This window comes from Papaver somniferum, chromosome 1 (assembly GCF_003573695.1).
Source record: "Papaver somniferum cultivar HN1 chromosome 1, ASM357369v1, whole genome shotgun sequence".
Classification (NCBI taxonomy): domain Eukaryota; kingdom Viridiplantae; phylum Streptophyta; class Magnoliopsida; order Ranunculales; family Papaveraceae; genus Papaver; species Papaver somniferum.
The window spans coordinates 36,310,465-36,382,553 of NC_039358.1; the positions used below are offsets into that span (position 1 = coordinate 36,310,465).

At 37.2% G+C, this 72,089-nt stretch overlaps 3 protein-coding genes and 2 long non-coding RNA genes across 6 annotated transcripts in view; 4 read left to right on the forward strand and 1 right to left on the reverse strand.

Moving 5' to 3' along the window:
• Positions 1 to 3,205, forward strand: part of LOC113283209 (ABC transporter G family member 11-like) — a 3,704-nt gene extending 499 nt beyond the window's left edge. Inside the window, exons 1-8 of the mRNA XM_026532393.1 lie at positions 1 to 252; positions 531 to 610; positions 963 to 1,427; positions 1,527 to 1,613; positions 1,709 to 1,840; positions 1,926 to 2,117; positions 2,216 to 2,302; positions 2,453 to 3,205. The exon at positions 1 to 252 is cut by the window's left edge and continues 499 nt beyond it. Of these exons, the coding sequence (XP_026388178.1) occupies positions 1 to 252; positions 531 to 610; positions 963 to 1,427; positions 1,527 to 1,613; positions 1,709 to 1,840; positions 1,926 to 2,117; positions 2,216 to 2,302; positions 2,453 to 3,064 (1,907 nt within the window). The 3' untranslated portion in view covers positions 3,065 to 3,205. The remainder of the gene's footprint in view (positions 253 to 530; positions 611 to 962; positions 1,428 to 1,526; positions 1,614 to 1,708; positions 1,841 to 1,925; positions 2,118 to 2,215; positions 2,303 to 2,452) is intronic.
• A 10,276-nt stretch (positions 3,206 to 13,481) lies between these two features.
• LOC113283217 lies at positions 13,482 to 15,847 on the forward strand. 2 transcript variants are annotated; one of them, XR_003327383.1, is made up of 3 exons: positions 13,482 to 14,206; positions 15,376 to 15,487; positions 15,611 to 15,847. It is a non-coding gene; the product is annotated as an uncharacterized LOC113283217 (long non-coding RNA). The 2 variants fall into 2 exon arrangements; XR_003327382.1 differs by having other exon boundaries at positions 15,376 to 15,847.
• Positions 15,848 to 18,234: 2,387 nt separating this feature from the next.
• On the forward strand, positions 18,235 to 18,600 carry LOC113283227. Its single transcript, XR_003327385.1, has 3 exons — positions 18,235 to 18,289; positions 18,379 to 18,462; positions 18,577 to 18,600. It is a non-coding gene; the product is annotated as an uncharacterized LOC113283227 (long non-coding RNA).
• A 3,827-nt stretch (positions 18,601 to 22,427) lies between these two features.
• Positions 22,428 to 25,549, forward strand: LOC113285483 (ABC transporter G family member 11-like). The gene is made up of 8 exons (XM_026534388.1): positions 22,428 to 22,846; positions 23,322 to 23,401; positions 23,511 to 23,975; positions 24,057 to 24,143; positions 24,226 to 24,354; positions 24,443 to 24,634; positions 24,735 to 24,821; positions 24,935 to 25,549. Exons 1-8 carry the CDS (start codon positions 22,531 to 22,533, stop codon positions 25,547 to 25,549), a joined length of 1,971 nt encoding a protein of 656 aa, XP_026390173.1. The 5' UTR covers positions 22,428 to 22,530.
• Positions 25,550 to 25,813: 264 nt separating this feature from the next.
• Positions 25,814 to 29,296, reverse strand: LOC113283231 (pentatricopeptide repeat-containing protein At2g36240-like). The gene is made up of 4 exons (XM_026532424.1): positions 29,198 to 29,296; positions 28,158 to 28,234; positions 27,977 to 28,023; positions 25,814 to 27,858 (listed from the first exon to the last, which is right to left on the reverse strand). Exon 4 carries the CDS (start codon positions 27,746 to 27,748, stop codon positions 26,285 to 26,287), a length of 1,464 nt encoding a protein of 487 aa, XP_026388209.1. The 5' UTR covers positions 27,749 to 27,858; positions 27,977 to 28,023; positions 28,158 to 28,234; positions 29,198 to 29,296; the 3' UTR covers positions 25,814 to 26,284.
• Between the last annotated feature and the right edge of the window lie 42,793 nt (positions 29,297 to 72,089).

The following is a 72,089-nucleotide window of genomic DNA, read 5'->3' on the forward strand; positions in this document are numbered from 1 at the left end:
ATCGATCGAGCAAGAAAAAAAAATCAGAAGAAAACAAGAGTTCGTTTGTAATAGAAATAGAACCAAAATCTGAAGGTAGAACTGTTGTGTTGACATGGGAAGATTTATGCGTTCGTGTACCTTCATCGAGTAGCAAGGACAACGATAAAGCTATCATTGAAGGGCTAAATGGGTATGCTCAACCTGGTGAGATCTTAGCTATTATGGGTCCTTCTGGTTCTGGAAAATCAACTCTTCTTGATGCATTAGCAGGTAATTAGGCAATTTTTACTTGTTAAATTCAAGTTATATTATATCGTTGACTTATAATTGTCCAATTAATATAACTAATTATTAAAATGACAGAATCGGCGATGACGCCGTTCTTAATTAAACTTGGTGTGGCCATTGACTTGATTTCATGTTTTGCATAATCGTCCTTTGGATGCATGATTGTTGGCTACATTGAATTAAAACACTCCATTAATTATTTTTCTTGTTTTAAAGATGACATAATCCAAATTAAAAGAGACTACTTGTTGTGAATGCAGGGAGATTGGCCTCAAACACAAGGCAGTCGGGTCTGATACAAGTAAATGGTCGAAAACAAAGTCTTGCTTTTGGGACGTCGGTAAGAACAATAAGTTTTGATTCACCGGACCTTTTTCTACTCCTTTTGTCCCGTATATAAAGGGGGAGTTTTAAATTTTTGTACTCCCATTAGATAATAAACGGAATATCAGTTCCAAGAGGAATTTTTCTATATATGCCTTTATTTATTATACAAGGATAATTGTGTTGGGAGGTAAACAAAGGTTAAAAAAGGAAAGTAGATAGCTAGATATTTAGGAAATCAGGATAAATTCTCAATCTAAGAGATTTTGCAATATGTTGGGGGATGGGTATTTCTTCGCTGAATTTCAAATTCAGTCCCGTACAAATTCATAGTATTCACTTTAACAAGCAAATTTAAAATTTTATAGGCTTATGTAACTCAAGATGATACATTAACAATGACATTGACGGTCGAAGAAGCCGTATACTACTCTGCTTTACTTCAATTACCTGACTCTATGACAACATTGGAAAAGAAGGAGAGAGTAGAGACAACAATAAAGGATATGGGACTGTATGAAGCTCGGAATACAAGAATAGGAGGGTGGAGCGCCAAAGGGCTAAGCGGTGGACAAAAGCGAAGAGTGAGCATTTGTATAGAGATTTTAACACGTCCAAAACTTCTGTTTCTGGACGAACCTACAAGCGGCCTTGATAGTGCAGCATCTTACCATGTAATGAATAGAATTGTGAAGCTTTCGCAACAATATAGATTGACTGTTATTGCATCTATTCATCAACCGAGTAGTGAAGTCTTCAATCTCTTCGACAATCTTTGCCTACTTTCTTCTGGTAAAACAATTTACTTTGGTCCTGTTTCTGCAGCAAGTGAGGTAACATAAACAAGACTTGTTTTATCTATCTATAAATCTCATTGTTATTATCACATATTTAATTTCAATTTGTATTTATGTTGTTTTTCTATCCCGCAGTTTTTTGCATTGAATGGATTCCCTTGCCCAACTATAGGAAACCCATCAGATCATTACCTGAGAACTATCAACAAAGACTTTGATCAAGTAAGAATTTCTTAAAAATACATTGATGTTACAATTGTTATATATCCCAAATAACATCATCTCTGTCCCACAAAAACTAAAATAATCCTTTCCAGGACATCGAACAAGCAACTGGTGGTGAAGTAATAACAACAACTGAGGAAGCAATTTATAAACTTGTGGACTCATACAATTCATCACCAGTCCTCCAACAAGTCAAACAACGAGTATCGAGTTTATGCAAAGGGGTAATAATATAGTAACTAAGAACCCTTAGTTGTGAATGATATATAATAGGATCGTTTTGCTTATGAAACAACTTTCATCTTACAGGAAGGAAGTATCTTAGAAAAAGGAAGCCAAGCCAGCTTCTTAACACAATCAGTTGTTCTTACAAGAAGGTCTTTCGTGAACATGTACCGGGATTTAGGCTATTACTGGATACGGTTGGTAGCTTACATTGGACTAGGTGTTTGTATTGGTTCTATATTTTTCAGCATTGGCGGCAGTTTTGGTTCAATTCAGGTAAAGAGCCGAAACAACATCTTAAATTTCCACTATCTATAAACTAATTCTCTAAAATGAACACTCATATCTACTGGCATGGGTTTTAAATTTTGTAGGCCAGAGGCTCAGTACTTTTGTTTGTAGTTTCATTCTTAACTTTCATGGCAATTGGGGGATTCCCTTCTTTCGTGGAGGACATGAAGGTATGCATATATATATATATATATATATATATATATATATATATATATATATATATATATATATATATACACACGTATATGTGTGTGTACATCTTTGTTTCTTAGTTTTCACCTAAATTTTTAATTTTCTTTTCATCTTTTGAAATTCAGATCTTCGGACGAGAAAGATTAAATGGTCATTACGGTGTTACAGCATTTGTTGTGGGAAATACACTATCTTCAATTCCATACTTGCTCATGATCTCACTGATACCAGCAGTCTTTGCTTATTACCTAGTTGGTCTCCACAAAGGATATGAACATTTTCTCTTCTTTGCTTTATTACTTTTCATTTGCATGATGTTGGTTGAGAGCTTAATGATGGTTGTTGCAAGTATAGTACCCGATTTTCTGATGGGTGTTATTGTCGGAGCTGGAATTCAAGGGGCCATGATACTAAATGCTGGATTCTTCAGGCTACCAAATGATCTTCCAAAACCATTGTGGAAATACCCAATGTACTACATTTCCTTTCACCGGTACGCAAACGAAGGGTTCTACAAAAACGAATTCCAAGGACTTCAGTTCCCTAATAATCAAGTAGGAGGATCATTAACGATGAGCGGTGAAGAAGTTTTGAAAAATATTTGGCAAATGCCAACGGGCTACTCAAAATGGGTTGATCTTGCTGTTCTATCTGGAATGGTGGTTCTATATAGACTAATATTTTTTAGCATTATCAAGTTGTCTGAAAAAAAAAAATCCTCGAGTTGTCTGAAATGATGCAATCCATTGTAAGACAACGCAGTGTTCTAAATGCATTATGTGTTTTTGTTTTTCTATTCATTAAAACAAGACGGCGATTAGTGCAACTTTTCTCTTGGAAAAGTATAAACATAACGTTCTGAAGTCTTTTAGAGCTCACTTTGGGACCTTCAAATTTGGCATGTTATTCTCATAACTTATGTTATCTCCACTAAAAAAGACCTATGAAGATTCAGATCGATATCGTTTTCAATTGAAATTCTAGAAAGAAAAAATTAGTGTTTCAATTTAGAGAAATCCCAATTAATGGTAGCTATATAAACACAGAAGGAACCAAGGGAAGAGTTATCTGATCGACCTAATCGGTTCATCAAGGAAAAAAATTAAAATTTGTTGATGAAAAACAACCAGGTGAACTAGTTACAAACCCGGATCAGTCAGCTGGTTCACCAGTTGGACCGGCCGGTTTACCCGATTTATCAGTTTAATTTAACACATTTTTTGTGGAAATTGGTGGATCAATGGTGACTCAACCTATTTTTTCTACTGGTTTAGTGTGTTTCTGGTTGGACCAATCGGTCCGGTTCTGAAAACACTATTTATGACATGTTTAATGCTCTATTGAGAAGGAAACTCAATTTATCAGTTTACTGGTTGGACCGGCCGGTTTATCCGATTATCGGTTTAATTTAACACGTTTTTGGTGGAAATTGGTGGGTCAATGGTGACTCTAACCATTTTTTCTAATGGTTTAGTGTGTTTCTGGTTGGACCAGCCGGTCCGGTTCTGAAAACACTGTTTATGACATGTTTAATGCTCTATTAAGAAGGAAACTCATTACTAATAGCCATTACTTGAGCAGGGCCTTGATGATCCGTAAATATCTCTAGGCACTCACCACCAACCTCCACCAACCTCCACCAATTTCGTCTTTTATGATGCGTACTAAGTTATTTTTTATCTAACTTATGTCAAAGTACTCCTCCTTATCATTTTTTTTAAGTTCCATTTGGATCTCTTCTATTGCTCCATCCGTTTGACTTCTCCGTTCTTGCAATTATTGCATAAAATTATTTTTAATATACCCTTGATCCATCCTCCTGCCGTCAGAGATATAAACACCCAAAATTTGATACCTCCTCTACCATTTTCCTCAGTTTTTATCACATCTCTATTCACATCTTGATTTTTGTGAGATTAAAGGATTTCACGTAGATTTGGAAGAATTTCCTATCACTAATTTGTTTATTAATTTGCAAGTTGATTCGTAGAAAACCGACCTATTTTATTATCGGGTCTGATTCCAGGCCCATTAAATTAGGATCGGACCTGATAAAAAAACAGGTTCGTGATAGGTGTCTAAAACACCTTAATATTTATCTATTGTTTATGCTTTCTTCGGTAAGTTTTTTTGTAAATTATGTATCTTATGTTTGTTTTTGAGTGTTTAGGTACTTATGAGTCATTTGAAACAAAAGAGAAAGAAACGTCACTTAAAAGGTAAAAAGATGCAAATGTTGTTGGAGGCGAAACTATTTCTCATTATTTGTTTTTATTTCTTCATCCCTATCTGAAAAGCATGTCAGTTTTAGTGATGCAAATTATTGCCTGAAAAGTATAACAACTTTAGTGAGGAAGAGACATTAAAGAGAAGAAGTGAATATGAGAAGTAAGAAACGGATGTTGTTGGTGGAAGAATTCGAGGAAGGAAAAGCGTCGGAATGGAGCATAGAAATTAAAGCTCGTGCCAACAAATGCTTGCCATCATGGGCTGGCAAGTCTCCAAGCTGCAGACAAAGGGAATCAACAAGGCACTATGTTTACATTGCATGGCTAGTTCACACATGTGCAGGTGAAATGGGCTTAATAACTGATGTGTAGCCCGTTCAATGCAGAGAGGTCATAAACAGATAGTAGATTTCACCACCACGACACTACACATGTGCAGCTGAAGAGGAGAAAAATTTGGCCTCAATAGAGACCCAGTATTCTTTTCTTTTGTCACCGGTTAACAAACAAAGAAGGGGATCTGGTTGTTGTTGCCGCACCGTCGACCTAGCCAAGCAGCGGCGTTATAGCTTTTCTCCATGGATCAAGACCCTTACCTGAAGCTGAGATGAAGAAGGAAAAATGGAGTGAATATGCTGGCGTTCTGAACCGGAAAAAGAGAAGAAATTGAGCTGAAATTCAGTTGGAAATGTGTTGTTGTTGTGTCTGATTTTGGGGAGTATACAATGGGTGTTTGCCAGGGTCCATCAAGGGATTTTGAATCTCAACCTTACAGGCTAAAATGAGTTCGAACTGATGTTTGAATCAGTGGTTCGAGTGTGTGCTAGTTAGAGCTCAGGTTGATGGCAGAATTGTTGGTTTGTTTGAAGACGTAAACCAGATGAATGGGGTGGAATTGAAGCTGTTGTTGCGATGGCTGAATCATGGAGCTGAGGTCTGAAATTGGGGAAAATTTGTGTACGGAAATCAGCGACAAAGAGGAGGATTTCAAGTAGTTTCTGCTGACAAGAACGACGAAGGGTGTAGCTCAAATTACAGGCTAAATTGGTTCGATTCGGAGGAGATATGGCGAGTTCTTGAGCTGAATTACAGCTGTAATAGGTTGCTGCTACAACCAAACTGATGGATTGTTCTACAGGGTTTTGAGTTCAAATTGTAATCGTGGTGATTTAAGGTCAGGTTTGAAGCTGAGAATTGGTTGTTGCTGTCAAGAGTTATGAGACATCTACAAAGGGAAGAACTAAAGCTGTGTTCTGGTGGTTGTAGTTCAATTTGCAGGGTTGATTTGGGTATCGAAATGTGGTTGCTGTTTGGTGAAGATGTCAGTGGAATTGAGGATTGTTCATGAGCAGAAGCAATGGGTTTTTGAGAGCACATTGACTGCAACAGACACAGCATATGTTCGAGAGATGGGTTTAGCAACAGCAGATTTCCATGAATTCAGTGAATCAGGTGAGTGTTTACAAGAGTTGAACAGATGCAACTGGTTGCAGTATACATGGTCTTGAGGCGAGGACAATGGTGACTACTGGTGATGCTGGCAGTGAATGGAGTTAGAAGTAAATGGTTAGTTGGTTCAAGTTCTGGAGCGCAACTTCAGCTGAAATATGATGTTGCTGGACTGTTTCACAGGGTTTCTGGTGGGATGATTTTTGCAGACTGAACTGGCTCGGTTTTGAGGAGATACTGCAAGTTGTTGAGCTAAATTTCAGCTGTAGTTCGTGAGATTTTGGTCATGGTTTTATGTAGAAGATTAGGCAAAGAACTGCAATTGTTGCTGTCCAATTTGGGAGCTGTGTTGGAAGGGTTTTGATGTTCATCTGCCAAGGATTCGAAATGGTCTCAATTGAGCGAAACAAACAAAACTGTATCTCAAGTGTGCTGGGTTTGGAGTTGAACTGGGTTTGTATGGATAAAGAAATGGCTTGCACTGTGGTGGTTTTGAGAGATGTTTGAAGCTTGGGAGGACACGGCAGTAGTAACTTGAAATAAAGGGCAGTTCAGGCAAGCAAGGAATGAGGCTGTGCAGGGTAGTCTGGTGAATGTTTGGCATTGGATTGGACCGGATTTAGGAGCTTACAAGGACAGGAAACTTGAGTACCAATCAGTCTCGGCATTGGATAGATCTTGGGTCCGTGAAAACTTCTACGAAGTGGTGCTGTTGCAGTTGGTTGACAGAGATGAATGGATATGATTGGGGCCATTTTAGTATTTGTGTATGCCAATAAGTCAGTCAAGAGAAGGTCACGACTTTGCAAGAGCATAAAAGGATATAAGAAGCCGCAAAAGCAGCAGAAACCCTACCCTGGATATCACCCTTTTGGCGCCCCTGAAATGCTGGAGAAAAGTTCTGTGAGAGTAACAACAACAGCAACTTTGGTTGCTGTTTTGGTTTAATCTAAACTTCTTCTTTTAAACATCATTAAGCCATAAACCTTATTTTTGAGAACATATGATTATGAGTAGCTAAACCTATTTTTTGATTAGGGGCTATTTCAAAGGCCGGAATATGAACGTATTGATATGAAATAACTTCTTCTTGCGCCATTATTTCTGTTATTGTTTGATTTCTACCATGCCAATAATGCTTATGAGTTATGTGTTAATTGTTTAAGTTCGAAATTGAATGATTGATGCATATTTCTATTGCTAGTTTAGATTTTCTTCTACCCGTAATTGTCTAGAGAAGATAAACACAAGTAGCGATATATGGGTATTGATTATGGGACTTTGTTAAGTACCCATACGTAGAAATTGACACTATTAGGTGATTCAAGCTTTTGAATTCATCACTAGGAGCAACCTTATCTCACAAAACTTAGAGCATTTGTTTAAGTCACACCTAGAAAGCGTACTTCTAGGAAACTTGGCAAGTAGAATCCGGTAGTCGAGCGCTGCCGTATCCGGTGAGCTTAGGGGATAATAACGGGAAAGTTGAGCGTACTAATTATCCTAGGGTTGTTAGTAACGAGATAATGCGAAGAACGTAGTTATATGTCGCTTTGGTTTATATTTCGTGGTCGAGAATGAATCCTTAATCAATTCCATCTCATATTTGAATACAATTTACAATTTTCATAATTTTCTACAACAAAATAATCTTGCTAAGAGTATTTGCATAACAACTTTTGCTTAACACACCTCCCTTGGGACGATCCTACTTCCATATATTACTTGCTAGTGTAAAGAGAAGTAGAAAAATATTATTTACGAGTTGACACCTCGTCAGTTCGCGTCCTAATTTAGTGGTCCTGGAACCAAACCCGATAAAAATCTTGATACCCGTCGGGTATCCGGTAGGTCTATGAGAATCAATTAAATTTTTTGCCAAGTTTCTTTTATCTTTTTCGTGTTGGCTTGAATCTAATAATTTCCCATATAAATTTATTACTCCCTCTCTTTTGAAATAAGAGGCTGGTTTCATGTGTAATTTATACATGAAACCAGCATAATATTTTGAAGCGGAGGTAGTATTATATATATATACAAATATTGTAATTGAAAATTAGATCTTGTTAGCATAATGTGAATTGTGTCAATCACATGTGACCGTGACGGTTTTGTTAGTTAGTCTTTTGTGTCTGCCAGTCATAGTTTGGTCTTGGTTAAGGGGCAGTCATGTTGACTGAGCCTCTTTTTCCTCTTGTCTGTACAAATATGTCATGTCTCTCCATGAATGGTGACATTGTTCTTGACAACTTATCTTTTATGACCATTGTTTTCAGACCCAGACTGGATATCAGAACGGTAAAAGTCACTAGATCAGGTTCTGATGGTTCAACCGGAATTACTGGGTGAGTCAAAATAACATTCTATGACTTATCTAATTTACTTTTACAATAACTAAGTAGTTGGTCTCTTGTTTCAAGTATAGAAAAAATTGAAAATCTCTCAATGAAACCTTTTCTAATCAGGTACCCTAAGTTATCTCTACTACTACAATCAATGGGTTATGTTTAATCACCTTGGTGAGAAAATTCCATACTCTTTTTCACAATGACCCTCAACAGTATCAATTCCTGATATTCATCGGGTATATCGAAAATCATCTTCTTCATTTCTTCAAACTTTCCTCATTTTTCATCTGTAACGTTTCTTCACAATCATCATCCTAAACTTTGATTTGATTTCATTTTTTAATTTTCTTATAGCAAGACCTAAAAGCGATTGTAGTTATCTCCACTAAAAAAGACCTATAATTTTCATGAAGATTCAGATCCATATCGTTTTCAATTGAAATTATAGAAAGTAAAATTAATATTTCAATTTAGTAAAAATACCAATTTATGGTAGCTATATAAACACAGAAGGAACCAAGGAAAGCGTTATCTAATCGACCTAATCGGTTCATCAAGGAAAAAAATTAAAATTTCCTGATGCAAAAGCAACCGAGTGAACTAGTTACAAACCCAGGAGGGTCAGATGGTTTATTGGTTGGCCAGCAGGTTTACCTGATTTATCAGTTTAACTTAATACGTATTTGGTGGAAATTGGTGGGTCAATGGTGATCCAACCTATTTTTCTACTGGTTCAATGTGTTTCCGGTTGGACCAGCTGGTCTGGTTCTGAAAACAGTTTTTATGACATGTTTAATGTTGTATTGAGAAGGAAGTTCATTACTAACATGAATCACTTGAGTAGAGCCTCGACGATCCATAAATATTTTTAGACACTCCTCTTTAATACTCCAACGACCTCCATCATTTTCTTCTTTTAGGATGCATACCAATGTAGTCAATATCGGCCGTATCGGCCGATATATCGGGGATATTTCGGATATCGGCCCAGAACGATACCATAAGAAGGATATCGGGGATACGATATTCTCCCGATAATATTGGCCGTATCGGTCGAATATCGGCCGTTTCGGTCAAATATCGTCTGTATCGGTCGATACGAAATTTTCCTACATTTCCCGATATGAGACGGTATTGGTCGTTTTCTATAAAGTTTAAGGGTAATTTTGGCGAAGAAAGTCTTCCAGGTGGTAGTAGAGGTGCATGTAGCTCTCGAAGCAAGTTACTAAAGTTACTCTTTTGTTTTTTTGATAAAATTGATGTTATCTATTATATCTTATCCGAAAATGTGTGGAGAAAATGTTTAATATAAAATCATAGTCTCTAAATCTAGAACCGATATTATACCCATATTTCAACGATAATATCCCCGATATAAAATCGTACCAGTGTATCGGTCCCGGCCGAGATGAACCGATATCCGATATTAACTACATTGATGCATACTAAGTTATTCCTTTATCTAACTTATTTTAAAGTAGTCCTCCTAGTCATTCTATTTAGGTCCCATTTGGATCTCTTCTATTACCCCATCCATTTGACTTCTCCTTTCTTGCAATTATTTTGTAAAATTATTTTCAATATACCCTTGATCCATCCTCCTGCCCTCAGAGATATAAGCACCCAAAATTTGAGACCTCTTCTACCTTTTTCCTGAGCTTTTATCGCATCTTTATTCCCATCTTGATTTTTGTTAGATTAAAGGATTTCCAGTCGATTTAGAAGAATTTCCTATCACTAATTTGTTTATTAATTTACGAGTTGATTCAGACAAATCCGATCTGTTTTTTTATCGGGTTTGATTCCAGGCCCGCTAAATTAGGACCCGATCGCTTCCTAATTTAGTGGTCCCGGAACCAAACCAGATAAAAATCTGGATACCTGCCGGGTATCCGGTAAGTTTATGAGAATCAATTATATTTTTTTTTAAGTTTTTTTTATCTTCTTCATATTGGCTTGAATCTAATAATTTTCCAAATAAATTTATTACTCCCTTCGTTTCAAAATAATAGGCTGGTTTCATATATACACGAAACCATCCTAGTTTTCTGAAACAGAGGTAGTATTATATCTATATAAATAGTCTAATCTAATTGAAAATTAGATCTTGTTAGCACATGTTATCTGTGTCAATCACATGTGATAGTGACAGTTTTGTTAGTTAGTCTTTTGTGTCTGCCAGTCATAGTTTGGTCTTGGTTAAGGGGAAGTCATGTTGATTGAGTCTCTTCTTCCTCTTATATGTACAAATATGTCATGTCTTACCTTTTGATCTTAATCAAGGAAGATAATCAGAGCATTGTCCATCGACTTAGAGCGCTTGACATGGTATATCAGAGCATACCAAATCCTAATTTCAGAAGATTTCTTCGATCTGCATCTTTATTTTTAAAATTTCAAGTTTATTTAATAAATCACTTCTTATTTTATCCTTAAAAGGGAAATACAATATCGAATCCACCTTCAAAACCTTTAAAACTCAGCATTTCTCTCTTGTTAAGCTTAATTCAACAAATTTTGTGATACAGAAGTCTCATATCGTTCCTATACTATGAAGCTTCAATTTGTACAAATATGTTGGCGGTTCCAGTCTGGAACCACTTGAATTTATTCGTGATCCTGTTATTCGAGCTCCAATATAAAATTTTAGCGTATCTACAATGGATCCAACAAGATCAACTTATTCTTTCATGGACTCTCTCGTGTTTATCTGATGAAACTCATCTTTATGTTCTTGGTTGTACCACAACTCTAAATGTATGGAAAAATTTGGAGAATAATTACAATTTTACATTCGAATTTCGTCAAATGTAGTTAAAGAATGTTCTCCAACATCTAAAGAAGGCATGTGCATCAACGTAAGCTTACGTTAGTCGTGCCAATTACATTCATTGCTCATCAGCTTTCGCAAATAACAAAAGTAGACCTATTCTTGATGAAGATATTGTCTTAAATGGTTCGCCTTCTGAATTCGTTGTTAATCAATAATCAACATACTTTCTTGTCTAGTTATGGTATTATACATAAAGTAAGTAGTCCTCGTGAACATCAGCAACATGGTAAAGCAGCGAGAAAGCACATGCATATTGTTGAGACAAGACTTGTATTAGTGAATCATGCTTTTATGCCTCTTCATACTGGTCTTATGCCTTTGAGACTGCCAACTACTTGATCAACAGATTTCCTACACCAGTTTTGGGTAACTCTACTCCTCTTGAGACTGCTTAGTCTTTTTCTCCAGATTACGCTCTAAAAAAATGGTTGAGCATTTTATCCATGTCTTAGGCCCTATAACAGAAATAAGTTGAAGAATATGTTTGTGAAATGTCTCTTTCTAGGGTATAACGCTAGGCATACAAGATACATGTATGCCTCAATCCATTTACTAATAAGATCATTATTTATAGAAATGTGGTCTTTAATGAATCTAATTTTCCGTACAAAGTCATGTTTTATCCTTCTTTTGTTTCATCTTCTTCCATTACTTCCATGTCTCTTAATTGATTTTCCACCACACATTGACTCAACAACATTACCAGCACCTACACCACTTTCACCACCTCCATCTCCTCCACTATTTCCAATTCCTGTTGCAGAGATACATACAAATATTGACCAAAATGCCCCTGCGAGATTGCCAGTTTCTGAATTTATTTCTCATCCAATTCAAATAAGAATTAAAAATGGTATATTCAAATCCAAGTTTTCAGTGCCACTTCTTCTGAGGATTTAGAGACTCCCACTACTTTTTGCTGAGGCCAGTAAGAAACCAATTTGGAGAAAGTTCATTTATGAAGAGATTGATGCTTTGGTAGAAAAAGAGATATGGGAGTCAGTTTCTTACAAACATGTCATGAAGAATGTATGTTGTAAGTGGGTTTCAGAGTCAAGAGGAATGCATATAAATCTTTTGAGAGATGTAAAGACAAAGTGGTGGCTTTAATCAAGTTGAATGTCTTGACTATCATGATGCTTTTAGCCTAGTATTCAGACCAATGACTATCAAACTTATGATATTTATTGCTTTGTTTAAAGGACGGAGTATTAGGAAGCTTGATATAAAGAATCCCTTTTTATTCATGGTTTTCTTAATGGGGAAGTTTATAAGCAACAACCTCCTGGTTTTGTGGACAAGGATTTATAAATCATGTATGCGCTCTTAAGAAGTCTCTATCTATAAGGTCTTAAATAGGCTCCTACGGCCTGGTTTAAGAGACTAAGTCAGTTCTTGGCTACTCGAGTCTTTGCATCATCCAAGACTGATACTTTTCTCTTTTAAAAAGTCACGTCTACTGTATCTCTCTATGTTCTCATCTATGTTGATATTCACATTTCTTTTGAGAAGACCAATATGTTGACTGTCAAGCCTGCCTTTACCCTTATTATTGTTCATAACACACACTCAACTTCCAATCCAGCTGCATTTGAAGATCTTGATCTCTACATAAGAATTATGGGTGCTTTGCAGTACTGGACCATTACAAGACCTGATATTTCTTTCGATGTGAACAAAGATTATGCACTACCCTTCTATAGATGACTGGAGTTTTTTCAAGAGACTATTAATGTATATGATTAATGGATTATATCTTATGGTCTTCGATTAAAAAAATCATCGACTTTACCATTGCAGGTGTTTTATGATGCATATTGGGATGGAAATCACATTGATAAAAGGTCCACCAGTAGGATGGATTTTGGGACCCAACCTAATTTCTTGGTAAAAAAAAAATTGTTTCTAGATTAAATACACAAGATAAACATAGAGTTATGGTAGAGGCCACTTCAGAACTTCTTTGGATTCAATCTTTTTTTGCAGGAACTTCATTTTTCAAATATTCCTCCTTTTTTGTGGAGTGATAATATGGGGGATGCTTATCTTTTTGTAAATCATATATTTCATAATAAGATGAAGCAGATGTAAATTGCATTCCGTTTACTACACCATATTCAAGGATTAGTAACTAGAATTCGCAACAGCTAGGCAACAGTTGCGAATTTTCAGTTGCTAATTTCAGTTGCAAAAAAGTCCGCAACAGTATTCAGCCCATTCAGCTAGAAAACTGACTCGGCTATCTCTTATCTTATCGAGCAGGACCAGAGACCTCTCATTCTCGTATCGCATTCTCTTCTCTCATTCTATCTCTTTCTCAGTTTCAAAGAAGTTTGTTGACGAATCGTTCCTACGTTCTTCATGTCATGCATATTTTCGATTGAAAATATATATCTAACCCCAACCCTAGATTTACTTCAAACAGATTTAAGGTTCCTGTTGCAGAAATTTAAAGTTAGGGTTTGAGGTTATGTTCTGAGATGAAGCGGGGTTTGATGTAAAAATCGAGATTGAATGGGTTTGAATGATGGTTGTGGTTGGATTTGTGGATTTTGAAAGTTAGGGCTAGATTTGAGATTGCAAGTTAGGATTTGAGATTCGAAAGTTAGGGTTTGAGATTTGTGGAGTTTGAAGGGCTGGATTTGAGATTGAAAGTTAGGATTTGAGATTTGTGGATATGGTTGGCATTTGTAGAGCAATGGTTTGCAGGGAATGTGTTGTCAGACAGTTTTGTTTGAAGGTCTTGTTGTGAGACAGTTGAGTGTTGGAAATGGTTGGCTTGTAGACAGCTGGGAAATGGGTGTTGATGCTATTGATTTGGTAATAGAGAAGAATGAGTTACTGTGGCTGTGAAGTTGGGTTTAAAGTAAACTTGCATTTTTCAGAGATCAAGTCAAGTGATGCAGATATGATATTGGGTTTCAGAGCAGGTGTTGGTGGTGTTTGAGTTCTTGAAGGTATGGTGGAGGTGGGTGGTGGATGCTGGTGGTCAGTGGTTGGGAGTATCAACACTTTAATCAGGTAAAATTTGTATACTCATGGGTCTTTTGTAATACATTTTTCTTCATATGTGGTGTTTAAAGCAACATTCATTGATTTTGAGAATCATATTCATACAGTAAAATAGAGAAGATGAGATGATATTTGATGCTTAACTTCATAATACTCTCTTCACAAAACCTTGTCCCTCAACTCTCTTTACTTTGATTTATGTTTTGGAGTTGGGGTCAAAATCCAAATTGCTAAATTATAACCAATGTTCTTAACAACTTGGTACTACATGGTAGCCAAAGAGGATCAAAATTGGTATGGATACTTTAGATTTAAAGGTAAACTACAAATCCAAGTAGTTGATTTGAAGTTCAGTAACATACCTAAATCTGAATGGATTTGTCCATGTTTAATGATTCTACCTTAAAATGTGCCCCATTGGTTTTCTTTGGGTTTTTATTTTATTGCACCCTATTTGTTTGATGAAATGGGTAGAAAAGTTTCTTGTCATGTCCATGGATATTTCGGTGGTCATCTTCTTTTATGCCGACTCCTATTTAAACCTGTTTTTCAAGTAAAATCAAGTGGAATCATGGTGATGAAAAACAACAATGAACAACAAAATTTGGATACCAACAATCTGGGTGTGGGAGAGGATAAGATTAATAATTTAGCTAATGCACTTATTCATCACATTCTTTCTTTCCTTCAAACTAAATGGGCTGTCTACCTGCATTTTATCCAAAAGATGGAAGTATGTATCCAACTCTATCCCTATTCTTGGTTTTCTTATCTGGCGAACTCAAATGGGTACTAGAAAATTTGATTCATCTGGAAATTTTTTCAGAATTTCGGTACATAAGCCTTGGTTCAGATTCTATTTCGATGGTTAGAACATTTTTCAGGTTTCTTCAGCTGTCACCTAATCCAGAATCAATTTTTTTTGCTCAGGCAAGTCACTCTCCTCTTACCTCTCAGTGTAATAAAAAAAGTTTTTTTTTGTTAGCATTAATATTCAGTTCTCTCATTGAAAAAGAAGTGTTACCATATATTTGTGAAACCATTGATTCGGATTGTAATAGTCAGTTTCCTAATCACCGATCTTTTATCATCTTTCTTTTGTATTTGTGTTCGCATCACTACTTAATTCTTGTGTGATCGTATCTAAGACATTACAATCGTTTGTATTATGTTTTTAGCAATTGCATTGAAGACGAAGAACAATCAAAGAACACAAAAAGGAGAGAAGCTTTACATTTGCTGCATTTTGTTACTTTCCATTCATTGGTTCTACAACAACATAAGAGAAGGGTTAGTTCTTCTTCAGCTGCTTTCTGCATTAGTGGTTACCTATAAGGGGCAAACATCGAAAAAAGTTAGTAACCAATAATAACTGTAGAAATTAGTACTAATCCCATACTTGTGTTTGTGAAGATTGGCAACTTGGTTAAGGAAAGGGCAACGAACTCTAAGCGTTAACTGGATTTTACCCACAAGTTGTTTCTGAATCCAATGGTATTAGTTCTCTGAGTATATATCATGAATCCATATGTTTATTTCAGGATTTTGTGAAGTTTTTTTAATTGAGAGAAGTGAGATTTGCTTGCTTCAGTTAGTGTTTTTATCACCTTGCTTAGTGCAGACTTCACGAGAATGGAATCTTTCGGCAAAGTTGAAGAGTCTGCAGAGACTCTTGTAAGTAGTAACGATTTTTTTCTTTAGATGTAGTTTCTCTCGCTCGTTCGATATTGGTTTGTTGTTCTTCTTATTTGAGAAGTCGAAATCTGTTTGATGAACAAGTTAGTGGAGTAGATAGAAGTTGGCAAAGGACTATGTTTCCTAATTTGAATTGGGAAACCATCCTCAATAAAGAATACATACCAAAACATGAAACTACCATAAATAAGACTTCTAGAATTTTCTAAATCTAGAAAACTTCTAACAATCTCCACCTTGACTTGATTTGCAACATTCACAAAATTCCTCTTGCTTCTTTAACCAACTGAAATCAATCGAGTTCTTGTCCATCTGCCCTTACGGACCATTGATCATCAATGATGATGAACAACACAGTCCAAGTTATCCTTGGACTTGCCAATCTTTGGAACCCACTTCTTGATCATACGAGCCTTTCGAACTCCACCCAACGCCAAATTTCCATGGGACTTTACATTCCCAAAAGTTGACTCGGATCGATCCTTAGCTCCACCTAAACCTGACTGCCTCAGTGTATACAAGCCGCTGCTACGACTTCCTTTCATGATCATAGCAGATCCTTGATAAAACTTTATTACCCCACTATAACATGAATACTTACAACCCGCAGAATCTAATTGGGAAAAACATATTAGATTCCACTTTAACTCTGGAAGGTGTTTTACTCATGGGACTGTTTGAAACTTACCATCAAATATCCTCATGCGAATATCATCGACTCCCTTAACCGGTAGTTCCGAGTCGTCGCCAGTAAACACTTTACCGCTACACCCCACATACCTATCGAAATATGACCGTTGTGCACACATTTATGTCGTGGTACCGCTATCCATTATCCAACTCTTCTCTTGATTTAAATCAGCAGCAACCAAAAGAGAGTAATCGCTTTCATAGCCTACATGGTTAGCTTAACCTTCGAGACCTCTTGCCGAACCAGTCTCATTATCTTTCCACTTACAATCACGTCTGATGTGACCTGGTTTGTGACACTTCCAGCAAACACTCTTACCGTGTTTCTTATTCCCTCCAGCAAATAAACTAACATCTTCAGACGATCTACTGTTACCACTCTTCATCTCCTTTTCTTCAGACAAAAGAGCACTAGTAACTTCAGCAAGACGCAAAGCTTCTTTTCTATGCTTTAAGTATGTCACCATGTGTTTATAAGATGGTGGAAGTGAGAAGATGAGGCGAAGTGTTTTATCCTCATCATTAACAGTTACTTCTAACGCTTCCAGTTCAGAAACAATTGAATTTAAAACGCTGAGATGATTAGCAATAGACGTACCTTCAACCATCTTCAATGTATGAAATTGATCTTTCAAGTACAATCTATTCGAACGAGTGTTTGTCATATACAACTCTTCAAGTTTAATCCACAACTCATTTGCTGTAGTAATCTTTGCAACATTAGCCAAAACATTATTTGTTAATAACAAACGTATCTGACTCGCAACTCTTAAATCAGTATCTTCCCAGTCTTCAGGCTTAATACCACTTTCCACTTGTCCTTTCAGCACCTTGGCTAACCCAGATTGAATTAAAACATCTTTAACTTGGATTTTCCATAAAGTTAATAGAACCATCGAATTTCTCAACCTCAAACCGTGTATTCAAAGCAGAAATATTTGTTATCTCGTTTCCCTTAAACCCAAGCTCTGATACCAATTATTGGGAATTACACCTCAGCTCTTCTGATCTTTAGGGTAAACAAAGAATAACTAATACACCAAGAGATACGATAAACACTTAATCAATCACACAAGACACAGATTTCTGTGGAAAACCCCAAATCGGGTAAAAACCACGGACAAGAACACAATATATTCAATTAACCACAAGGATGATAACAAAGAAGACTCTCACCTTCTCTTACAGCTCTCACCTTCTTCGCAGAACAAGAAATTCACAAAGAGACCGAAAATTAATTTTAGTTATCCCACTCTTAAGAAAAACTCTTCACAACTGTGTGTTAAACACTCCTAAGGTCCCCTATTTATAGTAGACACCTCTTGTTCTCCAAGTAACCTGTTTCGTAATCTGAATTGGGAAACCATCCTCAACTAGGAATGTCTAACCTAATTAGGTAATACATCCTCAATAAAGAATCCATACTAAAAAAGAAAACTACCATAAATAAGACTTCTAGAATTTGCTAAATCTAGACAACTTCTAACAGTTAGTGGTGAGAAACTAACGCAGAATCATATTATTGTCTGTTGCATTCATACATTTATTACCTAAAATGACAAACATGACTCCTAAATTAGTGATGTTTTTAATGCAAACTAGAGGGACGAGTTCTGCAAGGAATCAAGGTTGGCAATGAGATGTAAGGTCCTGAGGAACAAAAGCAAAAACAAAACTCTCATAGAGTAGTTTTTGTTTTTAATCTGTGTATGTATCAAATCTCTTGCATTTTTAGTACATGGAGGAGTTTTTGTATCTCACCATGTCAAGTTTTTGATAAAATTGTCTTAATGTAGGTGAAGTGTTTGATAGATTTTCTTATAGCGTCCTTATTTCTTATTTTGGTTTATGAGCAATGCTTTGTTGATTTCTTTGAATTGGTAATTCTAGTATCTTTTCAAGTTTCAATTTGATTAATAGTTTGATCCGGATATTCAATTTATATCTTACCAAACTTTTATGCTTATGTTGGCGGCTTCTGAATTTGATTTAAGTGGGGGCATTTTCGGGTTTGAAGCATAGGTACAAGTTGAGACCGGCTGGGATGCACTGAATTTATTCTTCTTGAAGAAAATATAGTTCAGGTTTGAAGCATAGTTAGAAGTTTCCTTCGCAAAACGTGAAATGGATGTGTAAGTTAAAAGCTTCAAAAAACTATTAGTGTTGGGTATGTTCTCTTATTCGATTAATAATAGAAATACCAATTTTAGTGTGTACATTCTAACTAGTAATGTGTCACTTCAAATGTATATGTTCTCACTTCTAATTGTAATTTAAGAAATGATTGTATGCTTGCTTATGTTTCGGAATGCATGAAACTTGATTTTGATTTCCAAATGAATAGGGGAAACTTGATTTTGTTACTGGGGAACTGGTGGTTTTGACCGGTCAAAACCACTATTTTTTTTTACGTGGCAAAAACTTTGCAATTACAGGAACCTGTTGCGAATGTCCAGTTTCGCAACTGTTTCAAACCATTGCGACCTTTTGGCGTTGCAACAGTTTGAAACTGTTGCGACCAAAAATTCGCATCGGTAACGAAGCCATTGCGAAATTTTTCAAAATCGACTTTCGTAAAAGAGTAGAACTATTGCGACCCCACTTTGAACTGCTACCTACCGTTGCTAATCACTAAATTTGGTGTAGCGATTAGCATTAATATACCTAGTCAATCGTATTAGCATTAACGGGACCATATTAGCCATTACGAAAATGAGTTGGATAAGGGGTTATCAAGATTACAATTTCATCCCCAAATTGTCTCCGTTTGCAGCCCTAATAATACGTTCCTTGCATTTTCTACTACCCCACTTTCCAAATGAGCAATGTAATAAACTATATTCCTTTCAAAAATAAAAAATAATAATATTTTTTACATGTTCAAATACATTTTTGATTAAAGTATCTGAAATTCTTGGTAAAGAGGTACACATCGGGAAATGGGGGATTTGTTTTTCCTGGTTAATTTTGTTAGGATTAATACCTCAGAAATAACCTCTTCACAAGACACTAGTTCTTTGGATCACGTAGAACTAAAGAAAACAGAATAAGATGCACTAAACGAAACAAGAAAGACACAAGATGTAACGTGGTTCGAAAATGTGCCTACGTCCACAAACGGCTGCGATCAACTCTTATTATAGAACAATTACAAAGAATTAAATCACAACTATAAGCAACAGGTTGTTGTTCACAAACACCAAACTAATTCTCTATGAACAAACGTTCTAAACCCTAAAATTCTCTCCTTGTGAGATTTCTTCTCTAAACTGTATTGTGTGTTTTCCCTTAAGACTTGTACACATATTTATATAGGTTACATACTTGTCTTCCAAGTATATGAGTTATACTAGGAAACCTAAACATAGGTACAAAAGGAAACCTTGAGTTTAACTAAATTAGGAAACCTCTAGCTATACTAAATTAAGGAAACACCTAGACGATTCTAGAATACTCTATAATCTTCCTAAAACATCGACAACATAACAAATTTATGTCCTACGTCAATCATTTGAGGCCTACGGATATCTTCATCCATCCAGTAGAGAATGATAAAGGGTGTCCGTACTAGGTAAAAGTACTAAGGTACCCTCACCATTCATATCAAATCCTAAACATAATTTTTCAATCAATGAGGCATATTCATCTATAGGCTTACTAAAATCACTTCTCTATACTATCAAACCTAAACTACATTCCCTTCAAAAGGAAAACAAAAATATATTTTTTACATGTCCAAATACATTTTTGATTAAAGTATCTGAAATTTGTGGTAAAGATGTAAACACCGAGAAACTGAAAATTTGTTTTTCGTGGTTAATTTGTGGCCTACCTCAATCATTTGAGGCCTACGAATTTCTTCATCCAACCAATATAGAAGATTAAAGGGTATCTGGACTAGGTAAAAGCACTAAAGTACCCTCACCATTGATATCAAATCCTAAACATAATTTTTTGAACAAGGAGGCATATTTAACTATAGGCTTACAAGAATCATTTCTCTTAACTATCAAACCTAAAACTAACAGCGTCTATCAAATTAATTCATTCTACCATTTTATTTTAATTTTCTTTAATTAAACTAAAAATTGTCGATGCGGTTACATGGAAGTGTAATTTTATTAACCAGTTCTTTTTAATTAGGTTTTTAATGTGTTTGATTAACCATCTAAATTCGGAAATCTAAGGTTTTTTTAGGGGTGTCAATAATCGGTTTGTGTATATATCCACATATACCGATTCCATCATAATCCGTTAATGATCATGTAGGCATTGACTTATTCCCATTGGTGTTCTTTGTGGTTGAAGAGCACAAACCAGAATCGATCGATGTAGACATTCAGATAGATCGATTTTTGGTTAGAGGAAATGTAAAATAAAATAAAATATATATGTCAAGTTTTTCTCAAGAATCAGTCTATATGGTTTCCCCTCATCCATCGATTATAGAATTTGTCCAAAAATGTCTGGTTGTTCTGCTAATAATATGACTACACAATACACTTTTAACTAAGAATATCTCAGATCGCTTTGTTAATAATATGGTCGGACATAGACTCATTTTATGTTAGTTGTGTAAGTATCCAGTTGTTTAGTATACAATTTGGATGGATACTCTTTTTTTTATAACACAATCGGTATATACGGGAATCCACATCCTGATTCTTTGTGTTCTAGGTTAATGAAGAACACTAACCCATAATCGGTATAAGTGTTTGTTTGTGTTTGCCAATTCTTGTTTGATGTGTTCTTATATGATTCCACCTATTTCAAAAAGAAATAAAAAGATTCATGTACATATGTAACTCCCTATTTCACAAACGGACTGTTTAATTAGTAAGTAATATCCACCTATTTTATGTATTCTTCGTAAACGAAGAACATCAACATAGAATTGGCCAACGGGATCATGAACATCCATCGATCGGTTAATGTTTTTATAAGAAAAAGTTAAAAGGTTTCGTATTGTGGTGATCAATTACATTTGTTCGTTTATTAACAAGATTAAATATTAGTTAATCGACTAAATTAATTCTATTTAATCACAGATAAATTAGCCATTAATAAAACATAGTTAGTTAAGGAGTTTTTGAATTTACTTGGTAGTGACCTGAGTTTGTGTTCTCATGGTAGACTTCAAATTAGCTAAGATAGTTTTGAGCATGAGTAAAAACTATGACGAGTCGATTGAGTATATAAAACGAAAAGTTACTTCACTTTCTAAAAGTAGGCGCGAACCAATATCTACGCCATCACATAGAAAAGCTTCCAGAAATAAAATCCCATAAAATAACATAGCAAATGAAAGTCCCGACTCCCGAGATGTTGACAGATTAGATCAGTCTCTCTCCATTTTGAAACTGATCAAGAAAAATAATCCATGTGCATCGTTCATACTTCAATGCTTTATAACAAAATACTAGGAATTGCAACTTGTGTCTGGTGGCCCAACAACAACAGGTGATACTTCAGCAATGTAAATCATCTTCTTCGTCGGTATCCGATGCATTATTAATTATTATGTAACGTACAGGATGCCGGTTCGAATGAATCATCACCTCCTAATAATTGTATCCCTAGCTTCAATTAATAAAATCTCCATTTCCTTAAAAAAGAAAGGGAGGTACGTACTTTAACAAAATATGCTAGCCTTGTTTGAATAGAGTAGGTCGCATTACCTTTCCTTATATAGTAAGGAAGCCCCTCTTCTCTAGCAAGCTATCACATTGAATTAGCAGTACATCTTCAATCCTCTCCCTAGCTCTCTTGTCATCTTCATTTGAAATTGAAAACCTCGTTTTGGTTTAATGAAGTTTTCGGATTGGATTTCATTATCACCATCTAATATCCTAAGATGGACTCCTGCTGCAAGTCCAAGTAGTTCACCAGTACCGCCACCAGTTTTTAGTCCGGAAATAAGTAGTTCACAAGTAGAAGATGAACCATTTATGAGTCCTGCTCACCATCATGAGCTGAAGCAGCAGCTTGATCAGTATGTTGATGAACCCGCTAAATCGAGCAAGAAAAAAAATTCTGAAGAAAACAAGAGTTCATTTGTAATAGAAATGGAACCAAAATCTGAAGGTAGTACTGTTGTGTTGGCATGGGAAGATCTATGCGTTAGTGTACCTTCTTCGTCTAGTAGTAAGGGAAATGACAGAGTTATTATTGAAGGGCTAAATGGGTATGCTCAGCCTGGTGAGGTCTTAGCCATTATGGGTCCTTCTGGTTCTGGAAAAACAACTCTTCTCGATGCATTAGCAGGTAATTAGGCTAGTTTACTTGTTACGTTCAAGTTATATTATACTGTCGGCTTATAGTTGTCCGATGATTATTAACTAGAACAAATGATATAATCGACAATGACGTTCTTAATTAGTTCTTAATCATTATAGTGAAAATTGGAACAATGCCCCAATACGAGGTGCAATGTTGGAAATTTGTCCCAACATTAAAAATAGTTGGAAAAATGCCCATTCCGTTAACATTGTCATCCAACCCCTAAGTCACATGTGTAAGGCTACGATCACCACCAAAACCACCACCAAAACCGTCGCCGCCGCCACCTGCACACTAAACCTAAATATATAAGTTTCCCATTATATTATGGGTGGCCTCTTTTTTTTCTCTTTTCTTGATGATCCATGAATCCCTTCGGATGAATGAATGTTGGCTGCATTCAGTTAAAACACAACATTACTTTTCTCATTTTAAAGATGGACTACTTAATTGAATGCAGGGAGATTGCCCTCAAATACAAGGCAGTTGGGTGTGATACACGTAAATGGTAGAAAACAAACGCTTGCTTTTGGGACATCGGTAAGAACAATAAGTCTTGATGCATTGTACATTTTTATTTCTTAGCAGCAATATACGCACGTATGATTTCACAGGAATCACTTTATCAAGCAAAATTTTAATTTTATAGGCTTATGTAACACAAGATGACACATTAACAACGACATTGACAGTTAAAGAAGCCGTTTACTACTCTGCTTTGCTTCAATTACCTGACTCTATGACAACATCGGAAAAGAAGGAGAGAGCAGAGACAACGATAAAAGTGATGGGATTGCATGGAGCTAGGAACACAAAAATAGGAGGGTGGAACATCAAAGGGCTAAGCGGTGGACAAAAGCGAAGAGTGAGCATTTGTATTGAGATTTTAACACGTCCAAAACTTCTCTTTCTAGATGAACCTACAAGCGGCCTCGACAGTGCAGCATCTTACCATGTAGTAAACCGAATAGCGAAGCTTTCTCGACAATATAGAATGACTGTTATTGCATCTATTCATCAACCGAGTAGTGAAGTCTTCAATCTCTTCCACAATCTTTGTCTACTCTCTTCTGGTAGAACAATTTACTTTGGTCCTGTTTCTGCAGCAAATGAGGTAACCAAATCAAGACTCGTCACTCTTTTTATCCCACATATAATACGATTTGTACTTATGTTGCATTTTTGATCGTCGCAGTTTTTTGCATTGAATGGATACCCTTACCCAACTATGACAAACCCATCGGATCATTACCTGAAAACTATCAACAAAGACTTTGATGAAGTAAGAAATCTTAACGCTCCATTGATACGAGAATGTTTATTCTAACAAAAACTAGAAGTTTTGAATGTCCATTCCTTTCCAGGACATGGAACAAGGTTCTGGTGGCAAACTAACAACAACTGAGGAAGCAATTTATAAACTTGCGGAGGCGTATAAGACATCACAAATCTTCCAACAAGTCAAACTTCAAGTATCGAATCTATGCAAAAGGGTAATAACATAGTAACTAAAGAACGCTTAGTTGTGGATGATATTCAGGATCCTTCAATTTTGCTTACAAAACATCTTTCATATTACAGGAAGGAGGTATCTTAGAAAAAGGAAGCCAAGCTAGCTTCTTAACACAATCAGTTGTTCTTACAAGAAGGTCTTTCTTGAACATGCACCGCGATTTGGGCTACTACTGGTTACGTTTAGGAGCTTACATTGGACTTGGTCTTTGTGTTGGTACAATATTTTTGAACATTGGTACCAGTTTTGGTTCAATTCAGGTAAAGACCCGGAACAACCTCTTAAATTTCAATAATCTTTAAACTGATCCTTTAACTGAAGTACACTCACATCTACTGGCCTGGGTTCTAAATTTTGCAGGCCAGAGGTTCAGTACTTTTGTTTGTAGTTGCATTCTTAACTTTCATGGCAATTGGGGGATTCCCTTCTTTCGTGGAGGACATGAAGGTATGATTCTATATTTATGCGTGTGTGTACATGCAGAAAGATTACTTGTATAACATCTTTGCTTTGTAGTTTTGATACTAATTTTCACTTTTCTTTCGTCTCTGCAAATTCAGATCTTCGGACGGGAAAGATTAAATGGGCATTACGGTGTCGCAGCATTTGTCGTGGGAAATACAATATCTTCAGTTCCATACTTGCTTATGATCTCACTGATACCAGGAGCCTTAGCTTATTACCTAGTTGGTCTCCACAAAGGATATCAACATTTTCTCTTCTTTGCTTTACTACTGTTCGTATGTATGATGTTAGTTGAGAGTTTAATGATGGTCGTTGCAAGTATAGTACCCGATTTTCTTATGGGTATAATTGTCGGAGCTGGAATTCAAGGTGCGATGATATTAAATGCTGGCTTCTTTAGACTACCTAATGATCTTCCCAACCCAGTTTGGAAATACCCAATGTACTACATTTCCTTTCACAGGTATGCAAATGAAGGGTTCTACAAGAATGAATTCCAAGGACTTCAGTTCCCTAATAATCAAATAGGAGGACCATCGACTATCAGCGGTGAAGAAATTTTGAAAACTATTTGGCAAATGCCAATGGGCTACTCAAAATGGGTTGATCTTGCTGTTCTATTTGGAATGGTGGTTCTATATAGACTAATGTTTTTTAGCATTATCAAGTTGTCTGAAAAGAAGAAATCCTCAAGTTGTCTGAACAGATGAAATCAATTGTAAGACAATGCAGTGTTCTAAATCCATTGTGCGTTTTCGTTTTTGTATTCATTGAACCAAGACGGCGCTTAGCGCAACTTTTCTCTTGGCAAAGTACAAACATACTGTTCTTTTGGAAGACAATTGAAACATTTTTATTTAGATTTTAACTTTTCCTTTAAAATTTTGCAGACCTGTTTACTATTAATCCACAGCTTAGTATGATTATTTTTGTGACAAGTAATGTTTAGTGTTCAAGCAAAGGATCCCAACTGATTATGCAGAACTGAATAGGGTAGCTTAACTATAGAAGAACGTTTACATACCATTCAAAATTCCAGAAATAACAAAACATGCATTTTGCTCTGACATTACTCACAATGAGATCAGAACTGATGCAACCTTCCATGTTTGACTGATGGATTCCTGTCCATCCATTTCATCCATGGATCAACTCAGTAACTAAACTAGGCCAATTCCTTGCAGCCTTGCAGGGCACAAATTGCACCAATCAAAGGAACCACATAACGATCAAAGTACATGCTTTTAGGTACATGGATGTCATGGCCTCATCCTTTTCGTTTGTCTTTTTGAGCTCGCACTGAGACCTTGAATTTTGGCATGTTCTTCTCATAACTTCTGTTCTGTCAAATCAAACAGTTGCATATTCTTCAAAATCTCTTGCACCGGTTGCAACCACCAATATATAGACCAGAAAATTACTAAACACATGTATAAACCCAAATTTTAGCATTTTCTCACTGAAGAGGCATACTTGTTTTGAGCAGAAAGACCACTCAGCAACCTGTTATAAGTAGCAAGATCAGGTATAAATCCTTCATCCAACATCTTTTCCACCAAGGCTTCCCCCTCCTCCTTTCTACCTTCTCTAGAAAACCCAGACACCAATATATTATATGTCATGCCATCAGGATCCAAACATTTAGTAGAAGCTAACAATCTCAATCTATTAGCATCCATCGTTCTACCCAAACCACACATCTCTCGCAATACACAATTATAAGTCACACTGTCCGGAACAATTCCTAGCTTTAACATTTTTTCCATCAAAACAAATGCATCTTCCACCATTCCTGAACTCAGTAAGCTATCTATTAAAGTAGTACAGATAACTGGACTCAGAATCTTTCCTTTCTCTAGTAACTCTCCCACAAGCTCTAACGCCTCATTCATCTTCCTTTCCAAGCAAAGCCCTTGAACAATATCTAAACAATCATATCTATCAGGAATCGCATTTTTCCTAAAGATATCAATAAATAGCTTACTAGCCTCTGACGTCCTATTCTCTCTACACAGGCCAACAAACAAAATGTCGCATGTTACATCTGAAAACTCAAATCCCAAATCAAGCATCTCATATGCCATCTCAATACCCTCCTTAAACTTTTTGCTTCTAAAGAACCCTTTAATCAAAGTGTTGAAACTAACAACATTTGGGTTACAACCTTTAACCTTCATCTCTTTGAACAATTCAAGTGCAGAACAGAACTGTGAATTCCGACAATAACTACTTATCAAAGTATTAAAAGTATAAACATCAGGTTTAACTCTATCCTTAACCATCTTATCATAAAATTGTAAAGCTTTATCATGTTGTCTATACCTAACAAAGCCATTAATCATTATATTATACAGAATTACACTAGGTTTTGCATCAATTAGTTTCCGCATGTTTCCAAATGCAATCAAAGCATCATCTAATCTCCCAACTTTACAATATGCGTTGATAGCAAACCTAAAAATAACTTCTGTTCTATCGCATGAGAATATCCCATCCGAACAAGGACAGGGGTTTGAGACCATACCTTCAAGAATTGAATTAAGATCATCGAAACGGTCAGTAATTGCTAGAGTTCTAACCATCCATTCGTAAGTAAAGTGATCATGACGAAATGCATCAATTTCTGAAGCCCAACGAAAGATGTGAACATCGAATTGGGTGAATCTGGGGTGATAATGTAACTTTTTATGGAGGAAAATGAAGAGATCATGAGGGGTAAAAGAGGGTTTAAGATGAGACTTAAGAAACCCAAGTAGTTCTTGTTGAGATGTTTGAGACAGGGAAACTGTAGGGAGAGGGATATTAAAGGGTTCGGGTTTATTAACGTTAGAATTTGGTACAGGTGGAAAAAGTGTTGATGAAGATTGTAAAGTTTTTGTGATAGGTTTTGGAAGTTTCCTGAAAGCCATTGTATATATGTTTAGTTTTAACAAACCCTAATCATACTCGTTGCCTGTATTCCATACACTTGTTTTCTTCCAGCAAGTTTTCCTTGATTTGTAGGCAATATATTCAGAACCTGCCACACAAAACAACACACCTTCAATCTTAAATCCAACATAAACTATAAGTCTATAACGCATTGCAGTACCCTAAAAGTTTGAACATAAGTATAGTGATTAAAGTAGCGTAACAACCTGCATTTTTCTAAGTGATGAACCCATTTTCACGATGCGCCTTGATCCTGCAAACCATGAATAATAAGTCATATAAAGTTAATAACCTCCAGAAATAGGAAGACTCCTCAATTGGATTATTGCCCTTTCACATGTGCTTTTTGCAGGTAATAAAACATGAGAAGGGGATTATAAAACTAACCTTGGGCATGTATACATCTGTTATCTCACCATAGCATAGGTTTCAAGTAAAGCAAAAAGAAGAAAGAGATAAAAGACCTGGAAACAACAACATAGAGAGAAATCATAGATTAGTATCAAGAGCAACCAGTTGACACCTTTATCAGAAAGAGTTTTGCACATTAAATAAAAGAAAGAACATGATGACATTAACTCATAATGTCATCATATTCAAGCCTAGTATCCTTTTACCAGCCCCAAATGTTATCTATCATTCAACAACAGCATTCTGTATCAACTTAATTTTCAACACTGAAGTTACACCATTATATCCACTGCAATATGAATTTATCATCTGCTACTCCACGACTTCATTACCTAAACTAGTATACCAAAAATCTGGGTTTAAACTAATTTCCCAATTAAGCGTATCATGAAGATGATATGCTTCTGGTTAATGCTAAGATATCCACTAATGCTACTACATCACTGCCCTCGAGCTCTATAATGAAATCTTAGTCAATAATTAAAAATAATAAATCAAAATCACAATGCTAGAGACCCAGGAACATCATAGGAATATGGGAGGCGCAGTTCATGTATTCTAGCAGAAAGTAAGCAAAGGAACAAAAGAGATGACCTAAAGTTCATGTCAACTTAGACCTAACTTTCCAGTCACTCAGTTTGTCCCAATGAAGTTATAAAGATCATTCAAACAACTTACTTACATAAACCTAAACTCAGAATTAGATAAACCCCAAATCGTAAAACCACTCGATATCTATTCTTCACCTCTATAAATAATCTAATAATAAACTGAGAAATAGCACTACAGGGAAGCAATCATACAAGTAGTGCTCAAAATCTAATCAATCCAACTTTCGAAGTCCCAACACAGAACACATTTGATATCTCTAAGTCAAAATTGAGATTATACCATCTTTTTAACCCTAAATCAAAATCAAACATGCAAGCAAGCAAGAAAAATCACCATCAAAACAACCATAATAATATACTAAATTCGTGCAGACGAGAGAGAAAACAAATCAAATCAAATCATACCTGTTTCGATTTTTAAATTGTCACTTAAAATCAAAGAATTTTCGAACTCGGGACAGAGGAATGAGTTTTCTCTACTCACCGAGACTGACTGATAGAGATATAATCTGATATGAATGTTTGGGCCTGCAAAATCTCATTTGGGCTTGTTTTCAGTTATGGTAGATGGACTGTGGAAGAACGATTTTTTGGGACCATGGTTTTTTTGGGACCATGATTTTATTTTGGGTAAAGGCATTAGAAGTAATTTTAGGTCACCCCATATCTAGTTATTTATTTAATACCTAATTTATCCTCTTAATTAATTTTAAATTATGATTAGTGAATGATTTAGTTAAAAACAATTAGTGAGATTAAATTAAAAGATGGGTTTATTATTAGTTGAGTAGAATTATTGAGAGAGTAGAGTTAGAGAAGATGAAGGAGAAAAACATGGAAAATATTTTTTTTTTCCAATTCACTAAGTTTGAGTATTCAAATGATGAAAACTCATCTGATTCTTCATCTCCATCCTCTCCTAGAATATTTGTTAATCTTCAAAATGATCCGGATTTGAACTGGATTTTGAACAGTTCGGTTACTTTATATGAAGAACAAGTAACGGAACTCATCTGAAGATGTAGTTCGGTTGCCCCGTGAGATGAACAAGTAACCGAACTCATCTGAAAGTGTAGTTCGGTTACTTGTTCCAAACATGCAGGTTACCGAACTCTCAAATAGTAGAATTTCTAGGAGTTACAGCGTTATGTTCAGTTGGTTCTCACACCAAAGTTCGGTTGGTTCGCAAACTGCATGCACTTTTGATCTAACCGAACTTTACGTAATATAAGAGTATCTAAGTTTAAAAAGTTCGGTTCTTTCGAAAACTTGAACCTAACAGCTAAGCAACCGAACTCTGAGTTCGGTTTCTGCGATAAAATTGTGAAGTTACCAAACTTAACAAACAAAAAAATGTGAAGTTCCAGCGTCTATTGGCTAAGTTCGGTTACTGTGTAGTTTTAAAAGTTTTTGCGAACAAACCGAACTCTATTGGCTAAGTTCGGTTATTTTGGAACTCAACATAGTGGCCACAACAACACAATTCGGTTAGACTGGATTTGTATTTTTTCGGTTCTAACGGTGGAGTTCGGTTACTTTGTAGTTTTAAAATTTTTCGCGAAACAACCGAACAGAGAGTTCGGTGACTTAGTTTTAAATCCAATAGAACCGAATTGTTCTTCGTGTTCTTCATTTTCAAGAAGTTCGGTTAGTAAACTAGGGTTTTTTTGGAAAATCGGCCTAACCGAACATGGCTCTGTAACTCCTATTAAAAACCTATTTTGATGATTTTTATTCGATTGAAGCAATCAAAATCAAATTAAAGTGAAGGGTTTGTTAGAAAATACCTCCGGAGTGGTCCCATGGCAGAATCAGGTTGCGGCTGGCGTCTTTTATACTCGATAAAATTATTATGTAACCGAACTTAATTATGATTGCATTGATGTTGTTATATTTCTTAAATAGGCGGTGGCGGTGGCGGTGGTGGTGGGAGGAGGTGGTGGTGGTAATCGGTGGTTGGTGGTGGTGATAATCGGAGATGGTGGTGGTGGTAATCATCGGTGGTGGGCGGTGGTTGTGGTGGTGGTAATCGGTCGTTGGTGGCGGTGATAATCGGAGGTGGTGGTGGTAGTAATCGGCGGTTGTGGGCTGTGGTGGTGGGAGGAGGTGGTGGTTATATATATAGGTGGTTATTAGGTTGGTTTTAAATTAAATTAGGTTAAGGGTAGGTTAGTCATTTCAACTTTTTAGGACACCCCTTATCACTATAGGGAAGGTGGCCTAATAAAACCATGGTCCCTAAAAAATCACTCCTGTGGAAAGAGTGTTAAAAACACCCAGTTCAGTTCACCACCGAATCGAATGAGAAACTGAGTGAAGAAGTGAGTTTTTGAGTGCATATGAGTGCACATGAGTACTTTCGGAGTATGACATAACTTGGTTTTCACCAACTGAGTTTCGGTTTCATCTTGGCTTGTCCTTTTATGATTTTGTGACTTTTTGATATAGCGGATTTCATATCTATCGTTTTTGGTTGCTTTATCGAAGAATCATAAGAAGATGGTGGTTGAACTCATGTGCAAGTCACGTAAATACTAATATCAACTTATGTTCTATAAATTATGTATTCGGTATACATATGAGTTGTTTCAATTTTCGTCTTTATCTTATGGCAGGTGATGTCTAAGATCATGTGACCTTTCTCTGGTAAAAGTTGTTTTTGTGTTATTCTTTTGTTTTGCAGGGAATACCACACAATGGGGAGAGTTCTACCTCAAAGTGATGCTTAATGATATATATTTTTGTGGGGTGTGTGGTTGTGGAAACCAAGGGGAGACTTATTTTTGATAATCTCCTTCCTGATAAGTAACTAGATCGGTTACGATTCTCCGAGTCGAATGTGAAGAAGATGAATATTTAGACGTAATGTATGAGGATACTGAAGACCAATTGGAATAAGTTCTCGGTAAAGATTTTGACAACGATTCTGAGGAAGAGCTTAAAGAAGATTTCATGGAGAATGATGATCGTGAAGAATCTGATGAATCTGATGATTAATCTTGCTGGATATCTTTCTGATGATTAATCTTGCTTGCAATCTTCCTGAGTGGTTTCAATGATCAACACTTTTATTTATTATGCTCGACCCAGCAGTCAGTATCTTAAATTAATATTTTATTTGGTCTTGCTACCAACAATTCATCAAACGAGCAATATTTGCTCAAACCGGCAATATTTGATCAAACTAACAATATTCGCTCAGACTAGCAATATTTGCTCAAACCAGCAATATTTGCTCAGATTAAAGAATATTGGTTCAACTATCAATATTCAAAAATTCAACAACACAGTTTGCTCGCCTTAGGTTATCAACATGATAATACCTCGTCTCAGCAGACGTATTTAACTCACGAGTTTCAGAACACTTGCAAATCATGTTCAACTCAGCAATACATGGACTCATCGTCCCATAAAGTCAGCAACTGACTCCACAATCACGAGACATCAATCGTGTCACATGGGGGATATTAACTAGGGTTTTGGTCTGGCGGTCCACGGCACGTGTGTTCACCCACGACGAGAATATGAGCAAGTCGTGCAAACAGTTGGAAGAGTCAGCAAAGTAGTGGGTGGAAAATTAACCAAGTCTCCGCACGATGAGCAACTGGTTTTAACACGATTTCCCACTTCCCCACTCGATTCCAGTAACTGTCACACTTCATGGGATCATGGTGTTTTTAATTTAGTAATATAGAAAGACCTCTGAATCATGATTGAAAGGACAAGATTCGAATACTCGAATATTCGTCTAAACAACCAATTTCTCGGAAAGTTCATACAGACAATCTTTCGTCTACACGAACTCATCGTCTGAGCAATCACACTCATTTGAGTAAAATTCAATCATTCAGAGCATTTTTATGTTGAATTCACAACACACCTACAATCTCATATCACCATTGATCCAACACATTTCTCATCTTCCCTCCTACAGATCAACCCATCCTCTCTTGTGACCGAATTGACTCTGGAACGACCATTGTTCTTGGTTTAGGCCGGAGTCCTACAGATTGATCTCTCGAACTTAAAGCACTCCCTTCTTGCAGTGAATCTGTATGAGGTTCAACATTTCGCTCGGTTCAAGGAGTCTCCACACGGACGTCTCCTCAATTCCGTTTCTGTATATATTGTCTTGATCATTTGAGCAACTTTGCTTCATTGATATTGAATTAGGATTTTTGAGTTATAATCCTTTCACTGTGTTTTTTTCTGCATTTCTCATCAAATGAAATGGACAAACATCCATATGCATGAATGATCTATTCCATCGACCCGGGACCCTGTTTTCTAATGTCCACTTACACATGCTCTGAAAATTATAATCGTGCCGGAAGACCTTGAGATGATGAAGAAACGAGCAACATTTGACTGAACAATCAATTTGAATTGGGAATGACCACAACCGTGTGTGTCATGGTCTGCCAGTCCCAGTATTTTGTTAGATCTACTTCTCATTTTTCCTTCTTCTCGTAAGACCTGGTGGACATCGATCGATCGTGGAGGTTATGAATCTCGTCTAGAAAATTCTGCTTGCGCGTCGTCCACTCTGGAAGCCATTGAAACTTCATATAATGTCGGAATTAAATGTTTGACCCCAACTTTCGAAGCTAAGAGGCTGAGGAATCACACGCCAAAAGGATCCTTTCATTTGGAGATGTCTTGGACACTTAATGATGCGTGCACGTTCGTAACTTATAATCCCGTGTAAATTTTCAGATTCCATGAATTTGAGTGTGGAGGCCATATCTTTCAGCTCGTATGTCTGATTGATGCGCCCTTTTGGTATGTTGTAGAAGAGACATAGACAACCATCTTTTGTCAAAGAAGCATTGTCCTATTCCTCATCCATTGGTACCCTGAAGTGTGTTGTATCTCGTTTGTAGAGGTGATGAGAACATCTTGTAGAAGAATTTGGCTTGTGCCCGCCCGTCGTCCAAGCTTTGGGAAGACTTTCATGTTAACATGCTTCCATTGGTGCTTGGAGAAGTCTGATTCATCGAGTAACACTTCAGAGAATGGATAGTTGATGCAGCCGGTCACGAGATATCGTTCCTAAGACTGTTGTTGATGTTGAGACCATGATTGATTTCGCTTCAAAATCTTTGTTGGTGTTGAGACCCTGGCTAGAGTTGCTCTAGAAATCCTTGTTGATGCTAAGACCGTGGATGGAGTTGCTCCAGAACAAAAAGATGGAACCATGATTATCAGCATAGTCCTTGATCCTACATCCAATGAACCTTTGTATTCACGAACTAATTGATGAGTTGAGCGTCCCTAAGATGAGGAAGTACTGGGGGTTTAACCCAAATTCTCCCGAACCTTTACTGTGAAGTGGATTTCTCAGAGAATCGATGTTGTTGCGGCAGATATCAGCGGCAGTCTCCATTCTGGATGTGATCAGTGAGGAGAAGAAGTTCCTTAGTCGTGCAAGGTTTGTGATGTAGATATGTTCCGTTAATGACGTTCCATGGAATCACATCAAGTTTCCATGACTTTTTATGTGGAACATATTTATTGAAATTGACCTGAATTGATCTTTTCAACAAGATCAAGTCCCCAAATGCATTCAGGAAGATATATGCTTAACTGAAAGCTATATGTTGAAGGATTTTGTGCCATGCATGGATGAATGACGTTGCATATACAGAAGTCTTTTCATGAGGATAGTGAAGACTTATCGATTGTAGTTCAGCTATGCTGATCGTCTTGGTGTTGAATCAGTGTGCCGTTAATAATACTCGTGCTGAAGCTAGAGATGCCAGGTGTACTCTTTGATTGGGAGTACAATTTGAAGGCTTTTAAGAATAAGGTACCGAGAGATTAGCAGTTTTTGATTTTCAGTTGGCTTTAGAAAAGTAGGCGATTGACATTTGTAGGGATTTTCTTTTGGTTTGATAAATATTTTTTATTTAAATAAGCTGATGTTGATTGCTGAAAGAGTTTCAATTATGCAAATATTGCATATGTTTTGGAGGGATTGATCAAAACACGAATAAATTAAGAAAATCCTGCTTCAAACTTCAGATGCTTGAGGGTCAAAGCATCAGATTCCTTAAGAGAACGTATTAGGCATCATCGTCTCGGCCTTGAATATCTTCTGTTCGGCTTTTCCTTCATTAATCCTCCAACGTGTGATATTTCATGCTCGTACATGCGTCAACGGTTTTCCATAATTCGACGGTGGACATTCCTGAATGCGGAACAAGAGTACATCCAAGATGTTCCTTGTCATGATTGCATATCGTCTCTAAAATGAACATTCCAGTGAGATGCTCGATTCGAAGAGGTGCGACCACTTGGTAAAATATTGTTGTGGTGAAGATATCCATTCATGACGTCTTGCAACAACTAAGTTGTTAGCAGAATTGAGTCCCCATGCTAGGAAAGAATGTGGGAGAATATATGATATGGACATAGGAGGAATGAGCGCAGAATATTTTGATAAATGTCAATGCACCTTCTTCAGGTTCTTGTTTCAACCTCATCAGAAATTCCTCTCAATTCCATGACGATGGAGCGTCCACCAAATCCTTTGGATCGAACCTTCTTCGTTGGAAAGATGTGAAACCAAATGAGTTTTATCAGTAGATGATAGGATCTAGAGATACCTATTTATATAAACCGCAATCACACGGTGTCCAACTAGTAGACAGAGGCAAGTACGGGTCGTTCCCACAAGGAGCAGTGGAAATACTGTAACCAATATTCTTAATCGATTAACCAACAAAAGATGTTTTTGATATTTTTAGAATTGTAAAAACAAAGAAAATAAATTAAACAAACTAAATGAATCCAATGGAAAAGTCGGTAACCAGGGTTTATAGTATCCACCACAACTTCTACTCAATTACTGAAATGAAATATAATTCATGAATTATTTATCGTTCGTTTTATCGACATCACCTATTATACGTGTTAGAATCGCAAATATCACTGGGACACCCTAAGCATGGCATATCAAAAGATTGAACCAAAGCATGCACCATCAAATTGCGTTAGCGAGAAAGTTATACGAAACTAATTATAGGTTCACAAATAATACCCGGCTATTCTAAGCATATCCCATCAAAAGATTTAACCCAAGCATGGAATATCAAATAAGTAGACAAATATATTTTCGATCCTAACAATTATGCGCAAAGGTTATACAAAACCGGTGAAGCGACAACTCATATTTCGATTAATCAATAAATAAGATCATGAAATTAATTTATTCAAGTCAAAATAGCCTCAAAACCATATATGTTTTCAATCAAGGTGGTCTAATGCTCCAAAGTGGTTTCAACATAAACCCTAATTACAAAGAAATTAGAACATAGCTATGGGTTTCTCAAAACCCATACAAAATAAATGACTAATAGACTAGAAAGATAAACCAATAAAAATCGCGCCGTCACCACGATTAAATCAGTCGTTCTCGCCTTCTGTATCTTCACAGCCGCACCTCCTTTTCCTTTTCCTTGTTTCGGCTCTGTCGCCGGCTCTCCTTTCTTTTCCCTTTCTGTTCGTTCCAATATATCCTCTGTTGCGAAAGAATTCAGTGAAGACCTAGCCGAGTTGCCAGGCCCAGTCCAACATTCGATATCCAAAATCAGACCCAACTACCACTTTCCATTCTGTCGGATCCTAACCGCATGCAACACAAGCTTGCCAATTCTGTCCGTCCAAAACTTCTCCCTCCGGCGAAACCTCCTTCCACTCGGATCTTGTTTTCTGCCTGCCAAAGTTTTCCCAGCCGAGAACTCTATGCTTAGCTTCTCCATCGTGGATACAGCTCTTTCCGTCCAGGGCTGCTTGCAGCACCGGCAGATACACTTCAATCTGAATTTGCTCGACCAAGGTACTGCTCCATTAATTGATCCATACTTCCCTTCTTCAAGAACAACTACCATCTTACTCGAAACATTCTGCCACTTCTGGATTATCAATTTCTCGACAAGCCAACGGACCCTCCATTTGACACTCGAACCAACACCTGCAATGGTCCCATTTCAGTGCTCGGCTTCAAAACCAGGAACACTACCTAGACCACAGCAGTATAAACTCCCGATCAGCATAGTCATCTTCTTCTATTGAGTACCAACAGTTCACCATTTCATGAATCTCACAACCATTAGCTTGTAGTTGTTGATTCCAGTTGATGCCAGCAGCCTAGGCTCATAAATTCGTCACTCAAATCCATCTCCACCAGCACCTCTTCGCTGCCAACTGCCAGAGAACTGACTCCATTGTCACAGACATATCTACAACCGGTACAGCACATTCTACCATTTAACGGCACCAGTTCACATTCAATCAAGACCACGATGGGTCAAAACCCATCTCTACTGCCGTCATCAGCCAACACCATTTCATAAGATCAACTCGACCAATACCTGCAATTATTTCCACCATCACCATTTGCGAAGAGCTGCTGCCATTGTGGCTACCTCCATCAACATTTCTACTACCAAAAATCATCTTCCGTGGATAAGAATACCACCTGCTGCTCAACGTGGATAGTAAATGAGTATTTCTTTATCCCTTCACAAAGAACGGAAATGTGTAGAGAAAACCAAATGTTCTGAACATTTCACCAACGAGATGGGGAGAAAGAAGCCACGTCCTACTATCCTCTTAACCCCACTAGTGCAGCTCACGTTATTGAGCTAACAAAGGACCTTTCGTTTCCTTGTAAACTTCTTTAGAAAATACCAAACATAACTTTGATCACCAAGGTCCACTTATCTCTTTGATGTTAGTGGAATTGACATGCTTGGTATAAGATATGCAATTCTTTTGTAATGTATCCATTCTATAGTATCCCCTGGCCGTGAAATGAATTAGTAATGCGACTTGTCGATTTGGCAGCCCACGAGCCAGTGTTGTCACGCTAGGTGCAGTGAGTCACAAACGCCATTATAATTCTTAGCCATTATTTTTTCGGATGATCGAAATTGCTAGCACTTTCTACAATAGCACTAAAATATATTACTAGCCAAATTATCGAGTCCTAACTAATATAAATATGGGTATAAAACGTAGCACTTACGTGCTTATCAGTAGCCACTTTTCAGCATGGATCCATGCTCGTCTGAGGATCATGTCATATCCTGGATCTTCCTTGATTATGTATTGGCTTTTGTCTAGGTTGAGCCTATTTTCATCTTGAGAGTAATGTTGCCATAAGCATCTATGAGCGTCACTTCATGATCCTTGATTGAGATGGGTACATGACTAGCTTCTTTTAGAGTGATGTCAGTGGCTCTGAGAGTCTTCAGTGGAATTTTGTTGATGGCGGTGCCAACATCGATCAACGTTCTTCCAAATTTATTTCCTTTGAGATGGACGGTGCAGTTCCCAGTCGTACATCCCCTTGTTTGTGGATGGAGGTTCAGGGAATGTTTCTGGAATGGAGAGACGCCTTCCTGACACGATGTGATTCGTGCCATGAACATGTCTTCCCTTTGAACCTTTGACAGATAAAGTAATTCGCATATGTGTTCCGCTAAGGATTGAACTGCTTTCTTGACCGGTTGTTCAGAGAGTGAAGGTCCTGATTGGGAAAGGATCCATGTGTACTCTTTCAGTCTCCAGATCGAACTCTCCTGCCTCGACTTTCTCTTTGAAGATACGCTTAAAAACATTGCAGTCATTTGTCGGATAATTGATAAATTTATGAAATCGGTAATACCTCGGATTCTCCATTTCTTCCTCAGTTGGCTCTCTCCTGACATATGGCAGTTTGATTGCACCATCTTGAATCCAGACTTGCAGTAACTCGATCACTTTTTCAATAGGCATAGGGAAGTTCAAGGCCGTTTGGTCATTTCCTGTTTGCTGACGCTGGGTCGAGGTTTGTTCATTTCGAGTTTGTTTATCCTTCCTTAACACCTTTTGAGGAGCATGAGACGTCGGAGAAGCGTTCTGATGTTGTGTTTCAGCATTCCTTTTGCTCCCTTCAGCAAAAACGTTCATGGAAGGATGGAGGTTGAGTTTCGGATTGGAAGAATACCTTTTTTTTTCCTTATACCCTTGCAAACTTCTTTATTCGGGAATGACTCGGATTGGTTGAGTAGAGCAGTTGTCGACCGGTCAGTTGCTTCCGCTACGATCTGAGAATGCAAATCCTCTAAGATGGATTTATAAAATGACATTACCCTTTTCATCGTAAGAGTCCTGATTGAAGCGTGCTAAAACGGACGGGTCTTCTTTATGAGTTTGTGGGAATTGTTCTGAGTTTTCACGAGCGTCCAAGCTAGATTGGTGAAGGCTTTTACGCTTAGCATGAGTGTAGGCTTTGTCTCCGTCATCACTGGTGGAGGTATGTATCTTAAAAGAGAAATCAACACCAGTGGTAACATATGAACGATTGCCAACAATATTCTTTTTAGAGCGATCATATGTTGGTTCCCTTGATAATTGATCTGTAAGAAATTTCAAAAGGGCGAATACCTCATTTTGTATCTTGGAAATTTCCGCTTGATTTTTTACTACATCATTTAGGATTTTCATCAGATCAGCAATAGTGGTTGAACTTTGAGCGTTTATAGCCTCTGAGGGAGCTTGACCAGGCCAGCCGAGTTTAGTAGTAATTGGAAGAAATTTGCCGGTACTGGGAGATAATAAATTGAGATTGGATGTTTCTGAGACCTTCCCATAATCGACCATCTTTGATGAAATTGTGAGTTGCAACCAAGAGAATGATCTCGCACTGTGGTCGCCAATCTGTTGATGGGGAAAAAAGATTTGTTGGTGTTTTTAAGGACTCTTCAAGAGACCAATAAAGTTGATATCATCAACTAATTAATCCGGATTTTTGGTCATGTGCCAAATTTCTAAAAACACATAAAGGATTGTTAAACCTGACATAGTCGAGTCAAGTGGCTACCTGTATATAATTTGAATCCTCTGAGGATCACAAATTCGAAAATGTTCTCCGACCACATACGAGACCTTCAAGGACTACAATGCCAAATGTGTCTAATAAGAAGAACAATTATTGAAGCAATCCTAGGATTTGAACATATAACCCCCAATCGCTCTTAAAACAATTTATTTCTCTTAATATACAATATGACTAACACCAACCTGTAACTTTCAGGCTTGGCAATTTTAAGGTGTCGGGTCTATCGAGGATCCTTATATTGCATCCATTGAGAATTTAAAATAATCCAATATGATTTGGAATGTATGCCAACCAATCATATATGTCGATATTCCTCTGCAGAGGGGTTCAAAACCACCATCATTTATTTCAGTAGCTACTGTAAATGAATATTCGACCATATTTATAGCTTAATTACTACAATCCCACATAATTCCCAAATGTATGCATACTTTGAAAAATTCAAAATTTACTGGTACCAGTGCCCACAGGCGTTATAATCTCCTATTATTCAAATGAGGAGATATGAATTTTGAGAATGTGAATCGCATTATCATAGATTGTTGGAGCATATTTGTAGCCTATAAAAATGCTACTGCTTGCTAGATGTGATTGGATTTGCCTTTTCAAACGACATAAGCTTATTGTAAAGCTAAATGAGATTTTTCACGCCTATTTAATGGCAGCCTTTTTCGATTTGATCATGATAGGAGAGAAGTGATATAACCTTTAAGTTAATTAATGTCGACCTCTAATAGCATAGAGTCTCCCCCTAATTCTGGCGGAAATTGTCATCTCATATACGAAAACAAGTTTCGTAGACTATTATCCGATTCAATCAAGGATATATACTCATAATATATTCTGGATTTTAAGAATAATACCAGTTGGACTGTAGTTAATGACTTTAAAAGTCATAAAAAAATTGTCCAAAAATTGTAGTTTATACAATTTAAACATCAACCACGGATTTTATTGGCTACAACCAAAAACATATAAAATTTGTAAATAAATCTCCAAATAATTACGTGAATTCTGAGGCAAACGAGATAAAGATTTGGATTGAGATTATTGACGCGTTATTTTCCAAAAGAAACTAAAACTTCAAGATCAATTTAGTCACTACAAGGACTAATGATATATAGGCTAACAAGCTGGGTGCGCACCCATTGATCTTTTGTCTCAAACTATATTAATTCCAGCTACAAGTGGAACGATCCAAATATTGGAGATTATTACGGCGAGGAAAGATAAAAATTTCTCAATATCCCTTGAGGATGCAGCAAGTCTGTGTTCTGTCGGCGTTAGCAATTGAAAATACCATAACGATATTTTATCCCTTTAGGATCGATAGGGAAAAACCAAATTTAGTTGGCTTATATGTTTCTTCTTAAGAAATATGAAGAAATCATTTTCGTTGTTGAACTTAAAAAAATCCATGGTTTCCAGTAAGAAATTGAAACCAAAGACAGAATCAAATTATATATGGCATCTCATATAAGCGATAGAGAAAACCAACACCAGTTCGTTTGTACGATTCATGAAAAGAAAAAAAAAATATTTTAATGTCAGTCATCGCATAGGGATAATCCACTTTGTGGTTAAACATATCGTTTCTTGTAAAGGAATAGAAACCAGATAAAAAAATCACATGATCTTCATCCAATGGACAAAGATACCAAATTTAATTGGCCGTACGTTTTTCAACCATGCACGTGATTAATTACCGTAAAAATAAATCAATTATGATAACACCTGATTTTGTAATTACAGTTTCATTAAAAGAATAGAAACTGTAAACCATCTTTTGATCTTTTGATGGATTTGTTTTTCTTTTCTCTATGACAAATTTAGAGAAGCAAGAAAAAATCAATTTATACCAAAAAGATATTGATCACTTATATCCCGCAATATAGACCATATCTTATATAAGATTAATAAAATAATAGTGATACCCAAAAAGACTCCAAGGATGACCATGGTACTACTCTCGTAGCTGCGAAGAAGAATATAAAATCCCAAGGGAGAAATACACAATGTTACGTGATACACCGGCAAAGAGAGAAACTCTTTTAACATTGATAGGTGGAGTATTCAGATACCACTATCATTGTGTATATCATCGTGTATGGATACACGTTAAATGTAGCCGTCGGTTTTCATTCATACCCGAAGAAATAGGCTCTTACCAAAACAAAAGTTAAACAAAAGAATAAAATAAGAAATAATATATAAAGAACGCGCAATTGGGGATACAAAAAATAATTGGGGATATAGATTATTTCCCTCAACCAGTAGTGTCCGTTAAGGGGTGATTTTTTGGTATGAAAATACTAAAATACCCTTTGGTTAATCAAAAAACATTATGAAAAGACCATAATATCCTTTCTACTAAAACTTAAAATCAAAAAGTCAAATTCATATATCCCCCATTCTCAAATCAGTACCGGCACTCTTCTAGGTTTAGGTTTTTGAAAAAAGAATTCTTCATCGTCGTTCTTCATCCGTTCTTCGTCGATTAATCGTCGATTCAAAAATTTCTTCGTCGATTAACCTACCTGAATCATAACAATGCCTCCACGAAAGAAACCAAATGCCTAATCGAAATCAAACTCGATTGCTCAATAGAAATTACAGGAAAGGCTTGCTTTGATTGCTCAAGAGCAAGAAGAACAGGAAGCAGCCAACTCGGACAGTCAACCTCTCGTAAACATGGCTTCTGTGAGAAGGTAAGTGATTTTGAACTACTTTATGAGTGTTTAAATCGATTTATAACAATGGGTTTAGGTTAGAATCGCAAACCCTAACTCAAACAATTGAGTTTCAGTGAGTATCGGCATTAAAATTTGTATGAATTCCACGTCGGTACTCAATTACGGCAATCAATCTAGAATGAAGGCAGTGCCGGTATTGGGTTACGGCATTGATTTTAGTATGAATACAATGTCGTTTTCAAACTCAGAGTCTCCTGAAGCTGAATGTTCCATACCGACATTCGAATTAAGTTGAATACTATGCCGTTATTGGGTTACGACATTACTTTAAAATTGTTCGCGTATGCCGGTAGTGCAGTTTTGGTATCCAGGAACATTCTAGGAATTACCGGCATTGGTTTGAGTTAGCATTCTGCGCCGGTACATGGTTACGGCATGGAGTGAATTATTAAGTGTGTGCCGGTAGTGTTCATTTTGTATCCAGGAAGAATCTAAAATATTACCGGCATTGTCGATATTTATTCCGGCGTGCGGTATTTTCTTGATGACCATGCCGGTTCTGGTCCCGGCGCTGTTTTGTTTTAGTGATTCTATGCCGGTATTAAGAATGAAATTGTGTTGTCTTGTATTCATTTCGTGTGTCTTTTGATATAGGAAAAAATCCAAGGAAGTTAACAAAGGAAAACACTAAAGATGATGTCATTAAGAGTAGAAGGAATGACGGTCTTGATACTCCTCAGTCTCTGCCTCCTCGAGGGAAAGACAAAGGTCGCAAAAAGCGTTTGAGGGCTGATACAAGAGGGATAATTTGGGAGAGTGGTGGTGACCGCAATCGACTTGTAATCCGTGAACCTACTAGAAAAGTTGAGGACGATGAGCATGATGAAGAGGAAACTGAGGAGGAAGATGATGAGGTTCATCCAAGTCAATTAGCAAGTCAAAGCGAAGTTGGCGGGCCAAGTCAACAACCGACGCAAGGCAAGTCCAAAGGCATAGTCAAAGTTAAAGGTTCACACCTTCCTCATAAGAATGACATGATACCTGACCTTGCTCGTGGTAGAATTTGGGGTGAAGCTCCGGATCCGAAAATGTTATTTGGATACAAGGACTCATGGGCTCGTACTATCTATCGAACCTATGTAAGCATTTTTTATCTGGTGCATATGTATTGTTGTGTATTTATGTAAAATCTCTTAATTGTATTGTCTCCTAATTGTAAGATCATAAAAAAGTTGTGCGTGTTTGCCGAAACCAAGCCACGGATGGTTGGAACTTGTCTGAGGAATGTGAAAAGGTCCAAACAATAGTAAGGATTCTGGTCTATATGCTTTGGTTGTAAATTATGTGAAGCCTGATTCTGTGACTGTCAATTGCTTCGTCGAAAGGTATCATGGTGAAACTGATACCATGCACTTCCCTTTTGGGGAGATGACCTTCATCCCTGAAGATGCTCAGAACGATCGAGGTTTCAATGTTATCGGCAAATCAATTGTAGGAGGGGATAAGTCTCCGGACTTAGAATGGTCGAAGTTGCACGCTCTGACTAACAAGCTGTTTGGTTGGGACTACAAAACTTCTGTGGAGAGCTTCTATGTATCTAAGGCTAGTAGGACAAAGACATTCAAGCTGACGCTTCTTAAGAAGAAGTTTGAAAAAACAAAGGAAAGAAGTTTGGAGGATGGATGGGACCCTGCGCAAATTCCTTATACAACCGTTGCGTACCTGTTATACATCTTGGGCACTAAGGTATTCCCTGACACTAGTGGTAACAAGGTTAGTGCAAACTACCTTCAGTACTTGGATCCGTTGGAAGATGTCTACAACTATTCTTGGGCACCGTGGTAATGGCACATTTGATGACGGAGATGAGAAGGGCCTCTAAGGCTAAAACAAACCAATTTGTCTGGAATTTCACTCTACTGCAGGTAATTTTGTTTTTAAACTTATGTTCTTATGTATATTGTTCACATGTACCCTTATCATGAACTTATAAACAAAATTTACTGATTCTTATATGTATTGTAGGATCAGAATCTCGCAACAATTATGTCTCAGTGAAATTATCAATGATATTGCACAATAGAGTCGCAGAACAATTTCAGAAACGACGTCAGTAAGGATCATGAGAAAGATGTGATAGTCTTGAAAAAATTAGAAAGCTTGCGAAGTTAACATTTGTAAGGTTGCGAGAATGTCGCAAACCATATCCGAAAATAAAGGACAGATTAGCTGTCATCCACTATGTATTTCCTTATAAATAGTCATTCGAGTGTAAAGGAGAGGGAGGTCTTTTTGGAGTAAGAAACAAGTAAATAGGAGAGAGAAAGTTCAGAGCAGAGTTCATTCTTGACTTCTTTATCTTTCTTGTAAGAACATTCAAAAATTAATCAATAAAATTAAGAGTTTAGACCTAAAAATGAGCTGATCAACAATGAAATCATATGGGGGGTGTAGTGTAGGATTTCCTGCAACTACATAATGGCGCTAGAAACAGGGAATTGAAAATCGAAAGTTGAAGATTGTTGATTGAGAATATTCAAATCAAGAAAGTGATTAAATAAATCAGTGAATCAGTTAAAATAAAGATGAGCAGAATTAATGAAAATGGCAAAAGATTGGAGTGTAATATGATAACAAAAAGCTTGATCAATGAATTTCATGAAAACGTCAAAGGAAGAATACATAAACGAAATTTTGAAGGAAAGAAAGTTATAGCGGTAGAAAAAATATCACCCTTGAAAGAGTGGGAAAAGCAAAAAATTTCATTCATGGCGGAAGAAATACCAAAAGAAAATTTGAACCATACATCTCCGTTGGTCATCACAGTGCCTATTACAAGAAAAGAGAAGGATACAACAATAAAATCCGCAGGAGAATGGATGTTGAACAGAACTTTAATCGATACAGGAAGTTCAGTTGATATAATATTTTATCATGCATTCCGGGGAATGGGATTTAAAGATGAAGAAATGTCCAGTTCAGCATATTTTGTTCACGGCTTTGGAAAATCCACAACAAAACCTAAAGGAGAAATAGTGGTGCGAATTCCACTTGGAGAAATCGAGACATATGTAACATTGCGTGTGGTGGATATGGAATCTCCATATAATATGTTATTAGGAAGATCATGGATACATGCGATAAAAGCTGTGGTATCAACGTTGCATCAATGTTTAAATTTCCCACTCCAAATGGAATAAGTGAAATTAGAGGGGATGTTGACAATGCGAAATTATGTCATCAAATTGAAGTAAAGCATTATGAAGAACAAGCAAAAAGGAAACAATTTCGCAGAAAATTGGCAAAGGAAGCAAAGAAGGAAGAAGGAAAAGGAATACCCAGCGAAATTTCGGAAGAAGGGGAAGAACCCATAAAAGCAATAAAAGAACCAACACCAATGGGAGAACCTAAACCCAGTTACACTGACGCAGAACCAACAAAAGAAATAAATGTTGGGACTGTAGAGGAGCCTCTAATGTTGATAATTGGAACCAAAATGGATATAGAAGAAGAAGAAAGAACTGTCAATTTGTTGCGAGAATATAAAGATATTTTCGCAGGAAACATGGATGAGATACCAGGAATAGATCCATCAATTGCTTGCCACAAATTGGAGATTAACAAAAATGTGAGACCATTTAAACAGAGAATAAGAAAAATCGCAACAACTTACCATTCCCAAATAGAAGAAGAATTACAGAGAATGCTTGAGGCAGGAATTATAAGAGAAGCTAAATACCCAGAATGGATAGAGAATATGGTCATTGTCCCAAAGAAAAACAAGGGAATCAGGATTTGCATAGATTTCACTGATTTGAACAAAGCTTGCCCTAAAGATAGTTTTCTGTTACCCGATATTCCTCAAATGGTGGAATCTGCAGCGGGAAATGATAGGGTATCATATTTAGATGGGTACAAAGGGTATAACCAAATTCCTCTCGCTGAAGAAGATCAAGAACATACTGCTTTCTTTGCCCCTAGAGGTTTATATTGTTACGCGAAAATGCCATTTGGTTTGCGAAATGCGGGAGTGACATATCAAAGAATGGTAGAGAAGGTGTTCGCAAAATGGATACATAAAACATTAGAAGTATACGTGGACGACATGTTATTAAAGAGTAAAGAAGCTAAATACCATGTACAAGATTTGAGGGAGATTTTTGAACAAATGCGGCAATATAACATTAAATTGAATCCTGAGAAGTGTACTATTGGAGTTGCATCGGGAAAATTTTTAGGCCACATTGTATCAAAGGAAGGAATACAGGTTGATCCAGAAAAAGTGCAAGCAGTTCGTGACATGCCAACACCAGCAACAATAAAAGATGTACAGAAGTTGAATGGTCTTCTAGCTTCGCTGGGGAGATTCATTTCGCGGTCATCAGACAAATGCAAAAAAAATTTCGATATACTCAAGAAGGGTGCGAAATTTAAATGGAGTGATGAATGTGAAAAGGATTTTCAAGGAATCAAAGAACATCTTATGAATACAACTATTTTACAAAAGGCAGAACCAGGAGAGAAATTATTGATTTACCTTGCGACAACGTCGCATGCATTAAGTGTTGTGTTATTGCGAGTAGACGCAGGAGTGGAGAAACCCATTTACATTATCAAAACTTTTAATACTGCTGAGAAGAATTACTCAAAGATTGAAAACTTAATCTTAGCATTGGTCTATGCATCATTTAAGCTCCGCATATACTTTCAAGCACACAAGATAAAGGTATTAACAAAAGTGCCAATTGAATCAGTGATGAAGAATTCTAAAAGATCAGGAAGGGTAGAGAGATGGAATGCACAAGTAGGCCACTTTGATATTAAATATGAAATTTTGTCTTCACCAAAATCACAAGTTGTTGTGGATTTCTTGGCAGAATTTCCTTTAAAAGAAGATGAAGCAGTAGAAGAAATGATGGATGTAGAAGAAGAACATGGAGATCCAAAAGATTTATTAACAGAACCAAATAGATGGGAAATATTGGTAGATAGATCATCAAATGGAGAAGGAAATGGAGTTGGAATTGTCTTAATTTCGCCAGAAGGAATAAAGATGGCTTTTTCATTCAGCTTGGAATTTGCATCCACTAATAATAAAACAGAATATGAAGCTGTGATACATGCTTTAAAATTCACAATAGAGATGAAACTAGAAAATGCCAGGATCACTAGGGATTCGCAGCTAGTTATTCGCAAAATAAAAGGAGAGTATACTACAAATGAACCATCCTTGAAGAAATACAAGAAGCTGGTTGAAGAATTATCAGCGAAAATCCCAAAGATAAAATGGAGGAACATTTCAAGAAAGGATAATAGACTCGCAGACGCTTTTGCTTTCATCTCAAGCATGATGACAGATCCAACTGCGAGATGCATAAAAATACAAACACTTCTGTCACCATCAAAATAAAGAAGAGGAAGATGGATGGATGTGATAGATAATGAAAAGAAGAACAAATGAACAATGTCGCAGACTGGAGAATGGAACTTCGCATATTTGGCGAAAGGAGAAACACCAAGAAATAGATTGGAAACACACAAGTTAAAAAGCCGAGCAACGAATTATGAATTAAGAGATGGGTTGCTATACCGAAAATCCTTTAGTGGACCATCACTCAGATGTTTGACACGAGAGGAAGGAGAAAAGGTGCTGAAAATGTTACATAGTGGAGATGCTGGCAATCATAGTGGAGGAAGATCTTTGGCACATAGAGCAAAAATGCAAGGTTATTACTGGCCATACATGCATGAAGATGCAAAAAAATATCAAGACGTTGCGAAGATTGTCAGCGGCATGGAAAGAAAATACATGCACCAGGAGCACCATTGTCATCTTCAACCAGTGTATGGCCCTTTGGAAAATGGGGCTTAGACATTGTGGGGCCATTTTTACCAGGAACTGGACAAAGAAGATACTTAATAGTCGCAACAGATTATTTCACAAAATGGACAGAAGTGAAGGCAGTACAACATATTCGCGACAAAGATATCTTTACATTCATATTCGAAAATATCATTTGCAGATTTGGAATTCCTGCACAGTTGGTATCTGATAATGGGAAAATTTGAGGGGCAGAATATAGAAATGTTACTTAATGCATTCAAGATAAAATGTGGAAAGTCACTCCTTTGTATCCACAAGCTAATGGCAAGTAGAAGCAACAAATAAAACAATTGCAGATATATTAAAGAAGAAATTGGAAGGACATCACAGAGCATGGTGCGAACAAGTACATAATGCAGTATGGGCTTATAATACAACTAGAAGAGAAGCTACTGGAATGTCACCTTTTTGTTTAACATACGGAGTTGAAGCGGTGTTACCAACAGAAGTTGTTATTCCGACAACAAAAAGAGAAGCTTGGGAGAAAAATCTTAGTGCGGGCTTAATTTTAAACAAACTTGATGAATTAGAAGAAAAAGAAAAAAGCTTTACAACATATGGAGAATTATCAGCGAAGATTAGCTCGAGAATATAATAAACGTGTCAAAATACGCGAATTTCAACCAGGAGATTTAGTTCTGCGAGAAACACCAATATATCAGCGAGAAAATGGTGGAAAATTAGCGAAAAAATGGGATGGACCTTACATCATTAAGGAGATAGTTGGAACAGGAGCTTATAGATTAATGGATCCAGAAGGAAGAGATGTTGGTCATAGATTAGACAGACCATGGAACAGGTTGTATTTAAAAAGATATTATCAGTAAGAAGCTTTGAGAAGTTATGAATTCTGAAAGAATAATTGCGCAGATTACTCATATCAAAAGAAGATCATGATGTGCGAAATTTCGCAGAGATAATCACAGAACAATGACATAAAAGAAAGGGGCGAACCTTTATGGCGTACACCCTAGTTCGCGAATAAAATTTCGCAAGAGGCAAATGTAAGACCTAAAGTACGTCATATTAGGGGGTACCTGTTACATGGCTCAGGGAAAGGCTACACCGCCACCGGAACCTGAGTCATGGAGATTTGGGGTCAATAAAGCCCATCCGGGAGAGGCACCTTGGATTCTCACTTAAGCATATGACTTAGGTTGGGCGACTAAGGTAATAAGGACTCTCCCAAGGAGTGCAGATCTGATCAAGGCGCCGAGGTACACGGTTGAGTCAAGAGTGCCGGGGCGTTTGAAGCGTCCTTGCCATTCTTGACAAGTCTTGGCTTATACTGCACTCGGCCTGAAGAAAACCCCACTTAGGGTGCAGTCTCGTAACCATAAGCCCTATAGGTAAAAGGGATAAGAGGCTGCGAAAACAACTGGTTGTTGTTAAGACTGGATGGGAGGAGCTAACCTTGTATGGTAGAAGTACGCCTCCTTGAAGGGGCAACCAGGGGGGAGATAAGGGCGGCACCCTCCATTAGGGAGCTGATAAGTGTCTTAAGACGCAAATGTCATGAGGCTTTTTATTCGCAAGGATATTAAGGCTTGTCATATTTGTGCAACAATCCTGAAGAGGCAATAATACAAAAGAAAAGATAAGACGAGATCAATGGGTTTTCGCATGAAAGTGCGAAGACGTCCTGCGATTTCGTCGCAAGACGGCAATGTCATGGGGCTTTATTTTCGCAAGAATATTTAGGCCTGTCATATTGTCGCAACATTCCTGAAGAGGCCATAATACAAAAGAAAAAGTTAAGACAAGATCAATGGGTTTTTGTATGAAAGTGCAAGGACGTCCTGCGATTTTGTCGCAATGACAAGAGTGGCATAATAAGACCTTTAATTAGGAAGGAAAATAAGACCATATGATAAAAAAATTAATTATAAGCATTCAACAGATTATTTTTGCAAGAAAGATAATGAGAGGCAAGTATGGGAATGATACACAAGAAGCATTATCTTTCTTATCAACAAAATATTAAAAGGAAAAGTTGACTCCAAAGTTTTGAAAAATGTAACTCTCAAAAGTGATAAAAATAAGACAGTTCAAGAAAACAAAGCTAGATAAGAAGCTCAAGCTTCAATATTAATTCAGTAGCAGGAGATGACAGAAATTCTTCGCCAATTCTCGCAAGCTTCTCCTTCATTTCGGTTTTGATCTTCGCCATGACTAGCATCTTGATTATCGCCAGCAATTACTTCTTCAGGAGAAATTTCTTTCTCATTCTGATTAACACCAGCAGATACTTCTTTAGAAGGAACCTCTTCTTCATCTTCCAAGAAATTATCCTCTGCACCGCTTTCGTAATCATAATCACTATCAGCAGGACGAGGAACTTCATCATCATCTACTTCTAAAGGATCAATTGATGTAGGAGGAAGAGAGTTGGACAAAATGTCATTTACAAGGACTTCAGCCCGGAGATGAACTTGGCGAAGAAGTGCTCTTTGATGATTCCTATCTTGAATATCCTTAAAATAAGCAAGATAATCAAGTCTTTTCTGCTCGTCGCGAGAACCAGTAAGGGTAGAGACGAGCAATGCATTCTTTGCGAATTTTAGCATATTTAGCCTCCAAAACAGAAATAGAAGAATGAAGATTCTTCTCAGACTCTGCGAAAATAGAATACAAAATTTATTAAGATAAGGAATTCAGAGAGATATGACAAAGAAAAGATAATTAAGGCAGTCAAACTATTATGACTACCTTCCTTTTGCGAAATAAGGTGTTGAATCAAGGATAGACAACTATTCTCCCAATGGTCCATTGCGTCATCAAATTTATCTCCAACTAAACCTTTAAGTCGAGACTGAAGATTTTTCTCTTTAGAAAAAGAAAGGCATTTTTCTTCGCAAGAGAAGAATAAGATTCTTCTAATTTGGAATATTGTTCTTTAAGTGATTGCCTTACACTTAAAGCTATTCTACCTTGAATGAGTGTATCTCTTTCAGCGATAGATGATTCTGTTACTTCTTTAAGTTCATTTCTCAAAGAGCGAAGAGATTGCTCTTGGTCACATACTTTTTGGAGAATACTAAGTTGTTGCGAAGATATCGCCATCTTGTTTAAATAAGTTCGCTTCTCTTGAGATAAGGTTTTATTCTCATCTGATAAAGTTTCCATCCCTAAATTAGCTTTAGTTAAAGAATAAGAAAGACGAGATACTTCATTACTTAATAGATCTTGTCTTTGAACTAATTGGGTATTTTCATTGGTAAGATTATTTTTGATCAAGAGAATATGAATAGAGGTTATCTAATTGGTTATATTGATCCATCAAGATTTCTTTATCAACACGGGCTTCTTCAACAGCAGATTCAAATTGATATCTCTCCATTATTCGTTTCTGATTTAATGCTTAACATGCGAAAGAGGGATTTAAAGGATAATTAAACATGGGAAGGATAAAACCATAAAAGGAAAATTAAAGACATAGATAAGAAATCATACCTCTAATTCATCATTCTTCTTGCGAAGATTGTCACGATCCAGCAAAACATTCTGAAGCTTCTGATTTTCAAGACGAAGAGCATTACATTTTTTTCTAAAGCTGTCTGCGAAGCAGCTCTGTCAGAACCCAAATGCTTGCTCAGAATTTCGCAAACATTAGACTTGATGGGAAGTAGAAGACTTCTTCCATCATCCAGAATTCAGATAAAACTTTGAAAGCAATATCTATCCCTTCCACGGTTTCTTTCGAAAGAGGAAGAGACTTGGGTAGAGAACTGGTAGAGATAGAAGGTTGAGAAACATTCTCAATGGGAAGAGAAGAGGTTTCATTCGCAGAAGGATCCACAAGGGGAATTTCAATCATAGAAAGTCACTGAAGAAATGAAATCAGAGGCAGCATTTTCGCGAATTGGAGATAAAGGTTTATCTTGCGAAGATGTCGCAGGAGATTTGGAAGAAATGAGTAGGTGGAAGGGAACAGAAGTTGGAACAGTTTTAAGGTGGCGAGATTTCTTGTGAGGTTTATAAGATCTTTATCACCCTGCGAATTACAATAGATAATAAACAGAGGCAACAATATTGTTATTAGAAAAGATAGTGTTTCTTACTACCTTCTCATTCGCAGACTTTCTTTTATGTGCGACAACCTTATGCTGTGATTTGGGAATGTTAGGGTTCTGAACTGTAAATTTAGTGTTGGAGCCGCTTTTGCTGAAATAACAAGAGTATGGGAATCACATAAACAACATCAATAAGGCAATAAACAAGATTAATTTCAAATATATCAATTTCAGCAAAACTTATAAGGAAGAAAAGAGAAGACTAACCTTGATGAATCCATGAAAAATGATAGCAGGGAGATTATCTCGAAGAAGATCACGAACTATGAAGATCTAGTTTGAAGATGAAGAATAACTTAAAGATTGAAGAGGAAAGAAGAAAAATTACAATAAAGGAATTTGCAGAAGAACGATGAAGTTGTAGAGAGAATAAAAGGAAAGAAGAAGAGAATGAAAAGAAATATATATAGAGGGAATTTTTCCTCGAGAAAATAAACACGGTTAATATGGAAAGATTTAAGCGGTTAAAAAGTAACGGTTACAAAAGACGTGTCGAGAAATAAATGGAAGAAAGAATACGTGTGATAAATGTATAATATGAGAAGATAAGCAGTTGCGGCATTTCTCACATCATTCTCTACTTTGCAGAGAAGATATGAGAAGAGGAAAGATGTAGGATCAGAGTCTCGCAACAATTATGTCTCAGCGAAATTATCAATGGTATTGCACAATAGCATCGCAGAAAAATTTCAGAAACGACGTCAGTAAGGATCATGAGAAAGATGTGATAGTCTTGCGAAAATTAGAGAGCTTGCGAAGTTAACATTTGTAAGGTTGCGAGAATGTCGCAAACCATATCCGAAAATAAAGGACAGATTATCTGTCATCCACTATGTACTTCCTTATAAATAGTCATTCGAGTTGTAAAGGAGAGGGAGATCTTTTTTGAGTAAGAAACAAGTAAATAGGAGAGAGAAAGTTCAGAGCAGAGTTCATTCTTGACTTCTTTATCTTTCTTGTAAGAACATTCAAAAATTAATCAATAAAATTAAGAGTTTAGACTTAAAAATGAGTTGATCAATAATGAAATCATATGAGGGGTGTAGTGTAGGATTTCCTGCAACTACATGTATCATTCCATATTGGTACATGTGTGGGCTTATGAACACTTCCCAACATTGTTCAAGGACTAACCCTTCTTGAAGATCACACACATTGACAATCCCGAGGAGCCTAGAGCCAAGAGATACGAGTTCAACAATATTCTGAAGCCCGGTAACAATGGTCGACTGATCAATATGAGATTGGCTCTGGACGCGATGAGCACCAAAGATGTTGTGTTTGACCCTTACAGGGAGGCTAGAGGAAACCACCGACTTTTGAGGTTTGGTAACGTTGCATTTTACCATGGGTCGTTGTTCCACCCAAAGGGATACGTTATGGCTGATCCTCGACGTGTGATGCGGCAACTTGGATATAAGAAATTACCACCTTTTGAGACGACCTCTCCTCAAGGTTATGTTCTTGACCTTTCTCGGTGCTTTTCAACTCCCAATAGGTTGCAGGTGGAGTATGATCCAAATCCTGAACCAACACACTGGACGGAAAGGGAACCACGTCGTTTGGTAGATATTAGTAAGTGGGAGATTGCGGAAAATGGTGATTAAGTTGATGCAGACTACATGGAAGATTACCTGGAATGGTCACATCCTTATGTCGTGCGCCCAGATGACGTCCAAGTTCCACCCCAGGAAAACCCTCCCGTTCCAACTTCTGCAGAGGAACCACCTATGATGCCCAACTTAATAAGACCGTTAGATTGCTAGCAAGTATTGTTAATTGCTTAGTCGTTTAATGTACACATAATCTTATATTAGCATATATATACTAATTATGTGTTTGATGTGTGAAACTAGGGGCGTCGGCTTGGCAAGTTGAAGAAGATGTTAGGTTGCAAGTACCAGGAAGGAGAGGTGCTATCCCTTTAAGAAATGAAGGAAGTCGAGGAAAATCTTAATAGAATTGAAGAAATCGACTCTAGTGCAAAGGATTTGTTCGGGGAAACAAGGAAGAAACCGTCCCAAAAGAAGCAAAAAACCAAGTGATTAACTATTTAATTGTGTTTATTTATTTGGATGGTGGTTGTTACGTCTTGAACATTTCCAAACTTGTTTTTGTTTGTACCTTATGGTTAACTCTTTGGTTGTTTGGTTTTCTTTTAGTTTATGATACCTGGATTAAGAACATTTAACCACAATCTATATGTTTGGCTTATGTTGAACATGTTTAGATTTCTAGTGAAATATTTTTTCTTTGCAAGTTTTCTTTACAACAAGTGCCGGTATTGAAATGCTTTGGTCAAACAACGCCGGTACAGATTCCATCATCGAAGAGTAATTATAATTCCATGTCGGTTTCAAGTACCGACATTGGAATTATTTTATAAAACAATACCGGAATAAGAAGTTGAAAGGGTCCAAGTTCCTGTATAGATATTGGCAGGTATCAGCATCGTAGTATTTTATAAAATCTATGCCGGAATTATGTTTTTCTTAAACTTTCATAGTTTTTCAAAAAAACGGCACTGTAATCTTGATTGACTTTATGTCGGAATTCTGATTTTCTTATACACTGATAGTTTTCTTAAAAAAACCTTCATTGGTTTTGATAAAACTACAATGCCGGTATTGATTATAAATCTGTTCCGAATACTCTTTTATTTCATTCCTAAGTAATATATTACATTGGATTTGAAATTTTAAATTAAAACATACTAAAAAACATGGAATGGAGTAACTGTGGTTAGAGATGATCTCATAATTTATTTCCATCCCTTTTCAACAATTGCGGAACCTTTGAGTCTTTCGTGAATTTCTTCGAAGACATCGTCCGGAATGGGGGTGTCAAGGACCATCTTCATTGGTTCATCTTCTCTTTCAACATATTCCTTTCCCTTCATATAACACCCATCACACCCATCAATAGGCTTGCATTGGCCCTTGTGGGTTTCTCTTGATTCTGCTAGTGCAACATCTTTGTCAAACCATTGAAACTCATCGCACTTTGGGTGATTCAAACACCTTAGAAACATTCTTCCACTTTCAGCATCATCGGTTTTTGCAATCCAAAACCGGCATGTCCCATCACAGCTTCTACACTTTGAATAAATTAAAGGACAGTCCATGGCTAGATGAGAAGGTGACTTGCAAATTTGACAACTGCAATGATGACTCTGTAAGAGAAGATTATATTAGTGATACGTCATAGTAGAGAAGAAATTAACTGTACGTATATTGTTAGTAATGTTGAATCTACTTACTTTGCAGGTAGAGATTGATGGTGGTTTGCAAATAGAGCTTGATGATGAATCTCCCATCGCTTGTGAATCTTGAACCGTGCTTGATTAATCTATTTTTTTAGGCTTGCTTTCTTGAGAGAAGGATTTTTGTTATTTGGTGGGTGCTTTGTGTAGATGTTTCCAAAGGAATGGGGGGTATTATATGCAAATGAAGCTCTTACGGTCATATTTTTCAAAAAACTAGCCGTTTTTTTTTTAAATTCACAGTTACCGGCATGGTCTCAGGAATACGTACGATGCCGGTACTGAGTACCGGCGTTGAACTCTATTATTAAACCATGCCGGTGATTATTGCATATTTGGACCAATCTCTGTGAAGAAATTCACCTATACTGGCATGGTCGCAGGAATACTTACGATGCCGATAGCTCATACCGGCGTTGAACTCTGTTATTAATTTATGTTGGTTATGATTGCATATTTGGCCCAATCTCGGTGAAGAAATTCACCTGTACCGGCATGAACATCTAACAGTAACCCATACCGGAACTCGGTGCCGACATCTTATGTGAAATGAAATTCGATGTTGGCACTCTGGGTGATTTCAAAAAACAAAACTAGTTGTTGAGGTTTTTCTCTATATAAAGAGAGCTAATACTTGACACAATTTCCCAAAACTCAGTGTGTTCTTATATATATACTTCAGACTCTTAACTTAGGAATCCCTAAACCCTAGAATAGTCATCGATAAATAACTTAGGAAACCCTACACCATAAACTTATATATAAAACCTACTCCCGCATATAATAAATGACATCGTAAGTATAGATAACAGCACGCGGGATTCCATGTGGTTGAATATTTAGCAATCACCCAAGCATGGTATGCCGAAACTCGTCCTTCAACTATAGATAACAACACGCGAGATTCCATGTGGTTGAAGATTTTTAACAAAATTATTCACGATTACGGTAACCCGAAAGGAAGACCTACTCAACAAATCAAGCAACGGCATGACATCATCCTAAATGCGGTGGTTAAGTATCTAAAAATGAGACACCGGATCGAGCACGCTACCTACAATAGATTGTCCCCTAAACAACTTGTAAGTATCTTTATGATTAATTCGACACAATCCACTCTTTTTCAATTTTTATGTAACAAACTAAGTTTTTGTGTTGTTTTTGTAGCATGAAGCCGTGAAAACGCGTTACTTACAGGAAAATTGAGAAGCATTCATGTTTGATGCCAACGTGAACCACATTGTAAGTAAAGTCACAGAGTACCACCAACTGGGTGAATCGGAGACGGATTATTGCTAAGAAGATTGATAGGTTTAGTGGTATTTGGTTAGGTTTTTAGGGTAGTTTTTGGTAAGGTTAATTTTGTGGGTACATCTCTATGCAAACCCTCACGAGACTATAACTCGTCCACTTGGGTCACCAAGTGGTTTAAAGGCTTGATGCACGTGCTAAGTGCATTCATGCTTCCTGCGACAAGGATTACATTTGAAATAAATTATAGTTCCAGCTTACTTTGTTAACATAATTCAATACCGTCAGGATTCCGGCATAGATACTATATATTATCATATGCCGGAATTTAGTGTCAAAATTCTGTGTACAATAAATCATGTTCCGGCAATGAAAATATATACATAAGGGTGCGGCACCAACTACCGGCATTGTCGAACTTCCTCCGTACAACGCCGGAATTGAACATTCAATGCATAATGGCTATTTTTAAACCATAAACCAGTAAAGTGGAAAAGAGCCGGTGAACATTTCCGGCGTGGGATCTAAGTTACTGACAATGCCGGAATGATAAAGTGGAAAAGAGCCGTTGTGTCCTCATCTATTTAAAGGAATGGATACACCCACTGCACTTGATACCTCAAAAAAAAAAAGGTGAGCTCCAACACATATCTCTGATGGCAAATCAATCACCAACTACCGATTTCATCATTTCCATGGAAAAAGAAAAACTTAAGAAGAAAAAATTATCCACTCCGATAGGAAATCAATCATCATCCACCACCAACTCAATTGCCATTATACAAGAAAAACTTAGAAGGAAGGAAGGAACCACCAAGTCAATTGCCGCAATGGAAGAAGAGATACTTAAAAGTAAAAAAGAATAAGAAAAAGCAGCAATAGAAGCAAAATATCGCAAAGAAACTAAGGAAATATACGAACGTGTAAAACAAGCGAAGATAGAAGCGGATGTTGAGGAAGAAACCGAATGGATTAAAATTTTCTTCATAGTATCGGATCTGCCGGAAGATCAACGCCCTTTAAACCTTTTTTGGGGTCTTGTTACGCATGGTCCTTATATGTCGAAGTTTGAGGACGGTAAGTGCAAGAAATGCAAAATGGATTACGGGGATGAGTTTGTAGCAAATCGGACAATTGCCCTCATAAATTATGTCGCAAATACAACGAGTTTCTCGCAAGATATAGATGGAATAGGTGGAAAGCTCAGGACGCATATACCAAGTGGAGAAAAGATCCTTTTAGGAATTTCGAAGCCGCTTTGTTTGTTGAATCTCGTTACAAGAAATAGTGTTAGTTGCAATTAGCTTAAGATCTTTCATTTCATGTGTAACGTTGTTTATGCGGTTAATGTTTTTAAGTTTATTTCCTTACGATTAGTATGAGGGCCAATTTGGGTTAATGTTTTTAAATGTTATTTATTTCCTTAAGATTATGTTGTTTTTTTCCTTAAGTTTATTTCCAGTGCCGGCATTGAAAAATAACCAAATACTATACTGTTACTAGTATCGGTATTGTAGACACAATTTAAACTTATTGTCAGAATGCCGACATAGAATTGTACCATATTTCCATGCCGGAATTATGACTGTTACAAACTCAATTTACGTGGCAGTTACAAACTCCATAATTCCACTTATGTGACGGTTACAAACTCCTTCATCCCACTAATTTGACGGTTACAAATCCCTTAATACCATTTATGCGTCGGTTACAAACTCCTTAATTCTATTTAAGTGACGGTTATAGAAAGAAAAGTATTCAATCTCTATTTGTATTTGATCTCCCTTTTTGTTTCATCTTCTATACCAAAGACAATAGTTCGTCGCAAACCCCGTGAAAAACCAATTCCCAATCCTGAAGAATCTGTTGATGATGGTGGTAAATCGAAATCAAAAGAGAAACAAGTGCCTGAAGAGTCTGTTGGTGAGGCGGAAGTAACAAATTTGATGTGGTAAGTGATGTCTATGTTGAATTGAAGTATTGTTAGGGTTTATCCCATACTTTCTTGTTTAGTATTTCTACCACAGTAAAAGAAAATTTTGAAATTCCAATTTAGTCAATTTAAATTCAGTGACATGTTTGATTCGTGGTAAAATTCAATTTGAAAATTATGCCGGATTGTATTTGTTGTATTCCTATTTTATTGCATGAACCTGCCGGCTTCTTCCTTAATTGAATACTATGCCGGTTTCTTGTGCGGACTTTGTATATTTGATCAATGTCATGTCGTCCTTATTTTCCTCTTCTGTTTAAAACTCTGTACAATATTCCCTCATTTCCGGAATTGAATAACTCTACTTGTCTACACCGGCACCGTTGCCGGCTGTGTCGATATGTATACAAACCATGCCGGTTTTCATTCCCTTGATTTGTTAAGAATTCTCTGTATAAAATTCAATAAAACCGGCATTGAGTTTTAATTATTTAGTACGCCGACACTGATAGTATGTTTAATATCTATGCCGTCCTTCAGTATATAACTTAGTTTACATATTGGAACGTATATCTAAAGCAGGACAAATGAACAAAGGAAAGGGCAAAGATGTTGAAGAAGTAAAACCTAAGTCTTCCCGACGTAGTCGTTCTGATCCGGATCGTGCTAAGGTCGTCATTCGGGATCAACCTACAAGGGACACAACTAGCAGTGATGATGATGATGAATGGGAAAAATGGCCTGAACCCGCCCGAGCAGGTGGCTCATCCTCACAAGCAGGTGTCTTAGCACAACCTGATGTCGGAGTTGAAGTCCCTAAAAAAAAGGAAAAGAAACCCCCATCCCACCTCCCTAATATATATGACATGATTCCAGACCGCGAAGATGGCAAACAGTGGGGTCAACCTACAAGCCCGCAACTCTTATTTAGCTACAAGCACTTTTGGGCTCGTTGGATCTATCAAACTTATGTAAGACATTTGCATCTTGTTATTATATTATTTATATGTGATCAAGTGAATTTAATTCAGTTTGGTGTGTTTTTGTAGGACCACAAGAAAGCATTTGGGTTGTGTCCCGCGGTAGAAAATTATGTGGCCACTGATCCCGTAACGGCGAACTTCTTTTTGGAGAGTTTTTTTTGTGAAACTGATACCATGCATTTTCCTTTTAGCGAGATGGCCATTATCCTTAAAGATGTCCAAAGAATACTAGGTTTAGAGGTTCTTGGGAAAGCCGTTAAGGAAGGAGATGACTGTAAGGAGCTAGGATGGGACAAAATCTATGAGCTGACTAAAAATTTGTTTGGGTGGGACAAGGAAACAACTATGGAAAATATGTATAAGACAGACCGTAACCGGACAAAGACTATCACATTTGTCAATCTCGTTCGATTGTTTGGGAATACGGAGGGCAGGGAATTGAATCCCGAAAAAGTTTGGCAAACTGCCGCTGCTTATCTGATGTTCACCTTGGGCTCCGTTATATTCCCCGACGCTAATGGTAACAGGGTGCATATGAACTATCTACAATACTTGGATCCCTTGGATAGGGTCCATGAGTATTCATGGGTCACTGCTTTCCTGACACATTTCTTGGCAGAAATGCGTAGAGCTTCTAAGGCGAACGCCCGTCAATTTAATGGTTCTTTCACTTTAATTCAGGTATAGTGAGATAGTTATTTTTTCATCATTGTCATTAATTTTGTTAGTTTCCAATTATTTTGTCATTAGTATTTTTTCTTATACATTGCACTGGCATAGGTGTGGTGATAGACGCATTTATGTGTCTAATATGTCTATATTGTATGTATTGTTAGTGCTCAATTTTGTATTTATTGTGTTCTTTTATGTCTTTGTAGGAATTTTTAGATAAATAAGCCCTTGCGGCGAAATGGGCTCAAAAAGCAGTGTTTTACACCCCGGAGAAATGTATCATAGGCACCCCAGAAATGCACCGGAAAACCCCCAGAAATGTCCCGGAGGAACCCCAGAAAAATTACTGTTTCAGCCCCAAAATTTACTATTTCCACCCAAATTGCTAAGGGGACACCACTGTTTGCTAAGGGGACACCATATTCACGATTCAAAAAAAATGAATTTGGCGGGAAGAAAACATGCAGACATTGTTGAAGTTTGGTCGGATTGTTGGAGGAATTCTAGCGAGATTCAATCGCTGAAAATTATTGGGTTAAGCCTGTTAAGGATAAACATGCCGAATGCAAATGATTTTAGCGATCAAGTTGGGCTGAAATGACCGGGAGAGAAGATCAAAGTCCAAACAGGGGATAACAATATTTTTGGAAACAGAGAGAGAATATCGAGTTCTCTGTTGGGTTTGTGGAAGATACTCGAGTAAAGAGGGAATATATGGTACCTATATCGAATCCTAGAAGATTGAAAAAACGAAATATCTGCCATTAATGCGTGAACAGAGTCCACAGGGAAAGAAACATCGAATATGGCTGTCAAGAATATTGGAAGATATTCGGGATTAAATCAAGGATATTTTGAAGGTTGTTGGGTATAAAAGGACCCCTTGGGTTTAGTAAAGAGGCTGTCGAGAGTTGGGAGGAGAGAAGGAACGCTGCAGAATCGAGAACCATGATTTCTCTCTGCTGCTGCTGCTGCCATTGATGAAGATGAAGAACACGAAGAACGGACTCGCAGCAGCAGTCGTTTATCAACAGTGTCTAAGACGCACACTCGTGGGTCGTAGTTCGTCGTACAACAACAGTTATCATTTATCGTTCTTCTTGTAACAGCTGAACATCGCCTTTGCAACAGTTATTTCTGTTGCGATTTTTCTGTTCAATTGTTTTATACCTTTTCATCATTTGTAAACCACTTTTTGAGCAATAATTATTTTGAGAGCATTTTTACTATGATGAGCTAAAACCCAACACTGGGACGACGGAGGAGGCCAAACTTCATACTTGGGGTAATTTCATTTAATTCTTTTTTATGACTTTTGCATTAATTTAAAATTTAAATATGATTTGAATTAATTGGTTGTTATTTAATTTGATGATGTATGCTTGGCTTAGGTGTTTTGATACATCATGCTTAGGAATTACAATCAATGTTTTGAAAATCTACTTTGGAAAAATAAGAGTCCATATAATTTATGTTTTGAGCGATTATTGTCGAGAATAAATCATTGAGCCCTATTTATGAAGATTGGCCGAATCATTAGTCCCAGTACCTCTCGCCCATTGTGACAAATATTGTATATATATTTTTATTTTTAAATCTTTACAAGTCCGAGCAACGAACTTTTACTACCACTTTCAAAATTACAACATGTGGGATTATGAACACTTCCCAAAATTGTTCACTGGTATAAAGGATTGAAGAAATTCCTTGATTATCAAGAGCATCAGGATCTAGCTCAGAAATACTTCTTCAACATTTCCCCGACACCCAATAAAAGGAAACGGTTATGCGCAATGAGATTGTCTTTGGACTCTGTGGATGTCCAAGATATTGTGTTTGACCCATATAGGAATGCCAGAGGAGTTTACTTTGTAAGGCGTGACAATGTTTTATCCAAAAGGATTTTGTATGCACAACCCTCGTCGTGTAATGCGCCAACTTGGGTTCAAGCAGAAAGATCTTACGGATACATCTTATCAGAAATTCTCTCATGACTTTCCTCAATGCGAAGCAAATGATAACCATACTCTGGTAGTTTACGATCCAAAACCCATTCTTGCACATTGGAGTGAAAGGGGAGAACGAGGACTTGTGTTGAATATGGTTGGTTGGGAATTGGTGGAAAACGGTTATGAGACAGAACCAACCTTTCTCAGAAGTCATTGGAAGTACTCGCATCCCTATATTGTACGCCCGGATAACATAGAATTTACTCCACAAGCAGCACCTCCCTCCACAATTGCGACTGAACTTACTATACCCGGACTACAAAAGATCCTTACATTGTTGGTATGTACTTATTGTTCATTTCCTATGTCTATGAACTTATATAAGTCTACACATACTAATTACATTTTTAAAAATATGACAACAGCGTCAGCGGATAGGAAATTTGGCAACGTTCTTTTAGAAAAAAAACAAGAAAGGAGAGGTGTTGACCAAGAAAGAAATGGAGAAAGTCGAGAAACAGATAGACAAAATAGAAGATCCAGAGGCAAAAGAATTGTGGGCGAAAATAAGAAGAGGGCCCACAAGAAGCCAAGGACCGAGTGATCATTTGTTTCTTCTATAGTGTTAGTTTGGTCTTGAACAATCTAGTGTTGGTTTATGTTTGTTTGTGTGTCTTGAAAAAATGTGTTTGTTTGCGTGTCTTGCTAAACTCTTTGCTTGATTTGGTTTATGTTCGATTTGTTTTAGGATTGGAACCTCTTAAATTGGAGTTTGTCTTTTTATACAATCTGGCGTTGTTATTTGATTTATTATGTTGATAAACCAGTGTCAAATTACCTCTTTTACAGAGTTTGAATGTGCCAAGACTTAAAAAATTTCCAAGTTTTTATTAAGTACCGTCATGTTCGAAAAGCGTAATATCAATGCCGGCACTCAGAATTTTCAAAATCCCAAAAATTACAGAGTTTCGGCATTGAATTTATTTTGGCCTTCCATGTCGGCAGTCTGTAACTCTAGGTGAAAAATATTTTAGTCTGAGTACCGACACTGTTTTTATTCTACTTCCAATGCCGGCACATTACTAATATCTTTGGATGTTTTTCAGAATTTCCGGCACTGTTTCAAAAGGTAAGTTGTACGCCGGCACCTAAGTCCCGGCATTGTAATAATGAAACATAACCATGCCGTCATTGGCATAAAAATATGATTTAATATTTAGAATTCGCACTTCCAAAAAGAAAACAAAATTTTGCGTATTAGCGAACCACATATATCCAAATTACTCATCATCACTTCCACACGTTTGAAGTTGCATATCCTCCTCTTGGAGAGGTTTCTTTGATAAGGCCAACGCATCCCAAAATTGGTGATTCTCCTCATACAATGCCATCCATCCCTTCCAAATATTGGGATCTAGATCCTTGTTTTTAACCATCCCACAAACAGGTGACAATGGACAATTTTTCTTGAGTTTTAGAATAACGAAATGATTACCATTAACGAACGCCAAAACAACTCTTCTCTTCTTAAGGGATCCTTCGCATTTTTGCCACTTTGGTGTAAATGTTACTTCTAGGGTGGGGGTAAAATAATGACAACACATCTAAATGTATCTGCCACTAGATGCCCACAAAGTGACATTCTCATCCAATATTGAGATGGAAGGAACTCCATTTCATGCGCGGGCCCTAACACTTGAGCACACATATTATGAAACCCCTCTCCTTCACCAACCAATTGCTCATAAAAGCTCCTCTTTTTCACAAGTTGTTCGGCCATCCTCATTCTAGCATATCGACATGGTGTCATTCCTCTACTAACCTCCATCTCAAAGATTCATAATTGTTCGGTCACGGCATGATAGCCACAATTTCCATCTCCATTGACATCATCCGTATATACAATATACTCGCGAATAACCTCAGGAAGTTGGTCTATGTAAAACTGTATCTTGGTATGATAACTTATAATGGTCCTACCTGTTTTGGGATCCTTATACATCTTCATATTACCTTTTTTTAGATTAATTATATCCAATCCATCCTCTGCAATCTCTATATTTCCAATGTCTTCAGTATGTGTCGGGAGTTCGTACTTCCTTTGCCTACCCCTTCGCCTTGGAACCGAAACTACATCAACTTTGGTCGTGTCTACGGAGTTCTCACCATCTTGTGGTTGTTGACTAGATATGGGTCGCTTACCTTTGCTATCACTTATTTTTGGGGCGACTTCGGAATTTTCACCTTGATTTACTGGACTTGATGTAGGTTCTTTATTCGACCTTCCCTATTTGTTTGGCACCCCCGCCTCGTCACCTTGTTGTTCTTGGTAGCTTGATGTTTGTACATTTGGCGGCCTACTCCTTTTCCTTGGAACCTCCACTACATCGACTATGAGTGTGGCTTCGAAATGCTCACCTTGTTGTTCTTGGTAGCTTGATGTTTGTACCTTTGGCGTCCTACCCCTTTACTTTGGAACCTCCGCTACAACGACTATGGGCGAGGCTTCGGAATTTTCATGTTGTTGTTCTTGTTCGATCGATGTGGGTACCTTCTTCGGTCTACCCCTTTTCTTTGGAACCTCCGATTTATCGGTTTTTTGTGTGGATACGGAATCCGTCGGTTGTTGTTGACTTGATAGCGGTTCCTTCCTTGGACTACCCCTTTTCTTTGGAACCGGCGCTTCCGCGAACTTTGCTTCAGAAATATCACATCCGGTTAGATCTCGTTTCTTACTTGCATGGAGTTCATTTTCACGTTCACTCATTTCTTTCAATTCTTTCCTTTGTTTTCTCCTTGTCGTTTTGGTTTGTGGTCTACCGGTAGGATCTCCCTTTGTTGGCTCTTCACTTTGAGTTTTCCATGGGCATGTAATTAGCCTTAGTTGGATCAACAAGACTTGCCGGCTAACCTAGTTTCCATGCGAGTAAGCTTCGTAGAATTCTTTTGCTTCGTTCGTATCCCAAAGTGATTGTCCGGGATCTTCCGTAGGGGGAGGGTCAAAAGATAGTTGCTTCCAAAACGGATCGATAACCTCAATAGGTATCACTTATTCATACTTCACAAGCATATGACGACGCGGAAGCCCCAATGAAGACATGTCGAGGAAAATACACACATCATCCGGTTTGCCATACTGTATCTCCCATATCATTTGTCTCATCATATGTTTTATTGCCCATTGAGAGACATTGAACTTTGTTCCTTGGAGCAACTTAACATATGGTAAATATGAAGTCATCCTTTCCATTGATCTTTTCTCAAAAGCCTTTTTGATCCTATCGATATCACTCTTAAAGTATTGCTCCATTGCCTCGGTGACCGTAACCACATTTCCTTGACCGTACCGAATTAGATCTTTAAATCTCCCATGAGCGTCCTCCGGTATACTAGTTGCTTCATTCCCGTAGTGTCTATACCGGTTTGTCCATGCATACACAAATTTTTCCTTGAACTTATCCAACCATTGAGTCCGACAATACCAGACGGCAAACTTCATTCCAATCGGGAATAAACTTGTCCAATCTCTTTTCATACATATCCTCGGTAAGAGACCAATAAACTTTCTCCCAATCTCTTAAAAATTCCAACCACTTTTTATGATTTTTCTCATGTTCTTTGTCCACTCGCTCTTTGATCTTGCCTCTCAGATCTTCTTCTTCTTCGGGTGATAGTTTGTTCTTGCGAACATCTTCCTCTAGTTGAACAATCATTCTCTTCTTAATATCCGCCTTTGTGGGTTCAAACAAGGCATGACAAGTTTTTATCACATTATTACGTATATGGTATGTACATAAGAAATTTTGTGCATCCGGGAAGACGTCGGATATTATATTCATCAATGCATCATCTTGATCGGTTATGATGACCCTCGGAAGTTGATTTTCCCGAAAGAATCTTTTCAATTGATGTAATCTCCAATGATAATTATAGTCTCTCTCGTTTTCCATTAAACACCAAGACAATGTGAATGTTACCTTGTCCGATGTGTACCCCACCATGTTCAACAACGACATATTTTATTTGTTTGTCTTGTAGGTGCAATCCATCATAAGAACACTGATGAGTGCCAAATATTGTATATATTTATCCCTTTTTGTTGGCATTTAACTCATCTTTTGCGCATTAATTCTACATTTTATCCCATATTCTGTGTTTTCGTTGTTTTCAAGAATAAATACTTTTATTAATTAATTTTGCATTTTTAGGTACCAAATAAAGCCTGGTTAACTCACGGAGCAAAAAGAGCAAAGAAACGGCAAAGGCTCCCCGCAGAAAGGCATCGAAGAATGATGTTCGCAAGAGCCGGATCAACTAGAGGTGGGCTTGAAGAGGAAGAAATTACTCTTAAGAGAAGAAGTGGGCTAAGAAAAATTAAGGCCCAAGCTCAAATTCTAAACCTAAGTCCAAGACCAAGCCCAAAAGCCCGCCTCAGCTCTCATCCGTCCGATCTGATCCATCATCTACGCATCCTACGGTTTCGTATTCGTTGGACATCAAACTTGCTGATCTCGACACATACTACAGCACCTAACTCCATCTGGATCCATCAGTTTTGTTGTGCTACACAATCCAACGGTCAGTCAGAGCACGTTCTATCGTAGTCGTTCGATTCAGCCCAGTCGTGACGAACCATCATCATCCACTCGCTGCGCATCAACTTCAGATGATTCCGCTCAACACCGTATCATCAAATATCCCATCACCTACACCAGTCGAGCCAAACATTCGTTTTCACCCAAAAACCCTTCTTCCCCCGACAGTTGCAGACCCCTGCAATTTCTCCTTCTCGAACTCCTGTACCACTTCACCATCTCGAGCCTCTCCAACCACACAACCCCTCTACCCTTCCCCCATAAACATCACTCATCACTCTACTTCTCTCACCTCTATCTCATTCACCCTATGAGATAAATCTAAGAGAACTAGGGTTTGAGTACGAGTAGCAGATGGCTTTCATACACGATGGAGACGAGTGGCAGAGCAATTGGGAGCATGGGTTGTCGACAAAAGGCAGAGGAGACAACATTCAGAGCTGTGGTGAGATTGTTTAACCTAAATTTCCAAAACCCTAATTCTGAAATTATTTTTTTTTAAATTGTAAACTTAAATTGATTTTGTTGTAGAACTCATGCCTGGGCTAGCCAGAGCACCAATTGAGACTTGGGTTAGCCAAGCTCAAGAGTCCAGTTCAATTTCAATTCCAGTTTTAATTTCAGTTCATGTTTTATTTCAGTTACTAGGGTCTCAATGAAGCCCTAACATGTGTTTTGTGTCCACTGATAATGCATGCTTGATTGTTAAAAATGCTCAGTAGAAAATCAAATTGCAATGTCTTCATTTAGCTTTCACAATTCATGCCCTGTATGCATTGTAGTTAGACTCCCTCTATGTGGACATAGCCACCAATCATGCTAAACCAGGCCACTGTTGAGCCTTAGACTAGGTGTACTTTAGCCAGACACTTAGTACTATGGAGCAATACTTATGTTGGTTTTGATTTCTCTGATGGAGAAACTTCTTAGATAAAGGTAAGATCAATATCTTCACCCATGTCAATACAAGAACAAGAGTGTATTCAGTGAATGCTTAAACATAAGTTAGTGGTGGAGTTGAAAACCTTAGTATCACTCTCTCATTGCTCACTGTCAGTATCAATTCACTATCATGTTTGTTGTTGCTCCTGTCACTGTCAGTACATGATGGAATGCTAGGCTAGATTTCTTTGAAGCTTTATGCTAATTGTGCAATGGCAAGAAATCAGTGCTCATAGCAAGCTGATTTTCTTGCCATTCTTGATGTATGCTTAGGTTGTAGTATTGGTTGTGCATTGGGGGAAACTAGTGCTTAAAGCAAGCTAGTTTTCTTCCCATTCTTTGAGTTTACCTCCTGAATGTTTTCTACCTAGCTTGCCTCATTTCAATTTCTTCACCATAACCCTGCCCTTGGCCTTAGGCCTTGGTTCATCCTTTGTGTCATTTTGTTTTGCCTTTGTGTTCTGTTGTTGCTGTTTAATCTTTCCATTGCTTTTGTTCTGTTGCTTCTCTTATTCCATTTGCCCTGCAACTCTCTTGCTTTGCTTTCCATTGCTTGTACATTCTATTTGCTTCTCCTGCTGCTTTCCTATCTTGCTGTGCAGCTCCTTTGCTGCATTGTTCTCTTCAGCTGCTGCTGCAGCTGTTGCTGCTGCTAGCTGCTACTTGCACTGCTTGTGCAGCTGCTGTGCAGATTTGCTGCCTCCTGCAGCCAAGCAAAGGCAAAAACCCATTGAGCCCAAAAGCCCAGAGCACAATTTGAGCTCATCTGAAGACCAAAGCTCAACTCAAACTGAAGCCCTATTCAGCCAACCTGTGGGCTTAACCAAAGCCCATTTGTCTTAAACCAAAACCCCAAATTCACTAAGGCCCAGTCCAATGCAACCAACTTGTGGGCTTATTCCATAAGCCTAAACTCAAAGGCCAAAGCCCATTTGTATTTCAAAAGAAAACTGAGCCCAAGCTCAGTTCCTTTCATTATTAACAAACCCAATAATACATTAAGCCCAACACTTCCAAAGGGCTTCTAAGCCCAAAGCAAAATTCAGGAACCCAATTAGCTAAGACACATTTCCGAAACACACCCGATCTCTGTGGATCGACCCGTACTTGCACGAGCTACAACTGACGACCGTGCACTTGCGGTATTACTGTAGGCCCGTTTCCATTACGCATCATTTCTATACCCTTTTCCGGGCCCAACAAGTTTTTGGCGCCGCTGCCGGGGATTGGTGCTGTGTTTTATCTGTGTTTTTCTTTAGCTATTTTGCATTTCATTTCATAGCATTTGCTTCTGCATCTGCTTCATTTCATTTGCTGTTGGACCTGCTGATTCTGAACCTGTTTTTCCTCTGCTGGGACGCCACCAAGGAAAAGAACCAAAACCCAACTGGGTTTTTGCAACAATATCAGAGCAGCTGGGCTGTGCTAAAAAGGTAAGCCTAAACCCATTCAATTGAGAGAACCCAACCTGTGGGCTTCCAAATTTCTTTAATTGTGGGCTTGTAATAATTAACCCAATTTTTTTGGGCTTTTTATTCCTCTATTTTGGGATTGTAATAATTTATTTTTGGGCTTGTTTGTTTAATTTGTGGGCTTGTATTTATTTTGTGGGCTTGTTTAAATTCTTCCATTGGACTTGTATTATGGACTCTGGGTTTAAACCCAGCTGAGCTTATAACCGATTGTGGACTTGCTTCCACTCGAGAGTGGACCTCGAAACCAAAGTTTTAAAACAAACGTCGGGCCTTAACCAACTGGGCCAAATTAAACTTTCAAAATTAAAACTTGGATTTTCGTAGGCCGCAGCCTTCATTCCATTAGAGGCTTGCACAGTGGGCGTGCTCCCAATTCAAAAACCAAATTTTATTTTCTTTCAAAAAAAAAAAAAAAAAAAAAAAAAAAAAAAAAAAAAAATTGCTCCCATTTTAAACCAAACTTTTCTTTTATATCCCATCAAAACCAAAATTTTCCCAAAAATCCAAACCCATTAAAACCAAATAGTGGGTTTTGTGTTATTTCAAAATGGACCAACCTCGTGCTCTCCATGAATACATGTATCCATCAATACAAATTCCATTATCATGTATTGTCTTACCTCAAACCAATAACCCTTTTAAAATAAATGCAAGCATGATACAAATACTTCCTATATTTCGAGGGTTCGATTCTGAGAACCCCTATACTCATGTAAGAGAGTTTGAACAAATTTGTCGGACTATGCAACCTGATCACATGTCCGAAGACTCTCTGAAATTGCGTTTGTTTACATTTTCTTTAAAAGAAAGGGCCAAAACATGGTTTTACGGTTTGAGACCACAATCAATCACCACTTGGGAACAACTCACTAATCAATTTTTCCAAAAATTTTTTCCACACCATAGGACCATCGCTATTCGTCAAAATATCAATTGTTTTGTCCAATTGGATAAGGAAACTGTTTTTCACTATTTTGAACGTTTTAATGATTTGTTGAGTGAATGTCCGCACCATGGAATTGAGAAGTGGAGACTTGTCGTCATCCTCTATGAGGGACTAGACTTTAATCTCGAACCATGGTTGAGTCTATGTGTAATGGTGAGTTTATTGATAAATCTGTGGATGATGCATGGAATTTTTTAGCCGAGATTGCAGAAAAAACCCATCAATGGGAATCCGTTAGGGAAACAGGAACAACACCACATGATATGAGTCACCCTCATGAATTAGAGTTTTATTCTTGTAATAGCTCCGACCTTAGGATTGAAAATTATCCTAGATTGCAAAATGACTATCATGATGATGATGATGATTATGATGTTATGTTAGAAGAACATGTCTATACTGAAAATGTTATGGAACCTTTGGGTTCAAATACATTAGGCTTCTCTGCCCCGACCTTAATGCATGATATTTCTTCTAGTATTCCATGTGAGGTTTTCCCCTGATTTGCCAATGCATGAGAATGAATTTATTGATGATGTTGATGATTCTGATTGTGATCTTGCCAATTTGTATGATGATTGTGAGCATGATGTGACATGTGTAGATGATTTAGGAGATTTTGATTTGATTAATATGACGTGCCTATTCTTCTACCTAAGTCACAATCTGATGGTCTTCCACCCAACCTAGATTTGGTTTGTACCCATATTGTCAAACCGATTTTTCTGAAAATTCCTAATCTAGATTGGAATTGTGTGCTTCCCAAGTCCTCTTGGACTATTTTCTTCAAAATATAACACTTTTAAAGAGCCACGTTGGAATGCATTTCTTTGCCCATCCCGAAAACAGTCCATTATGAGTTAGACCTTTTGAATCCTGAACCCCTAAAATTGTTAGATTTTGTGCTTAAAAGTAAACCTGTTGAACAATTTAGGTTTAGAAGTAATTCATTCGGTTTTTCACTCTCATTCCCATTTAAGTCCATTTTAGTGTTTTGAATCTTCCTTTGTCTCTACACTTTGTCTTGGGGTTGATCCTCAACTCTTTAGATTGTTTAGTGTATGGTGAATTTTTTTGTTATAATCCAGTAGATAAAATTTTTAAAAACCCTTTTGTTCCTTTTGTATATATTTTTGCTAATCCAATATGATCTCGGCTGAAATATGTTGGATTTTTGCTTGAATACGAGTTTTAATTCTGCTTTCGCCGAAATCGGTATTCTCTCTCCTTTACTCTACTCAGCATGTCCCTTCCATATGTTGCATTTTTAATTCTTTCCATAGTTTTGAAACATTGAGGACAATGTTTAGTTTTGGTTTGGGGGTATAGAGTAGATACCATGATAATATGCTATAATTGAAAACGAACTCCTTCTTCTTTTTGAAAAAATTGAAAAATTCCAAAAAAATTAAAAAATCAAAATTCAAAAAAATTAAAAAATGAAAAATCATAAAAAATGGAGCTCATTTACCTTGAAATGTTGACTCTTGTGCAAATATGTATAATTATTAGGAGTCTTAGTCTAGATATTTAGGCACCCTGATTCTAGCACAATTCACATAGTGATAAGAAATTTGCACGCGCACGATCTACCAATACATGTATGGCCTCGATCTTCAAGGTGTTGGATAGGAAGTCACGATTGCCAATCACTTTAGAATACTGAACGAAACTGGACTAGCTTGTTCTTTGGTTGGTTGGGATAGAAGATGGAGGTTACATTAAGAAAGACAACCATCGAATTTAACTGG

Excerpts from the sequence above, each read along its gene's own strand:
- LOC113285483 (XM_026534388.1), top strand. The coding sequence starts at position 22,531 with ATGAGTCCTGCTCACCATCATGAGCTGAAGCAGCAGCTTGATCAGTAT. Across the intron at positions 23,402-23,510 it reads CGCTTGCTTTTGGGACATCG|GCTTATGTAACACAAGATGA; the intron begins GTAAGAACAATA and ends TTAATTTTATAG. Across the intron at positions 24,144-24,225 it reads TCAACAAAGACTTTGATGAA|GACATGGAACAAGGTTCTGG; the intron begins GTAAGAAATCTT and ends ATTCCTTTCCAG.
- LOC113283231 (XM_026532424.1), bottom strand. The coding sequence starts at position 27,748 with ATGGCTTTCAGGAAACTTCCAAAACCTATCACAAAAACTTTACAATCT.